A 72,089-nucleotide genomic window follows, 5' to 3' on the forward strand; every position below is an offset into this window, starting at 1 on the left:
ATCAAAGGCCAGTTTCGAAAGAAAAATTGCCCTAGACACTAAAGATAATCACAAGGCCATCTTTAGTTATGTCAGGAACATGGGCGGAAACTCCCAGATATGCTCTGAATTGTTGCATAACGGTACAAAATATACCGAACCTCCAGACATAGCCAACATCCTGGCAGACAGATTCAGCGCAAACTTCTCCCCCCCTTCCCCCCCAAAGGAGCAAACGTCTATCCCAACTGAATGTAACCTCCCTGACATCACAGATGCACAGGTGAAAGCTGCCCTCTCCAAAGCAAAAAACACAGCATCTATGTCAGTGTGTCCCAGGCTGCGTCTTACACAAGCTGCAAGAAGAACTGAACCCTCACATTAAGTCACTGTTCAAACTTACCTTACTACAGGATATGTACCCAAAGAATGGCGTACAGCTACAGTGGTCCCACTCCACAAAGGTGGTGCCACAACGGACCCCGGAAACTATCGCCCCATAAGCCTGACTAGTCTGGTCTGTAAAGCTATGGAGTGTATTATCATGGAACTCATAAACAAAGACATTGGGAGCCTCCAGACACTGGACCCTATCCAATTCGGCTTTGTTAAGGGCAGATCTTGCCTCTTAAACCTAGTTGATTTCTTTGAAACAGTTACCAAAGCCATAGATTGAGGGCAAAGTAGTCCACACAGCCTACCTGGACCTCGCAAAAGCCTTCGACACAATACCCACTCGGGCATCATAAATAAGCTTACCAGCTTAAATATCAACCCCTATATCACAAGATGGGTTGCAAACTGGCTCAGAGATAGAACCCACATGGTCAGAATCGCAGGTGCCATGTCCGAATCCAAACCAGTTACAAGTGGCGTCCCACAGGGCTTAGTTCTGGGACCTCTCTTGTTCGGTATATACTTCTCTGAGGTTCAGGCTAACACAGGGGGATTATGGCTGACAAAGTTCACAGATGACTGCAAACTGGGGGCCATAATCGAATCTCCAGCTGACACAAGCATCCTCCAAACGGGTCTCACAGAGACGGATGCTTGGTGCCAGAGCCACGGTCTCAAGCTAAATGCTAAAAAGTGCATAGTCATCCCCTTTGGGAAAAACAAAGTGCCCACAAATTACCACATAGGTGGTAATCCATTAAGTATGGAAGAAGTAATTAGAGATTTGGGGACCAATGTAGATAGTAATCTCTCCTTTGATAATCACGTTACCAAAGTGGTTAGAAAGACCTTCTATATAGCCCACCTTATCACGAAAGGGTTCGCATCTAGATCAAGAGAGGTCATTGTGCCCCTCTACTCTTCACTCATCAAGCCCATAATTGAATACAATGCCCCTTTTGGGATGTACCTTACCCGACACCTGCAGCAACTGGAGAGACCCCAAAAGTACCCCACCAAGATGATCATGGGCTACAAACAGATGTCCTATGCAGCTTGACTAAAGAAACTCCAGCTCTACTCAGTTGCTTACCGCCTACTCAGAGGTGATCTATGCCTGACGTACAAAGCCATGTCAAACCCAGAATTAATGGACATGCTCCACCTCAAAAAATCCAAGTCCCTTAGAGCTACACGCTCCAGGGACCTAAACCTCAGCACAAAAATAAATAGGACATGCTGGAGGGACAGATTCATTTCCCAGAGGCTCCCCTCACTCTGGAATAGAATCCCAATTCATGTTAGACATAGCCCCTCGCTGACCCTCTTCAAGCGAAATTTGGACGCGTGGATGGGAAATCGCAAATTCACCCCTGGGATCTCTCCTGTGTCCCTGCTAGACAGAGGCACAGTAAACTAATCTTAAAAGGGTACCTTCTGTGACCTACTTTACAGAGGCACAGTAGGCTAATCTAATAGGGAGGCGGAAGCCAAATACACTCTGGCTAGGCTTATAAATGCCCTAGGGCAGATAGCCTAGTATCTACCTATGAACCTATATCTAGATATATTCATAGGGTTTTCCACTCAGACTTCAGTCACTGCAAGGGAGTACCTCAGAATTTTGAATCTCATGGTTTCTGTGATTCTGATGAAACATCTGGCAAGATTCCACATAAGAAAAATACAATGATGACTAAATTCTCTTTGGTCCCAGCACCAACACACTTTGCCTTTTCAAATCCCAGTGCTGGGGTTCTTCAGAAGAGAAATCACTCAGTGGAGACAATAGATATCCATAAATCCAGGTCTTCCCTTCTTGCTTCCTATTCCAAAGCAATCAGTCACCACAGACACCTCAGTCTTTGCTTGGGGAGCAGTTTCAGAAGGGATAAAAGTGCAAGGCGTGCAGGACACTAAAGACAGATGCAAGCATATAAATATAAAAGTCATGTCGTACATCAGCCAGCAAGTGGGAAACCAGGTCTTACCTCCTTTGCCGGCTAGCCATGTTATCTTGAGATATACCTTCAAAGCACAATCTCAGTCTATAGGCATCCTACATTCCATCAGAGCAAAACTGTGTGGCAGACAAGCTAACCAGGAGAAGGGCAAACCCTCATGAATGGAAATTAGATCATGGGATCTTCCAAGATTTTATCTATCTGTAGGGAGCTCCTCAAATAGACTTCTTTGCCTCCTTCCTGAGCAATCAGCTGGCAAGATTCTGCTCCAGGACTCCATGCAAGAAGGCCTGGAAAACAGACACCTTTTCTTTTCCTTGGACAGGAATGTTCCTGTATGCTTTTCCACCCTTTCCACTAATATCCTGTGTAGTTTTGAAAATTCAGAAGAAATCTTCCAAGTTCATTGTGGTGACTCCATTCTGGCCCAGGCAACCGTGGTTTTCCCTTCTTTTGGAAATGGCCAGGGGCAGTTACCACAAGCTTCCTCACAGACTGGGTCTACTCACACAAGGACAGGGGAGTTTGATACACCCCAACACCAATCAACTTCAGCTGACAGCCTAGATGATAGAGTCTTTAATTCCTTTTAGGCACCTCTTTGCTGAGGATGCACAGCAGGAACTAATGGAAGCAAGTAAACCTTCTAATGGAAAAGTATATATTAGCAAATGAAAAAGGTTTTCTAATTGATGGCAACATCATAAACAGCACCCATTCAGAACTAGTTGTTCTCTTGTTTTACAGAATTTGTGTGAGTTGCTATTTCATGGCCTTTCTTGCTTCACTATCAAGGTTCATTTATCAGCCATTTCAGCATATGTCCCCATGGATCATGATCTTTCAAAGCAGTCTCAAGTCAAAATGTTTTTGAAAGGGGTTTTGCATAAGTGGGCAGCAAGCAAACCAGTGTCCCCTCCTTGGGATCTTAATATGGTGTGAGAGAAGCTAACAGTTGTTCCATTTGAACCAGCTAACCTAGCTGACTTGAGGTTCTTAAAATGGAAGACAGTTTTACTGATTGCTCTGACTTCTGCAAGAAGGGTATCTGAGTTGTAAGCTCTTATGATGAGTGAACCCTACTTCATTTTCCACAGGAGCAGGGTTACTTTGAGAACTAATCCTTCTTTTATGCCTAATGTGGTATCCGGGTTTACTTTAAGCCAAACTATCCATCTCCCCTTTTTTCCTCAACCTAAAAATGAGGGAGAAAGGCCACTTCATACCCTCAGTACCCTCAGACAACTGAGGTACTATCTTTTTTTTTTTTTTTTAACAAGAAACATCTTTATTAAATTATCATGTATGACACAGGCAAACTTAATTTTATATAAATTAAAATAAACCATACTGACAATCTCAGTTGCAAATATTATATATTACAAACCATGCCAACACAACTGTACCTGCAAACATTATACTTCACTTATAATATATCCAGTCATTGTCAGTGAACTATTACATAGCTCATCTAGTAAAGCTGGTTTAGACTTTGATTTCCATTTTTTATTAATTGCTTTTTTGTCAGCCATCATTTGACTCAATAAGGCCTTACTTTATTTAGGCAATTCTGATTTTGTATCATAGCTCAAAAAAATAATTTCCTTAATTACACCAATTTGCTCACCCAGTATCTCCCACAGATCAGTTTGCAGGAAATCAATAAAGTTGTAAACCCTTTATACTCCCAGAAAATATGTTCCCATTTACCTCTTTTTTCCCCATCACACCTCCAACATTTGCTGTCTACCTAAGGTAAAATTCTTTGGAGTCTACTTGGGGTATAAAAATACCAATGTAAACAATTCAAAGCAAAGGTCATAAATCTTCCAGACTTTGTTGCATAACTGGGAGATGTACATATATCCCCCCCACTGTTTCTTTGTGAATTGCTTATCCATCTCTCTTTCCAATCCTTTCTAACCTCCTCTGATTGATTCTTATAGTTATGCAATATTTTATATGCTGTACTAATTATTCCTTTCTTAATGGCAACTTCTGTTCTCGATTCTACTAAAAACTCCTCCAGTGCTGGTCTTTCATTTAGGACCTCCCTGTTTCTTCCTCTTTGCCTATACTATGATCCTTGATTGGGAAAGCAGTCTCTAACCTGCAGTCCAAATAAGTTTTTGGCGTCTTCCCATTCTATTACCTTTCCATCTCTAATTATTTGCCCCCAGTATCTTGGTTCCTTTGCCAGTTTTCTCCAAAAAAAATCCAGCCCCCTCTTGCCTATTGTCTGTACCCTAATTACAGTCATCCCTATTGCCAGAATCTCCTTTATCCATTTCCATGTTGACTTAGTTCTTAGAATACTTTCTGCTACTTTATGAATATAATATTCTGTATGATTATTGTTATTCTCCTTAAAGGTCTACATCCAAAATCCCAGTATCTCCTTGTTTCTTGAGCCCCCCCCCCCCCATTTCATCATCATCTCTTTCCATTTTGAATTACAGTTTTCTGCTTGTGCTATGTATAGGAGCCTTAACTGTGTCGCTCTGAAATACCCCTTCAAATTGGGTAATCACAATCTGCCCTGTTCTGTTGGAAGAATAAGCTTATCCCACTTGACTTTTGCTGTCTTCCCGTCCCAGGTAAAATCCTTCAGCTCCTTAATTGCAACCCACAACTTCTCCTCTGGTATGCCTAACCTGGATATCACTGAACCAATTTGTATGTGGGTACATCATTTACCACTATTGCCTTTGTTTTAGCTTCATTAATTTTGTATCCCAAAAAAAATCTGAAACTGACTCAATATGTTCTACAGCACTATAAATACGCCTTTCTGGTTTTGTCAGGTATAAAATAATGTCACCTGCAAATAGAGCCAGCTTTTCTTGACTATTATACCAGTTATATCCTTGACTTTCTGAGTCCCTTATTTTCTTTGCCAGTGGTTCTAAATATAAGGGAAATAAAGGGAAGAGAGGACACCCCTGCCTGGTTCCTCTGCTCAAGAAGAGATTATCAGAGAGGACCCACCCATTTTAATTTTCGTTTCCGATCCCTCATATATTATCCTGTTCGATTTTATAATTTTATCAGGGAATGCAGATGCTTCCATTGCTCTGTTCATAAAGTCCCAGCTTACTCTGTCAAGTGCTTTCTCTGCGTCAAGACCCACCAACAACAGTGGTATTTTCTTACATTTTGCTTCCCTCTGGATCACTAGTGCTGTGTTAATATTGTCAAATGTTTGCCTCCCCTCCACAAAACCACATTGATGCCAAAACTGATAGATATGGATCACTTTTGCCATTCTTTTAGCTATTATAGACATAAACACTTCATGGTTTAGTATTGAAATGGACCTGTATAATGCTTGAGCTGATGGATCTTTACCCTGTTTGGGTATTACAGCTACCACCACTTTCTTCCAGGATGTTGGTACTTTTCCTCCTCTTAAAATACTGTTAAACAAAACATTTCAGATCTTTATCAGTTTTTTCCCTCCTGGCTTCCAGACTTCCACAGGAATACAAATCAATGTCAGTCCCCACCTGTAAGTAATATTCCTTGCTGAAAGCTGATTATTCTCCCATAATTTTCTTAAGCTCCATTATCAGTTTTTGGTAAAATATAAATACATGCCAGTATAATCCTCTTCCCTTGCCAGTAGCCCCTTAGTGGTAGAAATCTAACGTTATTGTCTTTTTTATCCTTTTCTATTACTATTAGAGCTCCTCTTGCAATTAATATAAGTACTCCTCTCTCCTCTTGCCCCAGGTATTTCACTGAATAACCATTCTGAAAACCTTGCTTTATCAAATTCACATGTTCAATTCTTTCCATGTATGTCTCCTGTAGCATAGCTATTTGCACTCTGCATTTTTTAATATAGTTCACTACTGTTTTCTTTTTTTTTTGTTTTTATCTGTAAGACCATTAACATCTAAAGACATTACAGAAAGCATTATATTCTTAAGACATTATCATTCCCACTTTCTGTGTATAATAGCTTTTTTGTTACATGCATGACAGGTTCATCTTTTATACAGTTTCTTGTCATCTCCATTTGAGCCTATGTCACATCTTAAAGAACTTTTTGTTTTATTGAAAACCCTCAAACAAAATACACACACACACAATATCTCCTAAAACATATTAACTTAATAACAGACAAAACTATGTACACCTTTGAATATTGAAGTTTTATCCTCCTAATAGGAACAAATGTTCCAAGCTGACAGCCACACACAAATGGACTTGAGCTAACCTAAAAGAAAGGTTATCCATGCTAAGATGTATGGTACAGCCTGTGGTTCTCTTCAGTGCTGTCTGTTTTTTTTCCTATCTTCATAGCTCTCTCAGCTGGGAAAGCACTTAAATGCTTTCAGAAAACATTTTCTCCAAGCCATTTCTCTTTATCAGATTGTCTGATAGAGACATGAGAACCAGACACAAAACTGTTTACTAGAAAAAGCACACTTGTTTTTCTTTTGTGATGCTCTTTTAACCAGCTTTTTTACATTGCAGTGTCTACATTTCTTAAACCTGAACAAGGAGTATGAGAGAAGAATGGAAAAAGGGAGAAAAAAGAAAAAAAAACAAGAACACATATTAATATCCCCATTACACTTAAAAATAACTGAAAAAGCTTTACTTTATAACATGCAAAGAAAATTATGCACTATTTAAATAGTACTATTAAGAAAAAAGCATTGTTTTACTTAAAGTTAACTTTCTCCCTCCTCTCCCCCTCTCCTGAGTATTTTTCCAAACATTAACAACATGAAGTAGGGCATATGCTTTAGAGTCCCATACAAGTTTAACAGAGTCAAAAAAGTCCAATATTTCCAGATTTTCCTTTTCTGTCATATTTCACAAATATAATTATTGCTTTGTAATCCCACATTTGTCAATTTCCAAGTTACTGATTTTATTCTCCAAAAGTTAATGACATGAAGTATGGCATATGCTTTAGAATCCCCTACATGTCCAACAAAGTCCAATATTTCCAAATTTTCTTGTTCTATTTCTGTTCATCTCCATCTCCCAAACCCTATCTCTGCTTCATTTCCAACAAACTCTCTATTCTTCTAGTCAGTGCTTGCACTTTTTCCCCCTCACAAGCATTTTCCATTGAAACACTGGAAAAGGTTTTTGGCACAGTCTCTCTGTGGTCTTTATTACCAGAAGGACAAGAAGCAGGATCTCCTTCTGTTTCACAGCTCACTTTTTGTTGGACAAAATTTTATGTTTCTTCCTTGTCATGTACTTCATTAAAAAATGATTTTGTTCCTTCAGAGAAAATATTTTGAAGATGGCTGGGTACAGCAGTTTGAATCTCACACCTGCTGCTTCCTGACATTCTCTGAGGAATAGAATGCATTTACTCCTCTTCTGCCTGGTGTACAGTGGGTAGTCATTCTCCACAAACACTCTGCTTTCACCCACTTTTAGAACTTTGTCCTTATGCCACAGTTTTGTCAGAATCAACTCTCTCTGTTGGTAAGATTGTATCTTTACTATTAAAGGTCTAGGTTGTTTTATCATAGCAAGGTTTGGAGCATACACACAATGTGCCCTTTCAGTTGACAATTTTTGTTATGGGTTACCAGTCCAGTTGCTTATTTGTGCTTTCATACAATTAATAGTCTGTTCCTTCTAGCTTCTCAGGTACAGCAGAAAATCTCAGGTTTTCCATGTGTGGGTGTCCTATAATTCTATTATTTTTTTAAACATCTCTTCTTGTGTAGTCTCATATTCAACCAGACTTTTCTTATTTTCAACCTCCAAGTTTTGCAGTTTTATCACCTGTATGAATATCTGTTTAAAGCTTCTTCCAGCCTTTTATTGTTTGAGTTGATATACTGCTTCAATGTTTCATTTATTTTAGGCAGGTCTATGTGCAGTTGCCTTATACTTTCCTCAAGGTTACTGGAAGTTACATCTGGAGCTTGCCAAACAGCTACAGTACTTTTAACCAGTCAGTGTTTTTCATCACCTTTCGTAGCTGATTTTCCTTCAGGTCCTGTATTTCTTTTTTCCTGGTATCCAGGCAGTGCACTCACTAGCCAGTTACTGAAATTTACCCAGAAATCTAGGTTCACTGTCTTTCTCTTCTAAGTTTATGTTTTCACACTGGGAGAGCTAGACTTAAACTGTTACTCAAAGTACAGCCATCTTGGAAGTCAGCTCAGGTACAATATTAAACTAAATATTTCAGATCTTCAGAGCAATTGTTTACTTTTTGTGAAGGTAAGAACAGACAACCTGAGTCAGAAGAGACAATTTCAAAATGGTTGTCTTAGGCTATTGCCTTTTGTTATACTTTCAACAACAAAACTATTTCAGGCCAGGTCAAGTTCCATTGTACTTCCTCTGTGGCTTTTAGGAAAGGGTTGGATTCTATAAATATTCTAGAAACTGCAACTTGGTCCTCTTTACATACTTTTACAAAACACTGTAAGCTTGATTCATTCTGTAAGTCTATATCAAGCTTTCCAAGGACCATTCTCCAGGAGGCTCCTGGACTCTTCTTCTTCCACCTTCCAAATGTAGAGCTAGGGTAATATGTCCATATAGCTAAAGCTACTGCAGCAGGGATTAATATGATGAACATAATATAGTTGGGTAAGTAAAGATACTATAATGGTAGATGTTTTAATTATCACTGATGCAGTTGCTGCTTTTTCCCCTCCATCCCTCATTTTTTGGTATGCTGGCATGAAAGCTCTGAAGGGTCTGTTGCCCAAACCTGTTTTTTAGTCAGTTCAGCTTGAGCTTACTGGTAGTTTGGGTGGTTGGAAGGTCCCCTGAAGCTTTGGAAGCTCATTGGCTGTTATATCCTACACAAGCTATAACCCATATAGCTAATGCTACTGCACAGTGATCATTTGAACATCTACTCTTGTGCTGAGTTTGCTTACACAACTCTACTTTCATGCTGTTCTAAAAGGCTTCTGTTTTATTTAAGGGTACATACTTGATTTTTGCCAGTATATGGACAAGTGAATTTTACTTGGTACTGTGACTGTGTGTGCTTTCTTTACTACACTGCACAGCTTGTATTACAAGTGTCTACTATATTTTATAGATTCATAGAGTCATACTAGACTAATGAGCACTAAGGTCTTTACAGGTCTACCCATGCAACCCAATACAGTTTTGTCCTGAAGTTTCTTTGATGCCTGTATGGTGAGGTATATTTGTAAGAAGATAGCTAAGGGTTATGTGTATGGGAGATATGTTAGTTGGGGATTAATTTATTTACTGTTGACCTTTGCCCATCAGATTCATGTGGGCCAGGCCGGGGGTGAATTTGTGATTTCCTATCCATTGATCAAGGTTCTTTTGAAGAAGGTCAGGGATGAACTCTGCTTTACCTAGATGGGGAGCTTATTCCATAGTGCTGGATCCTTTGAGACACATATCGGTCCCTCCAGTAGGTTCTGTTTATGTTGCAAACAAAGTGCAGGTCCTTGGATCTAGTTTTTCTGGTGTTGTTTGTCTTGAGGGTATGCAAGAGATTGATCAGAACTGGATCCAAGGATGCCTTATATGCTAGGCTTAGATTGCCTCTTAGTAACCTATATGAGTCTAAGTACAGAGATAGGATCCTAAGGCAGTATGTGTAGGGCAGAGTATTAATACACTGGATTCTGCTGGTGAGGAACCTTTGATGACATTCCAGTTGTTGCAAGCACCTGGCTAGGTACATGCCAAAGAAGGCATTGTAATCAGTAATGGGTTTGATAAGGGCTGAGTAGAATGGTACTATTACTCCCCTGAACATGGATGCCATCCCTTTGCTTATGAGTTGAGCAACATAGAATGATTTTCTTACTATCTTAGTTACTTGTTTGTTGAACGCCACATTACTGTCTACATATATTTCAAGATCCCTAACTATTGGGTCATCTCTTAGGGGTGTTTTATCGATGAAATAATTAACTTGGGTGGGTGCTTTCCCAAATGGTACTACAATGCATTTCTTTGCAGCGAGTTTTAATCCATGGCTTTCACACCAGTCATTTGTTTGTGTTAGACCCTCTTATAGTATGGGTGTCATGGGGGAATCTGTGATAGCTCCCAGTTTACAGTTATCTGTGAACTTGGTGAGCCAAAGGATTTTGACAACAGCCTTGACTTCCAGGAAGTAGATGTCAACACAGAGCCCTGGGGTACTCTACTGGTGACCTGTCTATTGGTGGAGGTGATCTCACAAATCCTGACTTCTTGAGTCCGATCTGTGAGCCAGCTGGCAATCTGGTGAGTTATACAGGGATGTATGCCTAGTTCTGAGAGTTTGTCAACAATACCTTAGTGGGGTATTGTATTGAATGTCTTGGCCAGGTAAAGGTAGGTGGTATGCATCATTTTCCCTTATCCATAGCCATGATGATCCTCTCAAAGAAGTCTACAACATTAAATAGGCAAGACCGTCCCTTAAAGCCAAACTGGGGAGGGTCCAGTGTCTGTATGTTCCCAATGTCTTTGTTTATCATTTCTATGATAATTCATTTCATTGTTTTTTCATATTAGACTTATCAGACTTATGGGTCTGTAGTTCCTGGAGTTAGTTGATGGTTCACCTTTATGAAGAGGGATGACTATTGCAGCCCTCCATTCACCTGGTGCATAACCTGTTTGGAGGCTGTAGTTAAAGATTGCCTCAAATGGTCCTGCTAGGTCATATTTTAGGTTATTTATGAGGTCACCAGGGATATTGTCACGGCCCATTAAAGCAGTGTGTTTGGCCTTAGCGAACACCTGCAGAACCTGCTCCCTATTTATAGTTGGGGGGATATGCTAGAAAGGATTTCACAGGGAGGAGTGGGTGTGAATTTAGAGGTACATCTATCAGCCAGTAGATTTGCTATGTCACCCCAGTCAGTTAAGGTTGTGCCATTTACCAACAGTTCTGGACACTGTTGAATATTACCTTTAAGATTCTTGATATAGCTGAAGAAGATCTTGTGATTGTCTTTAGCCTGGTAGGCTATCCTAACCTCATAATTGGCCTTGCTGGACTTTAATAGATCTCTTACTTTTTCATTTACTTGAATCAGAGAGCTCTTGTCTCTATGAGAGTTGCTCTTTCTGATTTTGGCCATGACTTTTTTCATTTCTTATATAGACTGTTAAGGTAAGGATTCCACCAGTCTGTTTTGTTTTTGGTGTTAGATATGGGCTTACTTCTAATAGGTACAGCAGCCTCAATGCAGCCATTTCAATGTTTGTACAGGATTTCTGTAAATAATTCTGCTATGGTAGCTGTGTTCGCTGGGGGGCTGGCTGTAAATTTTGACAAACCATTGCTTAATTTGCTTTAGTGTAGTTCCTAACTGTTAGGGGTTTAGTTGGGTTTTCTGGGTTAAATTTTATTTTGAGGGAGACAGCTTTGTGGTCTGACTTCACCATCAAGGTCATTACATGAAGAGGTGCAATGCTTTCCCATGTTGGTGAGTACTAGGTCGAATATAGTTGATCCTCTTGTTGGAGAATGCAGTATCTGGTCAAGGGTGTTGGTGTTCATGAAGATCAGGAAATGCTTTGCTTCTGAGTTAGAGGCAGTGTACATTTCCCAGTCTATAGATGGATAGTTAAAGTCTCCCATCTATAGGGTATTTGGTTAGATAGCGAGTGCCTCTAGTAGGTAAGAGTTATGAGGTTCATGGGACATAGAAGGTGACATGTAGCTGGCTAGTAGATTGTAGGAAACCTTGTCTATGGAGACTTGGATGTGAAGAACTCCAGGACACCATCCTGTTTAATCAACCTAGAGTTGTATTTAGCCCCTGTCTGCATTTTTGTTTGATGGCTTAGTAAGTCTTTGAGGTTTGGAGAGGTTTCTTTTAAGCCCTTTAGCATAACAAGGTCCATGTGTGTGGTGAGCAGTATGTATGAAGAATGTTGTGTTTGTGTTTTTTGGCAACTTTGTTTGTAAGCAAGATTTTTGCCTCCCAGAAAGTTATGTATGTACATCTCTCACATACTATGTTAGTTTCTTTAAGGATTAAAAGGTTGTCTGAGAACATGAGACAATTTCTACATTGTCTCAGGATGCCCATATCTACCAATCTGTCCACAGAGACATTAGAAAATTGCAATCCATGTTTTCAGAACCTGTATTAGGGTTGAACAATTATGATTTAGGGTCTTGGTTTTAGAGGGTCACCTAAGTGGGTGTCCAAGGTGAAGCTAGATGTTAGATAGTGCTATGATCTTAGTACTGTATGACACTATCTAGCAGCCCTAAGCTTATCTTCACACAAAGTCTTTCTGTGTTACAAGTTAAAGTCCTAAGAACTAGCTTTATAGGTTTGCTATTATATAAGGTACTGCTAAGCACCAGTGAGTGGTGGACATCTCCAGGCCAATGCACCTAATTTATAACAGACAGAAAAAGCTGAAAACTATCTCCCATGCCCTGTGGCCAGTAAATGACTACAGTTTAAGCTCCCTGGAGTGCCACCCAACTCAGAGAGTCCAGGTAAACACCTTCTGCTACAGGATGAATGATCCTAGAATTTATTAATGTAAAAACACCAGAAAAGTAGATCTCAAGCGCAGAGTAACATCCAACTAAGCCACTAAAAAGCCTTCTGGCTGATGAAGCAATCTCACTTTAAGCCTCCCTGTCTATTTCCCAACTCGGACTGACCAGGCTACTTTTATACTGCCACTGGAATAGCAATCCCAGTCTTTTTAATATAAAAACACTTTTGTTTAGCCAAAAGTGAAAAGGTGCCAACTAGCTACAACAAGTAATTGTCATGTGAAGCTCCCTTAGGTGTTTCCCAACTCAGGCGGACCAGGCTACCTTTCTACTCCCACTAAAATTGCAGTCCCAGCCTTCTTTAGATAGACAAAAGTAAAATGGTATTGAAAACAAATCAAATAACTAGCTACAGCAAGTAATTCTCACGTAAAGCCTTCCTGTGAATTGTCTAACTTGGACTGACCAGACTACTTTACTACTGCCAGTAGAATAGCAGACCCAGTCTTCTTAATATAAAGACACACTTTGGCTGTCCAAAAGTGAAAAGGTACCGACTAGCTACAACAAATAAGCTCCCTTGTGTGTTTCCCAGCTCAGACAAACCAGGCTGCCTTTCTACTCCCACTGGAATTGTAGTCCCAGCCTTCTTAATGTAAAAACACTCTCTGAATAGACAAAAGTGAAAAGGTTTTGGAGACTTCCAAAATGGTGTCATTGAAAATTTTTTGGGGGAAAACTTCAGTTTCTGGCTATTAAATACACTATCTGGATGCCAGCTCAGCAAAAAGCAGCTCAAGCTTCAGCTTTGGTTCAAGAGATGGCGTTCAGTAATTTAGAGGAAAAAATAAATCAAATGCACTCAGAGGTGATTAAATAAATGAAACATTGAGGTAATATATCAATTCAAGCAACAAAAGGCTGGAAAAAATAGAAAAAGCTTTAACTAGCCATTCACATGAGCTGATAAAACTGCAAAAATCAGAGGCTGACCTGCAGAAAAATCAGGCTAAATATGAGGTTTCTCAAGAAGAACTGTTTAAAAAATAGGAGAGTTAAAAGACAGTGTCAGAGAAAACCAGAGATTTTCCTCTGTACCAGAGAAACTGGAACTGCATTAATTTTATGAAAGTACAGATAAGCAACTGGACTGGTGTCCCATACCAAAATGTTAATGGAAAGGGCACATCAAGTGTATGCTCCAGACCTGGCCATAAGAAAGTAGCCAAGACCTATATTAGTAAAAATGCAGTCATATCAACAGAAAGAGTTGATCCTGACAAAGCTGTGGCAGAAGGGTAGAGCATTAAAACTTGGAGACAGCAGAGTGTTCGTAGAAATTGATCATTCACTATGCACCAGTCAGAAGAGAAGAGAGGGGAAAAGAAGCAAATTTATTCCAACATTCAGGGAAGATCTAGAGGCAAGTGTGAGAAACAAGCTTGCTTCTGTAGCCAGCTATCTTCAAAGTGTTTTTTTTTCTGGTCATTTTTGATGCATACAGGCTAAAGAGGAAATGTAAAAGATTATCCAACAAAAAGTGAGTCAGCAAGCAGAAGGGGACTCTTCTTATCATTCTTCTGATGGTAAGGTTCATAGAGAGACTTTACCAGTGAAACCTTTTCCAATGTTCTAAAGGAAAATGCTTGATAGACAGAAAAAAGCACAGAAGTTGACTAGAAGAACCAGCAGTACCTTGGACTTGACCCAGAATCTGGTGTTGGGAGATAGAGATGAACAGGAAGGAGACTAGAAACTCTGAAGTTAGTGAATAAATTGAAGACTATAGCACATCTTATCACATTTGTAAAACATGGTTATGCAAGAAAAAATGGCTGAAAATCACTGGGCTTTTATTGACTTTGTTAAACTTGTGTGTGGACTGTAAAGCATATACCCCACTTAATATCAATAATGTTTATTAGGACATTAAATGGGGGGAAATAACTGGAAGTAAAAGTAAGTAAAACATTTTTTTTCTTATTAGTACATGTATAAAACATTTCATGATATAAACTGCATGTTATATACAGTAAAACAATTTTGTGTAGTGTGTAGTCGGGGGTATTTTAAATGTGAGAGGCATTTTCAGTAACTGTTGTATGTGTTAAATATATTAAAATAAACAAGTACTTTTTAGTTGTAAAAAATATAGGTTTTACAGTATAAGAAGAGAAAAATTGCTGAACAAATAAAGTTTAATGTCCATATGTTGTACACTTGGGCTGCTGGGGTAGAGGTGGGGTGTAAAAGTGCATTGATAGTATATGTAGAATTGGGATGTAATATCAATATGTCAAATTAGGATATTTTTCTTTTCATTTAGAAGAGTGAATGTCTAGATTACACCTTTGGCTTAAACTGTAAACTCTTTGTAAGCATGTAGGCTTTAAAAATAAGACAAAATGATGAAAGCCATGAAATTGCTAAGTGTCTTAAAACTGCAAAGATATTAGCTTGTTTGTTTTCCACTGACAAATGTTAAGTGGAATTGAGATGTCTACAGCTGAAGGCAGCTTGTACATTATTTTCTGAGTAAAATACAAAGATTCATTACAGAGTACATTTTCATGGAGCCAGCCATTCCTCTTGAAAATTCTGAGTATTCCTTGCTGAGGGAAATGCAGAATTTAAAAGTATAATTACAAGCAGTTCAGTGAAAAAATTAAGTTTAAAATTATGGGAAACGAATAAGAAGTAACAACCTCCCTAGCAGCCTTAATATTTTAATGTAGTTAATAGAATATTGTACAGTTTAGTTTTATTTAAAGATAGTGCACTTTTTCTTAGGGATAAAAGTTAAAACATACAAGCTGTTTTTCATAACTGGGAGGAGAAGAGAGCTAAGAAAAGAACAGACAGCAATTACTGTAAGTGGGAACACTGGCTGTAGCATGCATAACCTTAAAGTTTAGGTTAGATAATGCCTTTATATGTAAAGCCATCAGTTTGGGGCAATTGTTCCCTTCTGGAGGGTTAAACTTCATGTTTTGAAAATGTAAATAGCTTTGTGTGTTTGTTCCAAGTTAAAAGGGGATGGAGGTGCTTTGTATTTGTTTTTTTTCTTTTGTTTGAGGGTTTTCATTAAAACAAAAAGTCTTGAAAAATGTAACATGGGTTCAAATGGAGATGAGAAGAAACAACTTTACAAAATATCAGCCTGCCAAATATTAGTATATGCATGCAACACAAAAGTTGGAAATACGCATTCAAATAAAAGTATTGTGCAATGAAATTGGAACATCTTTTAAAGGGAATGAAGCTATTTGTAGCAAATGAAGGTGACAAACCTTCATTTGTTTTCAAGTTTAATAGTAATGTTAAACATACATTGGAAAATCAGAAGGTTACAACTCCTGTTTACAAGTCAAAGCTTAGTACAGGTAAGTGCAGGAGATGTACACAATGTTCGTACACAATAAATACTACTAACCTAACCTTGGACAATATTTATAAAACTAAAGTGACTTTTCAAGATGTGAGCTGTAATACTTCAGGGATTGTTTATTTAGCAAAATGTTTGGTATGTGTGGCATTTTAAATAGGAAAGACTGAACATCCCCTGAAAAAAAGAATTTATGAGCATTTATAGAACATCACCAAGGCTATCCCTAAAAATGCATTGTATAAACATTCCCTAAGTTGTGTATCTTTTAAAAATATTGTTTCATATTTTAAAAGTCATGCCTAGAGATGCTATAAGTGGTGCATGGGATACTGCTATAGAATATAAAGAGCTTCTTTGGCAGTTTTGTTTGAATGCACATAACTATTCAGGTATTAATGGAACCGTTTCTATTGCACTCTTCTTAAAATGAGATCTAACAAATTATAAAATTATTTTTTGAGATTTAATTTTAATGTTATTTATTATTTATTTTGTTTTTACTTGCATGAGATTGTTTTATATTATATTCTTTAAATGCAGTGATTTTAGTCATTTACATGTATCGCTTTAATAGATTATTTGTGGTGATTGGGTGGGGTTATTTAAAAACTTATGGAACATTCACTATTTATTCTGATGATGTTCTGTATGTTTGAGGATGAAAGTGCTTAACATTTGAATAACAAATTTAAAATCTTTTAAAAAGAAGGGAATTGGTAGTGGAAATTATTCAGGAGTTATTAGGGAAAAAGAAATTTCTTCTGAAAATATAGGTAGGAAATGGAATAATTAATATGGAGTTAAAAACTGGGTGGATATAGGAGAGATAGAGATGTGGTTAAGAAGTAACAAGAATTATTTAGAGGAACCGATGATATTACAGAACAGGGGGAATCTCACAGGACAAGAAGAAGAGCAATTGCAGAATGCTAAACAGAAAATAAGGGATTACCTCGATAATATGCATGAGTTTAGAAATACTGCTGTTAAGCAACTGTTTTTTGTTAATAACTCCAGAGCACAAAAACTTTTAGTACAATGATTCAGGCAACAGAAAGTAGAAACTGTTGTCACCAAGCTTAGGGAGCCTATAACAAAGAAGATAATCAGAGATTCTGTAGTGGTACTAGAAATATTTGGGAAATTTTATAAAAATCTGTATAAAGCAGAGAAATATGCCAAGGTTAGAAGTAGATGAGGCTGAATTGCTAACAGGATAGAAGTAGATGAGATAAAAATGGTAATATATAACCAATCTACAGGCAAGTCCTCAGGAATACATGGTATTCCTGTGTAAGTTTGGAAGCTAGGAGGGAAAAAAATGATAAAGATCCAAGTTTTGTTTAATAGTATTTTAAAAGGAGGAGAAGCATCAACATCCTAGAAGAAAGTGGTGGTTTCTGTAATACCTAAAAATGTTAAAGACCTATCAGAACCAGCTTCATATAGGCCCATTTCAATTCTAAAACACAATCATAAAGTGTTCATAAGTTCATAGGTGTTTACTAAGCTAACGATCACAAGGGCCACTTTAAGGCTAGCCATGCATCCCAAATCTCTGATAAGTTCTGGTACCCTTGAGTGAAACAGATTTTCTAGGTAGTACCTAACTGATAATAGATGGCCCAGCAATGGTGTCTATCCTCTGATTTTGAAATATTTGTTTGAGCTACTCAGTAATGGCTTATCTTATACCTCTATCAAGGTGCATCTTGCAACCATCTCAACTTGTCTGCCCATGGATCCCCCCCTTTCATCACTATTTTGTGGTCGAACAGTTTATGAAAGGAGTATTGCACTTGAGACCCTCTCGAAAGAAAATTCCTCACCCTTGGGATCTCAACTTTGTTTTTGAAATATTGACCTTATCTGCTTTTGAACCTGCCTTTCAGGGTCATTTAAAGTTAATCACTTGGAAATTTGCTTATTGCTCTGATATCTGCAAGGTGAGTCTCTGAGCTGTAAGCTCTCATGGTGGACTAATCTTATCTGAAATTCCAAAAGGACAGGGTTATTTTTTGTACTAATCTATCTTTTATGCCAAAAGTTGTTCCAGAATTTACCCTGAATCAAGCCATCAATCTCCGAGTTTTTTGTCCAGAACCTAAAAACAAAAGGGAGAAGATTCTGCATATTTTGGATGTGGACAGGCAGCTCAGGTACTACCTAGAGAGAACTAAGCACTTCATGAAGGCTGAATAGCTGTTTATTTCCTATTCTGGGTCTAAGAAGGGTCATCCTATCTCTAAGCAAATGATTGCTCATTGATTGTCCGCTGCTATTGTTTTTTGTTACTTCCACCATGGAAATCTGTTCCATGCAAGGTTAAGGAACATTTCACCAGAGCCTAATTCTCTGGTGGAGTACTTGAAAGGAATGACTCTAGAAGCATTCTAAAGGAAACAACCTGATCCTCCATTCATACCTATACAAAGCAATATAAACTGGATACTTTCTCAGTTTTTAGCGCAGGTTTTATGAGGACCATTCCCCAGGGGCTCCTAGATCCTTATCCTTCCTCCTCCCAGGTAGGGTAAGCATTAATGCCACGGAAGCAGTGTGAATTATGAAAACGTTACATTTACGTAAGTTCTACTTACCTGTAACAGTAGATGTTCGAATTTCACATTGCCTTAGTGGCTGCACCCATCCACCATCTTCCATATTTAATATATAGTTCAATGGTATCCAACCTGTTTGTGTTGTTGGTCTGCTTTGGTTATATGTGCTGGTGTTTTATGGATACAAATTGGCTGGTTTCAGGCAATTCTTGCTTCTGGTCCCTGCTTCTTCCTTCTTAGCACTAAAAGCCTGAACAAGTAACTTACTGTGATAGTTATTAAGATTCCTGGGATGGGAGGGGCTAGTGAATCCCCTATCACAGGTAGTCAGAGGAGGGAATTCTGAGCTCTTGACAGCTGCCAGTGTGGGTTTGTGCAGGCACAGAACTGATATGTCACTAAGGTGGTGTGAAATTAGCTTTGTTTGAAGTACAAGATTAAATGAATGAAAGTACTAAAACTATTTTCCCGTGGTGCAGTATTCTTTTATTTTTTGGTTTAATAAGATTTATTTGTGTGGACATCTGTGTGGCAAAGGCTTTTACAGTCAAATTAGAACAGCTACTGTTATGCACTTGTACTTTGTCTAGACATCAAGCTTCTGGAGATCACCCCTTCAGTACTGACGTCTAACAACACAAATGCGTCTGGGCAGGGCTTTTAGAAAAGGTCTTTGGGGCAGTTTGATGGTATGTCAGTCCCATGTCCCTCTCCTATATCATATAATCTGTGCACCCACCCTTTTGTGTCATACCCACCTACTGTGGGTTGTCTCACATCCTCCCTCATCACCAGTTCTCCATTCCATGTTTATCTGTCTCCCTTCCCTCTGTGAACCTTGTCTGTTGTATGATTACCCGCAACCATCTGTCTTTTTATGTATTCTGTCAAAAACCCATATCACTTCCCTAATTGGTATCTCTACCCTTGCTTACTTCTATTCTGTCCCCTTTTCCTTTATATATTTCAGAAAAAAGTGTTTCTATCCCCACACAAAGATAATATATACAGTGGATGTAAAAAGTCTACACACCCCTGTTAAAATGCCAGGTTTTTGTGATATTAAAAAATGAGACCACAATAAGACATTTCAAAATTTTTCCCACCTTTAAAGGGGCATTGGCTCAGATTTTTTGCTAGAGGAGTTTGTTTACATTTTAGTACTCTGTAAGTCACATGTTCAGCTAGAGGCAAGGTTTTCAAATAGCCTTTTTAGCATACTGCAGGTCAGGTTACACAGACTCTCAGTGGAGGGTTTTAGAGGATATGCTTAGAACTTGCAGCTGCAGTTTGTCCTTTTGTATTTTCTTCCCCCACTCATGAGCAATTAGATTAGCTGAATGATTGGATTTTACTCAGCTAGAGATGCTATCTTCTTGTCACACACAGACCTGGAGCCTCTTTAGCAATGAAGTGATAGCTATTTTACTATGTACTTGCTTTTGCAAATAAGTATTCAAGCCTAGGCAATAGTATTTTTCATGCTTGTTGCTACAAATGTTTTTCCCTCCACTATCAATTATTTTTCATACAGTGTGTTATCAGTGTTGCTTGTTTGTATGTGTGTGTGTGTGTGTGTGTGTGTGTGTGTGTGTGTGTGTGATGATGTAGGTGCACTTTTATAGTCATACATATTTCCCTCATTTTACAGCACAGCATTGCTTTGGACAGTTGTGCCTTGCAAAGAAACATGTTGACTAACAAATGTCCAAATATTCTAAAATAATAAAATATTTTGCATCTTTTCTCTAAAAATGTCATGCAGCTTTCAAACTGAATCTAATCACTGCTCGAAAAGTATTTTCTCATTAGCTGATGCTGTATGTTGTCCTTCCGAAATCACACCATAACTATTTGTCTAATAGTGATTCCATCATACTTGTTTTCTTTTCTCACTTTTTTCTATCATTCATTGTGGTAAAATGTTTTCAACTTTCACATCTTTCCTAACTGCTTGACTGAAGTACAGTTAATTTACACTGATTAGCATTTGAAAGCTGAAGCAAATGCAGTCTATACATTTCACCATGTACTTTTCAGTACCATTCCTAGTATATTATAGTAGGTAATTACAGGGGTACTTTTACTAAGGCAGTAAAAAGTAAGTGCTGCAATCAAAAATCTCATGCCATATATAACCCTATATTTTGACAAATAGCTACTTTTATATGTATGTATGTATGCATGCATGCATGTATGTAACACAATCTACATTTATATTCATGCGGTTTGAAAATAACATCTTTGTGTGTTACTGACAGACTTGAAATTCTAGGCATTCTTGAATGTCTATAAATTTCTGATATGATACATATCTGATAATGGAGATCACAGTTCACAGACCTATTAATCACGTCTGTACATCGGCTACATGATAGCATCACATAACACAGTGTTTAGTACAGAGAAGTAACAAAACCTAAAAACTTATACAGATACAGTACTGTCATCTTGGAAGACTTAGCAGGACATGAGTGAACAACAACATTTACATAAGGCCTGCCAGTACACTTCTGGATGACCCAAACCATACAAACACACCCCAGGCCTGAATGAGAAATATTCTACTCACACAAAATGTATTGTCTAGACAGCTAGACTGCAGATATCATGCCAGTGACAGAACAGTGTTCCCACTTAATATGTCACCTCTGGTGATTGCTCTCATTGCTGTGCACTGATGATAAGCTGTAAAGTGCTGCACCCCATACCTGAATACATCAAATGAAATCACATTTTAGGTCCATGCAAATGTCTGACATAATGCTGAGGGTCAGTTAATGTAGCCATAATGATTTATTATGGAGTACAATAATATTATGCCAGGTAGTACAAGATTTATACACTGTATACATAGTTTTCTGTCAATTCACTTTCCCAACAATACAAACAGTTCTGCTGTTATCCTTTTAGTACATCTGGATGCTGACTAACCTGCATCACATTACTGTACTGTCCTTGTCTTCCACTCTGTTATCCATACCCTCATTTGTGTAACTACCTTTAAATGTAATCAATAATGTGTTCTGAGCTATATATATATATTTGTGCATGTGTGTGTTGCGTGTGTGTGTGTGTGTGTGTGTGTGTGTGTGTGTGTGTGTGTGTGTGTGTGTGTGTGTGTGTGTGTGTGTGTGTGTGTGTGTGTGAGTGTGTGTGTGTGTGTGTACAATGAATAATCATCAATGAATTTGTTCAAAACACAAAACAATGAACAAACTCATTGGTCATTATCATTCTCACCACCTAAATCATCTGAAATAGTAATGGCAAATGTAAAACATGATTAGTGACTCTGTTTGTACCTGCATATTTACATATATATCTCAATATTTAATTCAACACACATACATACATATGTGTATGTATACATGCATGCATATATTGCAATCTTTGTGCTTTTTTGCCTGAGTAATGTGCATGCATATGCCTATGTATATGCATGCACATAGGCAATTTATTCACATAGGTATACATCTTATAATTTACAGACATGGTTGATACTAGCATCCATAGTCACACATACCAAAATAAAATATTTTCATTTTCACCCAAAAATAATGTACTTATGAAAGTATATATCAATGACCACACAAATTCACACTCGTGATTATTCTACAGATATCTCCGAACTGGATATGTGCTGCATGCATACCTCTCAACTATACAGATTTTTGCCTCTTATTTTTGGTCTGTTTCACAAAATTGTGCTTTTCTAGCAAATCATTGAGGACTGTAGTCAGAAAATAATCACAGACACTTCGGTTTCAGACTTTATATCCTGCAGGAGAACCATGCTAATGCAAAACCTGTTATTCTATCAATTTAAGTTTGTAAAAGCAATATTTAAAAAAATGTCCCTATTTTGGGGCCGTTGTCCCTCCATTATTTATGGCTTTGTCCAGATTTTTACTGTAAGAGGTTGAGAGGTATGACTGCATGATAGTACTTACTGCAAAGTTTAGCATTACACAGTGTGCTATTTTTAATTTCTGAATACCCGCCTACTGTGTTTTATGTAATGTAAGAGTAGCAACAATGTACACAGATTACATGGTACCTGTAAGCAAACATTTAATTGTGTATTTTAATAAAAAAGTAAAACAAATAATTTGTACTGTACTCTCTAAGGTACCCTGACTTAAACTTAATCTCTGTATGAAATCATTTAATTTATACCCATTATTCAGCTTTGTGTTTGTTTGTTTACCTATTAATTTCAGTTTGGTAACCAAGAAAGCGGATTGGCTGACAGACTCTTTTCAGTCACAACCTGACATCCATGGTACAAGACACAAACAGAAAATGGAAAATAGAATAAAGTATTATACCACTTTTTGAAGGAATGTCAAACAGTTTGGCAAAATGCGGAAGTGGAATTCAAGCACGATGATAGATAAAGATAAAAAGAAATGAAGTGAGAGCAAACTATATCTATAACTTTGAAGACCAAACTAATAAAACTGGACAGACAAACAATGTGAGACAAGATCCAGAACATTTTGGAAAAAACATATATAACGACATTGCACATAGTACACAAATGCCACAGATATAGCTAACCTGCTGGCAGACAGGTTCATCAGTAAACCAGGACATCCCCAGCACCTGCCCTCTCGAAGGCAAAAAATACAGTCTCCATAGGACCCAATAACATCCCTGGCTGCATCCTGCATGAATTCAGGCGTGAGCTCTCAGCTCCGTTAGACACCCTATTCAACCAAAGCCTGAGCACCAGCTTCATCCCAGCTGAATGGAGGACAGCCACTGTCATCCCTCTACACAAAGGTGGAGCTTCCACTGACCCAGGCAATTATAAGCCCATCAGCCTAACTAGCCTGATCTGCAAGGCCATGGAACGCATCATCATGGACCTTATAAACAAGGACATTGGCAACTTCCAAAAGCTTCACCCCACACAGTTTGTTGTTGTCAAAGGGAGATCATGCCTGTTAAACTTGGTCAACTTCTTTGAAACAGTCACCAAAGACATAGACGAGGGGAAGACGGTGCACAGCATCTACCTTGACCTCAACAAAGCCTTTGACACTATTCCTCGGGCAGAATAGATAAACTCTCCCAGCTAGGCATCAACCTGTATGTTACCAGATGGATAGCTAACTGCCTCACTGATAGAACCCAGTCAAACTAGGGGAAGCCACCTCTAGTAGTAGACCAGTAACTAGCGATGTACCCCGAGGATTGGTCTTGGGGCCCATACTGATTGGGATGTACTTTTCTGAGGTGCAAGCCAAAACCAGTAGTTTGTGGCTGACCATGTTTGCAGATGACTGCAAGCTGGGTGCTGTCTTAATTTCCCCTAGTGATGTGAACATCTTCCAAGAGGGCCTTACCCAAACTAATGACTGGTGCCAGAAGCATGGCCTCAAACTGAATGCCAAGAAATGCCTCATTATCCTCTTTGCAGAAAATGTCATCCCCACTAATTATCACATTAATAACAATGTATTAAGCATGCAATCAGTTGTGAAGGACTTGGGCACACAGGTTGATAGCAACCGGACTTTTGACCATGATGTTGCCTCTGTTGTACAGAAGGCTTTCTACATGGCCCACCTCATGAATAAGGGTATTTCATCCAGGAACAAGGAGGTCAAAACATCCCTGTACTCCTCCCTTATCAGACCCATTATTGAGTACAATGCCTCCTTCAGCATATACCTTGCCAAGCACATGCAGCAGTTGGACAGACAACAGAGGTTCCTGACCAGGAAAATCCGGGGTCTCAAACACCTGTCCTATACAGATAGGCTAAAATCCCTATCCCTCTACTCAGTCTTATACAGACTGCTCAGAGGTGACCTGTGTCTGGCATACAAGGCCATTTCAGACCCAGCCTTGATGGAGTTCCAGCATACCCATAGCAAACAGACCACATGCATATATGGAACCATAGAAGCCCTTACAATGGCATGCAGGTGACATTGTCCGTAACAGGCCAGCAATGATAGTGTCCCCACAGGGAGCCTGGCTGCAAACACATAGCACAAAGCGTGGTACAATACGATAAATGTCCCAATGGTAGTTAAGCTGTAGCCATACCTATTGAGTTGTGTGAACATTTTGTTGTCACAGATATAGTGGGGGGGTGACAGAGATATGTATTAAGAACTATGGTAACCTTGCTGTATGAGTTGCTCAGACCTGTTTCCATTTTTATGTCTTTCAGGCAAGATGTCACATGGCAGGTTACCTGTGTATTTAGTGGACAAAATGAAGTTATCATCAACCACCTTGTACAGCACTACCAGGTGCTGTTTTGAAGCACAGCCCATTAGCAGCAGGAGCAGACCACCCTGTGGAATGATCTAGTCCACAAGGTCAATGATGTCGGCCTGCATAACCACAGTTATGTGCAGGTCCGGCATCATTACAGCAACCTGCTTTGCGATGCCCACCAGCATGCTGCTGCAGTCTGGTGGATCACCTTGCAACGGGGGGTGGGTCATGCCATCCATCCCCCGACACGTGTTCAGGAGCTCCTCGCCAGTCTTGTGGCACCTGCCTGCTCACACATGCAACAACTAGCAGAGACCAAAGTGGAGGTGAGTGATACCCACACACTGGCTGAGGAGTGTGCAGATAAGGCCGCAGGGCACATCAGTAGACCACTGTTGCATATCCATCCGCATCTGTACAGGTAGATCATGCATATGTGACATGACATATATATAGTCTGTTGCTGCGTAATAGTAATAAACAGATGTGTATAAGCTGTTGTATTGTGGACTTGTACTGTTGATGTACCATAATGCTGCACCCACCGTGTACCAATGCCACAGCTGTAGCTACTGACATCACATCTCTCACACTCTTATGTCGATCCCTCTGGTATACCACCAAGGCAACAGCCTGTAGCTGGTGAGTATGGTTTATGTTCATCCTTGCCAATACACCAGTCATGTAATGGCTATGGTATATTCCATGCACACATCTAACACACCTGCCCATAATGCATGCAGTAGATGTTCACGTATTGTTGCTCTTAACTGCAGTGCATCACAGTGGTGACCATAATGGTGTATCTGAAGGGTATGTCAGACACCTGCAACATAACTAACATCCTGTCATTGCAAAATGTGTCCACAAGGATGAGAATAATGGTGGGACAAATGACCTACAGTAGGGACATGTGTGAAACATCACCCTTATACAGTGCTACAACAGTGTATATACCAGTATTACAATGGCAACTCTTACAGATCTACACTACAGCATATCATAATACAGCGGTCCACAAGCCTTAAAACTTGCAATGTGGTCCCACCATGAACAATGAGTGTGTAATATGGAATCGTAGGTTAGGGCAGCAAATATGGGGAATACATAACTTCACAAACATTGGAAGCATATGTGTGCACACACTCCAGATAAAATATAGTGTAAGCAGCTGTTGAGGTACTGACTGCATGCATTTGTCATGGATATGCACCATTCAGCAAGTAAACATCCCAATGTCACACCACTTATTGGTCTGTTGTCCAAGACATTTGGCCATCAAATATGAACACTTACCTGCAACAGAGGCAGGCGTGGCTTGCACACATCTTACATGACATGGCTGGGCCCCATACCCAGCAGGTAGCACACATGAGCTGGACATGCAGCCATACCTCACCATTGCATATGCCATGGCAAACTGTGCAGACAGACATTTATGTGGCAAGGATTTATGGGACAGGAATCATGTAGGAAATAAACAGACGGCCATCCAAGACAAATTATGTCACATGTAGCAAACTGGTCATGCGGGCTGCCCAGTAACATGCCACAACACTGAGGGGGGGGGTTACAGGAATGTCTAGCAAGTACTAGCTGTGCATGTCCCATGTCAGCAATTGCCTGAACTCTGCTAGCATGTGGCCTGTGGGTTAGGGTAATCAGATCTGACAGTTGTACCACAGGAAACATCAGACAGGCCTCTCTAAAGGTAGTGTATGCATAACAGAAGAGGTTCCCAAAAGTCATGCATTGCAATATGTACTGGTGTACCATGACCATGTTGGAAACCTACAGACAGTATCATGTAAGATACATGTGCTGCACAACCAATGCCTCATCCCACCTCAGGTCCACCATCCCCATCTGTACTGAGGCGGTGCCAGTGTACATCGGTATGTTTGCCATTCATTAGCTGGGACTAGGCTGTTACATGTGGTGTTTAGTGTTTGGGACACTGCAAACTGACACACATGTGTAGGCCATAGTTGTCAAGCATCTGCAAAAAGGCTGAAGGTGGGGCGGGGGTGTCATCATGACACACCAGTGCACTGCAGCAGGGATCCTAAGGATGCTATGAATGGCTGTATCTGCACACAGTCAGGTTCAGGAACTATGGCCGATGTAACCCTGACTCCACAGCAATAGTGATGGCAGTGTGTGAACTCCAAGGGATGTGCACATGAGTTGACCTTGCAATCATGCAGGGTTGGGAGACATGTGTAGGTCAGACTAACCATATATGGAAAATGCAGATGGCCCCATGCTAGTATACCCCTGCCAGGAATAGTGACTGCTGTAGTACACATAACAATAGGTGCAACAAATGATCATGATAAGGGCATGTACACATATGCACCCACGGAGTATATGCATCGCTGTCAGCATCTGCACACCTAACACATTTGTTAGACACTGCATTTGAATGTACAGGACATATGTGACATATCAGGCTCATGTAATGTTAACATATGCAGTGATGTGGTCCCATGGCATATCAAGGAAGAGTGTGTCATATCAATAAGGGAGTGTACACTCCCCATAGCCACGATAAGGTTTGACAGTTGTCAGTGTTATAGTATTGTATTGGTCATACATGCACCGCTGATGTTGAGATCTGTAAATCAGGTTTGCTGTATTTTTGGAGATCTGTAAATCAGACATCAGGCATTCACAAATGACATATGTCCACATATCATCCCAGGTATGTGTCAGACAAACACATAGGGGCTGTGAGCATTAGAGCAGACATGACTGACACATTAATACACATTCAGCAATGGTGTGTGTACCTGTGAGGTATGGTGCACAGTACATGGCAGGGTGCAGAACAGCTGCACAGCAATAACTGTGTACATGGGTGCAGTGTTTTCCAGGGGAAGGGGCATCACCTATTAACACAGCCCATGCATCACACACATGTATACTGTTGCTAGCATGGATTGACTATAGCTGCACTGCATGCTGTTGAGTACCATATGTTATGCATGTTGACAGATGGGTAATGGGGTCTGTGTGTACTATCTTGTGCAACCTCACCTGTAGGTGTGTGTGTGTGTGTGTGTGGGGGGGGGTTATTTTGTCTGTAAGTGCAATCTGGTGGAGTGGAGGGGGGTTGATGCATGTAGGATGTGTGATGTGTGTGCATGTGTGTGTTTGTGTGGGTGTCATGTATCCACATGTATGATTGTGGGATTGTTCATACGTCAGTACTTCCCTTTGGAATCGTGCAGAACATGGACATGGACTGACACATGAGACACCAGGAATACTTGTCTGATGTGTAATCACAGGACAGCTGATAGTATAATAAGGTCTGTAGCATGGAACGTGCATTGGGAGGGAAACTAGACACCAGGTTTACCGTTAAAACTGCAATAAGCAGAAAGGTGAATGACTACCCACATATGCAGCACTACAGATGCATTGGGGAATTACTAGACAGCACCAGGGAGTGTATCCATATATTACTGTTGTCCATATAATAAATTGCTTGAGCAGCAGATCTTGCATCTACTGAGCAATAGTAACATATGACACTTCAGTGCGTGACATTATGGAGTTAACGTAGTAGCCCCTAACATATGTGGGCCATGTTCACGATGTCTGGACATACCTAGGGTGAACAGCAATGTGGCCTTGTAAAACCTACTCCAATCAAATCAAGGATGTAATGGAGTAACAGGTCTTGTGTTGTGATCATTTGTCTAGGCATTTACAAGAATGATACGTTAATGAGTGGTATGTTACCAAGTGTGAAGCAGGATGGGGAACTTACGTGAATAAACATGGGACTGTCTGTAAACTCAGGGACATTACAGAGTATGTGTGTGTGTGTGTGTGTGTGTGTGTGTGTGTGTGTGCATGTGTGTGCTGTTATGCAATGCCATACAGGTCTTTAAGTGCATTTCTTGTTTTCCCCTCAAAGGTGGTGAGGTTGGTCAGGGTCCCTCCTGCATGCATTCTGATGTTGTTGTCCATACAGACACCAAAAATGATGATAGGACTGTTGAGGCATAGGCAGTGTTGTCAGAAGCAGAAACTGCACTATCGTTTGACATCCCCCTGTTATCCACCCCAACCCCAAACACAGTCACAGTGCCTATAGATACCCCATCACCAGTGGCCATAGCAGAGGGACAATTGGAGGTTGGTGGTAGTGCACAGGAGAGTGTGGTATCTATGCCTGCTGAGTCTGGACACAGTAGGCATAGCCGGATGTCCAGCAGGGCACCACATAGGTAGATGCACCAGGGTGCTCATGGGAGGGCCGCTGGTCATCATGCCCCTGGCAGAAGTGCCACAACTGGTACCACCAGACGCATGTTTCAGACTGTCATGGGGGCGCAGGCACTTATGGAACTGTACACCAGACAGGGTTGGAGGCTGCAGAGTCTTGATCTCTCATCTGTAAGTGACAACATCCATGAACTTGCAGGTGCCCTCTGTGATTATACCAAAGTCATGGATAGATGGTTGGGTGAGATGGTGGGCCTCATCGACCGTGGCTTGTCCGTGCTAGAACATATGGTGGGAGTGGGACGATGGCCGTGTGGACATAGGCCAGTAACACCAACAGCTGGCGACTGACGTGGATGTGCAAGAACACCAAGCTGCTCACGTAGTGGCAGTACCAGCCCCAGTACCTAGTACTGCAGGGGAGAGCTGTCCACACTTCACCCCAGTAGGCCACATTCACATGGGCCGGGCCAGTCCCGGGAGGGACCTGGTTCCAGTGGACATATGTCTTTTTCAGGGGGAGAGTAGCACATCGAGGCCTATAACTGGACATGCCCATGTAACCCCTGGCAGGCACAGTCCGAGTGTCCATGGCCAGAAGCTGTGAACTTGGGAAGGCATCTCTGATCAATACTAGCAAGAAACTACAATCCCTCATAAAATCATCTAAGGCCAGCTTCGAAAGAAAAAAGGCCTTCTTTAGTTATGTCAGGAACCTGGGTGGCAACTCCCAGATATGCTCTGAGTTAGTGCAAAATGACAACAAATACACTGAACCCACAGACATTGCCAAAATCCTGGCAGACAGGTTCAGTGCAAACTTCTCCCCCCTTCCCCCTCAAAAGAGAAAATGTCTATCCCAACAAAGTGTAGCCTCCCTGACATCACAGACGCACGGGTGAGAGCTGCCCTCTCCAAAGCAAAAAACACAGCATCGATGGGACTGGACGGTGTCCCTGGCTGTGTCTTACACGAGTTCCAAGAAGAACTGAACCCTCACAACGTCACTGTTCAATCTCAGCCTTACTACAGGATATGTACCCGAGGAATGGCGTACAGCAACAGTGGTCCCACTCCACAAAGGTGGTGCCACAATGGACCCCGGAAACTATCACCCTATAAGCCTGACTAGCCTGGTCTGCAAAGCTATGGAGCGTATCATCATGGAACTCATAAACAAAGACATTGGGAACCTCCAAACACTGTATCCTACCCAATTTGGCTTTGTTAAGGGCAGATCTTGCCTCTTGAACCTGGTCCACTTCTTTGAAACAGTCACCAAGGCCATAGATAAAGGGAAGGTAGTCCACACAGCCTACCTAAACCTCGCAAAAGCCTTCAACACAATACCCCACTCGGGCATCATAAATAAGCTCACCAACTTAAATATCAACCCCTGTGTCACAAGATGGGTTGCAAACTGGCTCAGGGATAGAACCCACATGGTCAGAATTGCAGGTGCCATGTCAGACTCTAAACCAGTTACAAGTGGCATCCCACAAGGCTAAGTCCTGTGACCTCTCTTGTTCTGTATATATTTCTCTGAGGTACAGGCTAACATGGGAGGACTATGGCTGACCAAGTTCGCAGATGACTGCAAACTAGGTGCCATAATCGACTCGCTAACTAACACAAGCATCCTCCAAAAGGGTCTCACAGAGACAGGTAACTGGTGCCAGAGCCATGGCCTAAAGCTAAATGCCAAAAAGTGCATAGTCATCCCCTTTGGGAAAAACAAAGTGCCCACAAATTACCACATAGGTGGTAATCCATTATGTACAGAAGAAGTAATTAGAGATTTGGAGACCCAAGTAGATAGCAATCTCTCCTTTGACAATCACGTTGCCAAACTGGTTAGAAAGACCTTCTATATAGCGCACCTTATCACAAAAGGGTTCACATCTAGATCAAGAGAGGTCATTGTGCCCCTCTACTCATCACTCATCAGACCCATAATTGAATACAATGCCCCATTTGGGATGTACCTTACCCGACACCTGCAGTAACTGGAAAGACCCCAAAAGTACCTCACCAAGAGGATCAAGGGACTCAAACAGATGCCCTACGCAGTTAGGCTAAAGAAACTCCAGCTCTACTCAGTTGCTTACCGCCTACTCAGAGGCGATCTGTGCCTGACATATAAAGCCATGTCCAACCCAGAATTAATGGACATGCTCCACCTCAGGAAATCTAAATCCCTTAGAGATACAAGCTCCAGGAACTTAAACCTCAGCACAGAAATAAATAGGACATGCTAGAGGGACATATTCATATCCCAGAGGCTCCCCTCACTCTGGAACATGTTAGGCAGAGCCCCTCAATGACCTTCTTCAAGAGAAATCTTGACGAGTGGATGGGAGATCGTAGGTTTATCCCTGGGATCTCTTCTGTGTCCCTACTAGACAGAGGCACAATAAACTAACCTTAAAAGGGATATCTTCTGTGACCTACTATACAGAGGCACAGTCAACTAATCTAAAAGGGTGGTGAAAGCCATACACAGTCTGGAGGAACAGATATGCCTCTAAAAGACTACCCCTTTGGTGGAACACCCTTCCAATTCTTGCCAAACACAGCTGTTCCCTAACCCCATTCAAATGCAATTTGGACCAATAGAAGGGAAACTGTAAATTCAGCCATGGCTTGTCACCTGTGGACTTTACGGACAGGAGCAGCTTGCAGATGCCCTCAGGCACAGGCATATACCAAAGTCGTTCTAGTCCTACGACACTGATAATTATAAAAATTGGGGCATGAATGGCTAGGCTTAAAAAGGTTCTTTGGCCATTAGCTAAGTAACTTCCTATGATCCATAGAGGGTTTTTTTTCTTACAGTGACTTTCAAACACATGAAAGTTGTGAAACAAGAACATGTTAGAATCCAGAAATACATATAATAACCAAAATCAGTTATAGTGGAATGTAAGAAAAGGTAGAAGTCTGATTAGCAATGAGCTTCTCTTTAAATAAGATATACCTTAATGGGCAGATTACTTGGGTGAAGACATGCTTGTGTGACTACATTCTAGGTAGCTGTATGGAGTGCATCTACATTACATTTATGCAATGTCATACTATTTTACTTTCGAGTCAGGTAATATAGGTCATATAGGCATAAAACGTACAAAGAGATGTTTTATGCAGAACTTCTATTGTCCTGGGATTTCCAGAGATGTAACAGGGTACTGTAGGACCTGTGACCAGTGCCAAAAGGTAGGCAAGGCAGGAGGCAAGGTGAAAGCTCTTTTGATGTCTTTGCCTGTGACTAAGGAGCCATTTCAGAGGGTAGCTATGGATATTGTGGGGACACTGAGTACCCCAAGTTCCACAGGGGAAAAAGTATATCCTAGTGGCAGTAGATTACGCTATCAGGTACACCGAAACAGTGGCTCTTTCCTCCATTGATGCCGAAAAGGTGGCAAATGCTTTGTTAGAGATTTTCAGCAAGGTAGGTTTCCCAAAGGAAATACTGACTGATAGAAGTGCCAATTTCATGTCAGACCAGCTCACTTGTCTGTGGAAGTACTGTGGGGTGAAGCACCTAAACACCACCCCCTACCATATAATGAAGGATAGTGGATGATTGTAAGTAATACTGAATAATAATAATAATAATAATAATAATAATAATAATAATAATAATAATAATAATAATAATGATCATAATACTAATTATTAATGATAAAAGTGGATGATGACCTCTAAGTTTGCAGATTACTGTAGGCTAGGAGCACTCACTGAATCTTCAAATGATTTGGCCAGCCTGCAGGGAGATTGGTCTCAAATAAATAAGTGGTGTCAAAACCACAGTCTAAAATTAAATACTAAAAAATGCATTACTGTATCTTTTATGAAGTGATCTACCTCTGGGAACTACCACACTGACAGCATGCCCCTAAGACATTTGCCCAGTTGTTCAGGGTTTGGGAACTTATGTGGACAGTGATTTAACTTTTGACCAACATGTGGCTGTTGTAAGAAAGTCCTTCTCTATTGAACAGATTATAAACAAACAAAGGGACTGTGCCTAGATCTAGAGATGTCACTGACTCTCTATACTCAGTTTTCACTTGGGCCAATTATTGCACATAATCCCCCCTTTGGCATGTATCTGTTCAGACACGTACAACAATTGGAGCTCCCACAAAGATACCTTACTAAAAGGATACAAGGCCTAAACAATAGGTCCTTCATGGACCGACTGAAACCCCTGTCAATATACTTGGTAACCTACAGATTCCGAAGATGTGACCTGTGTCTGGCATACAAGGCAACCTCTGACCTATTACTAATGGATTTACTGCACATCACTAAGTCAAATGGCATCACAAATACTTTGCCTAGGCATCTAAACCTCTTCTGCAACATTAATAGAACAGTTTGGAGGGACAGGCATATTTCACAGACAATACTGCTCCTGTGGGACAGACTCCCCACCCACATAAAACAAAGTTCATCCCTGTACATTTCCAAATGCAACTTAGATATATGGATGGAAAACAGAAATTTTACCCCAAAACTGCCCCATGCACTACAAATGGGCAGATGCAGCTCCTAAATGCTTTATGCTAGGTGTGGGCCCACTCACATTATCTATGGTATGATCCCAGTTATTCTCATTAGGGATCATATGTAATTATCAACCATGAGACAGGTAAGGCCAATCTATAACCAAGTGGGATAGATTATTTCAAACACAAAAATGGAATTAACTAGATCAAATGACTTGCAAGAGCAACTGGCCTAGTACTTACCTTACCTATGAGCCTATAATCTTACATTTCACATGCACATACAAAAATGCCTAACAAACTCACCAAAAACTTGCAATGCTTTACAGATCCAAAAACTCTCACTGACGCAACTAAAGCTACACTCTCCACTACTTAACACCTCCTGTGAGTAGTTTATGGAGCACTCATTCCTATTAACTTCCAGGCAGCATAAAAAGCAAAATTTGATCAATAGTATAATAAAGTGGCTAAATTATCAGCAAATGCCCCTTTCAGAACCCACTTCTGTAGGGCACTGAAAGCCTAAATTGATTAGAAGTAACTCATCAACTAATGTATACAGAGCTTCTACCGACCTACAACATTAGCCTGCAATCATCTGCTTGGCTAGCAATAAATAATGTTCTACATAACTATGTTTGTACTCCATCATTATGATTCAGTGAGGAAAACCTTCTCTGTCCACAACCTTATCAAATCTGCAGGCCATGAGCTATATTTATACCATGTTGCTAAGGCCTGGGACTCCTTACATATGTGCATCAGATCAGTACCCTCCCTCCAGTCCTTCAAAACCATTCAGAAATAGTTCTTAGCCAAAATCTTTTTAGGCTTTTGCCCAATCTCAGGATAATGATATTCCTAAATATGAACAAGTTCCTAATCATACCTCACACCTCCTGACTCGCCCTTTACACTGACTTCCTAACTTTATCTAGAAGAAAATGGACACCTATCCAGTTAGACTATCCTAGTAGACGTCAGTAAACAAATATCATGTTTGACCTTGTCCTTACAAATGTTTCCTCTGCCTACACCCCACTAATATAATACAATACAATACGATATGCAACTTGTGATTGCAAAAACTAACCAACTGTAATCCAAGAAAAAAATGACACCCAGATAAATCAAATCTGTGGAAATAATTGGCCATCCACACCACAAGAAAAATCTTCAGACTGAAAAAATATGTAAGCAATATTACTGGTCAATAACTACATAATGCTCAGCTGTCCCTGATTTTGCCTCATATTATTACCCTTCTCCTTATAAAATGTTTTGGTTTTCTGATAAATCACTGAAGACTACAGTCATTACATAATGTCAGACATTACAGTTTCATACTTCTTAGTCTTTAGGAAATCCATGTTCAAAACCCGGTTGTTCTCCTACTAACATGAGTTAGGGTAATATTTAAAAGTTATACATGATTTTGCACTTGTAAAGACTCTGTTGGTCATTAGTCTAGTATAAACCTATGAATCTACTAGTTATGCACCAAACATGGCACAACTATGCACCAAGTGCATCATTCATACTTATTTCTTCCAACAGTATATATTCCAAATTCAAGATTTGACATAAACAATGAAAGAAAATCTCATGCAAAAAAAGTACAACTTTCAGCATGTACCCAAATGTCTCACTGGAGCCATGTTATTGTATCAAGTAGACTGTTGTTTCAATTGAGCCAGCAGGAAAACCTACTCAGTATCTGACCAATAAAACATGGCCATAATCACTCTCAAATACAACACCAAGTGGTGAAATGACAACTCTGGTTTCACAATCCCTCACCAAAATTAAAAATAGTTCTACTTTTATTCTGTTTACATAATATTAATGACTCTCTGTACCTAGATTGTTACTGTTAAATGTTGAATATACCTTTTGTTTTGGAGCTTTTCTCCCCAGGACTCCATTGAAAACGGGTTCTATTTGGTCCAATGGACTATCCTGGTAAACCAACTGCAATAAATAAATAAATAAATAAATAAATAAAACTAATTATAAACTTATTATGACTATCCGCAAAAGGAAAGCACAATAAATATTGTATAAAAAAGATATCTAATAAGCCACACTAACACCTTAAAATGGACTGCATCTTATTAGTAGGCCTAAAATCATGCAGAGGAAAACAAAATGAACATGGTAAACCTCCTAGAAAACCAGACTCCCAAGCAATCAGTGAAATAATAGTCAGTCAGCAATGGAGAGAACACTCCTCCATTAACACAAAGACACACTGAAATTGCTGCACATTCAGAATGCAGGAAAACTAGCAACCTGTAAAGAATTAAACCTATAATGCAAAAATTTACACTATATAAACCATGCAACATGAAAACAAGAAGTACAAACACATACTGCCCACTTAAGTTTCTCCAGTAATGAAACCAAAAACAAGATGTCATAAACAACACACAGTTTAAATCGGAATCTCCCAAACATTTTCACGTACCTGTAATATACCAGTGTGTGGTCTAAATAAGTCCCATTAATTCTTTACGCAGCCATCTCCTACAGTGCTAACTGCTTCTCCAGATGATTTTACAGAACTGCTTAAACAGCAGAATATCACAATTTTCTGTAAAACTTACTCCAAAAGTAAAGTCACCTATAGCAAATTGTGACAGACATTTATAATCCCACTGTCACCAACCACAAAAAGTTAAATTCTGAAACAAATGGTATTAATTTAATAAAAAAGGCTGCACTCACCACTTGTCCAAACTTCCCTTATGACGTTCCACAACTAAGCAGAATTCTGTAGAAAGGACACATATATTGTTTCATAACACCACATACCCAGCCCCAAATAATTAAACCAAGCCTTGTCTTTCCACATGATGCACCTAGACAATATCTGACTTAACTACTTTGTAATGAATGCATGAATATATTACACTGGTAAACAAATTCAGATAAATACATACATTGAAATGCAGAAGACATTTGTAACCGCTCAGCACTTAAATGTCTTGCTCAAAGAAATGTAAGTCAATACCAAGCCAGAAACCAGTGCACTTAGCACCTCATCAAGTTTGATATGACTATTTTCACCTCTGTTGGCACCCATTGTTTAGCTCAGTATGTCCAAGATCAAAAACCAAAGATGACTGTAGCAATGTTAGAATAATTAACATGCAAACCAATTGACTCAGGCTTCTCTTACCACAAACTGAAAATTATGTAACTATTTTGTTATATAATTAATCAGTGTTTTAGTTAATGTAACAAACTTCAAGAAACTGAATTTTGCAGTGAAGATTGACATCTGCAGAAAATAATAAAGCTATGTGTACAGCTGTAAGAGCCCTATTTATAGGCTTGTAACACAACTGGAACAGATGAGAAAACAAAATGTCAGTGAAAATCATGGGAACTTCAAATAGCAGCTGTCCAAGAGGAGAGTTGAGAAACAGAGGTTGGCATCAGAGGAAACACGTTCATTTATAAATCAGGACAGCAGAAATTGGTGTTGATAATGGCTCACCTGAATGCACTTAACAGGACAGACAGAATAGGATACAAGGACTGCCTGGGTCCACATGGCTGGTGCAGTAGGAATAAAGATGGAGAGGCCTCTCTAGATTTCTGTCTGGCAAATTGCATCATAGTAGGTAACACATGGTTCAAAAAGTGATACTGTCACAAAAAAGCATACAAGAGTGGCTATTGTGCAAATCTGGTATACTTCCCCCTAGTAAGGAAAGGACAATGGGGTAGCATCATTGACTGCAAATTCACCCTAGTGAAACAGTAAGCCCACAGTAAAAAAACACTGGTTGCCACAATCAGATGCAAGCAGTGGTTATAGAAGTCTTCCAATGTCAACAGAGACCAGGCTGAAAACCTAGAAGATGACTGAAGAGAAAGTACAACCGTTCTAAGAATTGCTTAGGGCTCTACCACCACAACAAGAAGAGGAAATAAGTGGAGTTGAAGAGGACTGGAAGCACCTCAAAACAGCACGTGTGAGGACTTCATAACAGATATGCAGCTGAGCCAGGTATGGGAATAAGGTATGCAAGGAAAGCAGGTGGAAGAATGCGCAAGTCCATGAAGTCATCAAAAGAAAGAAAGAGTGAAGGGAGAAATGGGAGATAGAAAAAACAGACAAGACTAGGAGGGAATTCTGGATGGCTAACAAGACCATTCTAAGAGAAGAGTTACTTCAGAGAGAAGGACAGACATATTAAGGTCAATGAAAGAAATAGACTACAGAAAGTCAACAAAACCCCAAAAGTTAGAAGCCCGATAAAACAAATGAACACAGTAATTATGACTGTTCATAGAAATTCATGCAATATAACACAAAGTAAATAGGATATATTACTGTGCAGCTAAATTAATAACAGATAGTCTTACCACAAAACAGAGGGCAGTAAGGGAAAGAAAGGGAGGGGATAGATTAAATGTCATCATGGAAGTATCAAATAGAGAAAATTATAAAGTAATTAAGACAAGTGTCAATGTTACAAAGTATAGAAGAGAGAACAGATCAACTAATATACTGAAAGATAGTCATGATGCAAGTAATGCTCGGTATCAGAAGAGATAAAAATCTATCATGCACTACTGAAAATAAACTATCAGCACAGGCAGAAAACGTAATAGATATGCAGAAAAATATAAAGGTATAAAATAAGCAATTTTTATTGATGACCCAAACAGATTTATAGAGAATTGGGAAACATGTGAAAAGAAATTGAAACACCACCAAAAAATAAGAAATAGATACATTTTGGAGAAATATTTATGGACATTACAAAGATGCTGAATGGAAAGAAAAAGTAAAAGAAAGAATAAGAAGTTCAAATGTGTAGGATTTGAAATGGGATGAAGTAACAACCAGAGAAATAGAAGAATTGAAACTAAGTTACAAAAAGATCCTTATTGGAAAATTCCAGTCCAGATGAAGTACCTAACTTCTGGCTAAAAGTGTGAACATCTTTACATGAAGATTTTACCATGAGTAAGAACTATTTATATTAGCACCCTGAACAGACACTAACCTGGTTAACAACAGGAAAAACATTTTTTTCTACTTCACAGCGCACCTGCAAACTACCCTAAAAACTACAGACCAATAACTTGCCTTCTGATGATGTATAAACTGTACAACTGTACACTAGAATTGGTGCCAACAGAGTTTATGGTCAGTTGGAAGAAAACTCAAACCTGGCAATACAACAAAAGGGTAACAAAAAATCATATGGAACAAAGGATAATTGGCTGTAAAACAGAGCTACATAAGAGAACTATAAAAGGGGAAGAATCTAAATGCGACATGAATAGGCTACAAAAAAGCATTTGGCAGTGTCCCACATTTATCAATGAAAGAGTGCTTAAAGATTTATAAGAAGCATAATTACCAAAATAGCACCAAAACCACTAATAAAAAATCCACGACCAGAGAAGCAGTGAAAAGAGAACCAAACAGCAATAGCGTACAACTGATTTAATTTCCGCTTTCGTCACTCGACTTCCTCAGAATGCAACAAAACAAAACAAATCCAACGCTTAAATACCATAATGCAAATCAATTATAAAAATGCAATTAGTTAAAAAACAAATCATACACTTATTTCAATAATAAACTAGTGTTGTTATCTTTGTTAATGTACAATTTTCTATATTTTAAAAAACATTTAATATTGATGGCATCGTTGATACCTGGAAATTTATCAGAATTTAATCTGACCTGCCATATAGTTTCACGTTGCTCAAGGTAATTTTTAAAATCACCCTTTCTCAAATCAGGATGCACAGTTTCTAATACAGAAAATAAGAATTTTTTAAAAAAAGGACAAATTACCGAATGTTTAAAAAGAGCATTGTTATCATCTCTGGTTTTAATACTATAGAGGTGTTCTCTAATCCTAGTTTTAAGGCTTCGTGTGGTCATGCCGACGTAAAAAGCCGGACATGTTGAACATAAAGCAATGTAAACCACTCCGGTGGAGTTACAGTCAACGTAACCTTCAACCTTAAATGTTCTTTTAATGGTTTCAACTAGTATATAGGGACCCTCTGAAATGTATCTGCACATGTTGCAGGAATGACATCTGTGCATCCCTGTTTTGTTAGTGGGTGCATGACTACAAACTCTGTTGTTGAACTCCAATATATTTTTCAAATTATTGTGTTTCTTAAACACAAAAGCTGGACAGTCACCTAGAACTTGTTGAATATCCTTGTTACCACTAATAATTTTCCAATTATTCGCAATAACCCTTTTAATCTGTCCTCCATCTGTGCTCATGTCTAGTGAACATAAAATGTTGTTCCCTATGTTACCTCTTGATTGTACTGTGTCATTGTTTGAAACAAAAGATAGTGGATAATCCAATAAAGGTTTAAAAGACAAAAGACGTTTGCTCAAAATCTCATCTTTAGTGATGTTCAAATCATGGTCATGGTAACCTCTTTTGGTAAATAAAGAAACTATGGTGCCAAACTCATTAATTAAGTCACTGTACTTACTAGTCATCCGACTAGCCCTAATGAATTGACCTCTAGGGATATTATTGACAATGTGTTTTGGATGGTTACTGAGAACGTGCAAGTAACCGTTGGTAAAAGTCTCTTTGCGAAAGATCTTGCTATGGAGCCGTGATTCAACAGTGTCCCAATATAAAACAACATCTAAAAAATTAATGAATGTTCCAAAACTTCCTTTGGTAAACTTCAAATAATCAGAGGATGTATTTACTTCTGATATGAAGCAATCAATAGTGTTGACATCGCCCTCAATAATAAAAAATAAATCATCTATGTAACGACAATATAATTTGATGTCAAATTTTTGTTTGATAAGGGGCAGAATTTCAGACTCCCAACCTGCCATTACCAAATTAGCAAAGGCTGGTGCTGCTGGAGAACCCATGGCAACTCCCTTTCTTTGTCTGTAATAGGAATCTCCTAGTAAAAAGAAATTATTTTCCAAAATAAGCTCAAGAAACAATCTAATGATCGAAATAGCATTGTGGCTTAAATTGAGTTTTCTTTTTGCCAAAAAATCACAAACCACATCAATTCCAACTAGATGGGGAATACAGGAATATAAGGAAATAACATCAAGGGTAAAAATGATGTGTCTCGTAGGGTTGTAATCAAAATTCTTCAAAAATTGCCCTAATTTGCTCAAAAAATGCCATGAGTCCTTGATAAATGAGTCCTCACCATGTACAACCGGCCCCAAAATACCATCTATAACCAAAGATATACCCTCAGTGACCGAATGTGGAGATGAAACTATGGGTCTGAGGGGAGGGTCGTGGAGGTTCTTGTGGGTCTTGGGGATCCCAAAAATCACCCCAATACGTGGTTGTTCAACCATACAAAAATCATAAATGTCACGGCTGATGTCGCTAGTCATGAACAAAGAATACAATTCTGAATGAATAAATCTAATACGACGGTTGATGTCGTACAAACTAATAGGTTCATACTCATCAATGTTGTTAACAATGTCCAACATTTTTTTATGGTAAACATCCTGGGTCATGATGACTATATTACCCCCTTTGTCGCTTTTCATAAATCTATAATTCTTGCTCAGAACTTTTAAATTAGTGAGGGCTAATCTTTCATGATAATTTAAATTCTGATAGGTGTTGTTTTTATGATGCAAAACTTCTGTTATATCATTAATGCATTGTTCTTCAAATACTTTCAAAGTATGATGTAATTGAGGGGTGTAATGAGATGGTCTAACTAGAGACCTACTATTTAACCCTTTGTCTGACACAGAATGCATTAAGTAAACCAAATTCAGTTTCCTAGTATATTTTTTGATGTCTATGATAGTGTTACTGTAATTGGCCCTAGCAGTCGGAATAAAATTCAATCCATATTTCAACACATTAATTTCAATGTCAGAAAAACAGTGTCCAGTTAAATTAATAATGTTAAATAAGTCCAGTCTTTCTTCTGTGTTTACATTTCTTCCCCCAAGGAGTTCGAACCTAGAAAGGTCTGACTCCTGGTTAGAACAGTGTTCCTGTTCTGATGATGGTTCTTTTTGATTAAAAAAGAAGAAGATGAAGGACCAGTCAAAGTTGTTTGAGAATTAGCACCATTTTTATTCTTCGGTCTAACTGTCTCAGTGATGTTCAAAGAATCATTACCAGTCTCTTTTAAATTTACAAGAATAGTGTTGTCACTCACAACGTCGTCGGTACGATCAACACATGCCCTGTTGTCCCTAGAGTCATTGTCAAGAATAACATCAGACGATTCAGTTCCATTGGTGAGCAAAGGGAAATTCTGCTCATAGTGAGGTGACTCATTATCAAAAAAATGCTCCAATTCATTAGAGCCTGAAACCGCTACATTCTGATGCATTTTGCCCCGAGCGTTAAAAACGTGAGGGCGCTGGTAATTGACTTTAGTCGTAGTATTGTTAGCCTTAATAGCAAAATTATTATAAGCATTATTGTTGTCGTAACATGCAATGTCACGAGCTAATTTAAGATGTTTACGGTTAGTAACTTCCACAGTGTGTTGTTCTAGCTGCTCAAACAAATCACAGTCATTTAGGTCACTAGTTTTATCTTTCAACTCCCCTTCCAAAAGACTGATTTCATCCTTCAATGCGCTCATTTTCACAGAATTGTTGTCAATTAATAATTTCAAAAACTCAAGTCCAGCATTGTTAAAGAATTTCACCAAAGTCTTGAAAAATGGAGCGTTAACAGTAACGCCGTTGGGGCACTTAAAAAATCTCAGCCCCTTGGGAACTATACCAAGTTGAATGCAGCGCCTAAAATAACAGTTCTCCAAATCCAGAGAACGATACCTTTTTAGTAATTTAAGTAACAGTCCACGTTTGTTGTTAATGTCAGCATAATTAATGGAAGAATGTGGTTTACCTGTAGTGGAAAATGGATTTCTAATCTCATCCAGAAGTGATCGAACCGTTCGGTGCTAGTTTTTCCCTGTAATGTTTAAACCACCACGCGTAATGGACGTCGCTTTGCGGCAATAATCCTTGTCGTGTTGGTTAACATCTGTGGTAGCCTCAATAACTGTGTTGAGTTCATGAAAAGAAGAATCCGGGCTGAACAGTTCAGTTCCATTAACATTTACAGGCACAGTGCTGTCACGTTGTTTAGTTTCACTTCTTGTGACCAGAATCTTTAAAGAACCCTGTATATCTAACAGGGTAGCAACAAGTAACCTGTTCAGAGAACCATTATCAGATGTCGGAGTATCGTGAACCGACAAATTCATAAGAGACTCTTCACCACCTTCCGACATGGTAACCATAAACCAAATAACCAAAATAGCACCAAAACCACTAATAAAAAATCCAGGACCAGAGAAGCAGTGAAAAGAGAACCAAACAGCAATAGCGTACAACTGATTTAATTTCCGCTTTCCGCGTTGGATTTGTTTTGTTTTGTTGCATTCTGAGGAAGTCGAGTGACGAAAGCGGAAATTAAATCAGTTGTACGCTATTGCTGTTTGGTTCTCTTTTCACTGCTTCTCTGGTCGTGGATTTTTTATTTATAAGAAGCACCCTATTGTGATTGATTATATTCCAATGCCAAACCACTTTGCAGTTAAGCCATGATAAAGGACAATTTATTAAAAATTCAAAGGGGGATATAATTTTCTGTTGGTATTGTGGCATCATCCATGAAGATGGTAGAATGCTGCTCAGTGATAGGCTCATACCTGCCTGTGTCATATATTTTGAGAGATCAATCATGTCTCTCTTGATACAGTCTAGGGAGGTACATCTCAGGTCATTTACATCCACATGAACTATGACTGAGTCATAGTGGTACTTGAGGTTTAGTGACCTATGTGCATGCATGAGGTGATGAATCTTGTTTTAAATTGTGTTTGTGTGTTCGGTGCCAGGGATTTCTTTCCCTGGGAAAGAAATAGCTGTTTTGACCATTTGCGGTTCAGTGCATTTGGTCTTTATGTGTCGCTCAAGAGGCGTTCGCTGTAACGCCTCTTTGCGATTTTAAAATAGACCCCATATTATCACATTAGGAACAATGTCCTAAGCACGCAATCAGTCATGAGGAATTTGGGCACCCAGGTTTATAGCAACCTGACTTTTGACCACCATGTTGCTTCCATTGTACGGAAAGCTTTCTATATGGAGCACCTCATAAGTAAAGGTACCTCATCCAGGGACAAGGGGATCATAAAGTGTTAACAAGAACAATAAGGTACAAGCAGAAAACAGAATCTATACATTTCTGAGCTGCTCCTGTGCTCCCCAGTAAATACCCTCTACCATTTCTGTTCCAACTATCACTAAAGAACAGGTCCTCGCCGCGCTTTCCACATACAAAAAACACATCATCAATGGGCCCTAATAATATCCATGGATGCCTTTCTTAGTTTCTCCAAATATTTTGGGTTTCTAATACCATGATGGGAATACACCTGATTCCTAAGTGAAAGTACGATTAAAGTTCATGACATTAGTATTGTTTCAATATTTGATGTCAGCCACAAGTGCTCTTTTGCAACACCCAAAGTGTACCCAGAAATTACTCCTTCTGCAATTCTTATGGAGTTACATGCACTGGGAACATATCTAAATACGACTGTAGATACGTTTTTATAAGACCCGTTGCTCCCACTACTGTTGGAACCATCTGGGTATCTTTCTTCCACATTGCTCTCATTTCTACCTACTAATTCTGATATTTTATGACTGTGTCTCTCTCTACACAAGACACTGTAGTCACTGGGTTTAGAGATTTCAATAATCAGTGCTACTTTTGTTTTTTCATGGACCACTATATCTGATTTTCTCGCATCTGTCTTTTTAACTGTTGGTAATGGGTGATCCCATGTGATGTAGACCATCATTTTCTATGATGCTTTGTGTCTCATGTCTCCAGTGTTTTTCAGCTACTTCATTACTAAAATGTTTGCATAATCCCCAGTGCAACAGTTTTGCCACATTATTGTGCCTTTCAGCATACAGTCTTTCTGCCATTACTATGTCAAAACCACTAATGAGATGTGCAGATGTTTCCATTTCTGTTTTATAAAACCTACATTTGTCTGTTTCTCCCACATGTTCAATGGACTTTGTAAACCAACATGTAAGTAGCCCAGTTTCTGTGGCAGCCAGTATTAACCTTTCATCTTTTGGTATGAATTTTCCTCTCCTTAACCATTCCTGCTTCAGTCCAGAAGTTTTCTATACTGGCAACTATATTTATGCATTTTCCACATTTCTTGCCTTCTCTCTTGGTTCTTCACCTAATATACTTTCTTTTTCTTCTTGGCATATTCAGCTGCTGCCTGATTTTTATCTACATCTGGTTTGATTTCAATTCCGGCTTGATGCCAATATGCTTCTGCTAGACTAAGCAGGGAAGTCATCTTAGATTTATTCTTCCCATGTTTCAAAACTTTCACTATGTTTGGGTCTTGTGAGGTCAGCAGATATGTATGCAGTCCCACAATTGCAGATCAATACATATAATCAATTTCAATATCTCCTTTGGAACGGGGAATATATAATCACATTCTTGTCCCAAACTGATGTTTTCTTGGTGCTGCAGTTTTCCTGCTTTAAAGATTGTTTTTGCACATTTATCAAGACCAAATGGCATTGTTATATCATCAAAAAAAAGTTTTGACAACTTGCAGTTGTGCTTTCAGTTCCTTATCGGATGAGCTATACCATTTTAAATCATTGACAAAGGGAACATGACAAGTCTTTACACTGTTGTTTTCTAGGAGCCAAATTATAGCCATGACCTAAGCTGTTAAGAACACAGCTTAAAGGGTTAAGGGCAAGACAGATCAGAAGTGGTGACAGAGTCACTCTAGAATATCCCCCTTCGAATTTGCCATCTATATTGCTTGAAACATGACCTCTCAGGCCCATTAGAATCTCTGTTCAACCATAGCCTCCATAGGCTTCATCTCTATGTAATGGAGGACTGTAACTGTCATACTACTACACAAAGGTGGACTATCAACTGACCCAGTGAACTACAGACCCATAATTTTGTCTAATCTTACTTGCATGGTCATGGATTGAGTTATCATGGACCTGATGAACAGAGACGTAGGAAGTCTTAAGAAAAGATAGACCTGTCCCTGTTTGATTTGGTCAAAGGCAGTTAACACATACTAAACCTGGATGTAAGAGTGTTCAATCTCGCCGTTTGTTCTTACATACGGGTTCGGAGTCGATCCTTGGCTCCGAGTCGGCCGAATTGCAAAGCTCTGAATCTCAGAGAAGCTCGAGACCAGCCCATATCCCACAATCCTCCCTGCCATTACTCAGATCTAGTTTGCCGCTGCAACAGATCGGATCGAGGAGAGCTTGGACCAGATAGAAAATTGATATTTGGTTACTATTTACAGATAAGCTACTGATTTTTTTTCCTGATATAACCTTATATTTCTTAGATAGTTATAGAAGTGCTGTGTGTGTGTGTTTTTTATATATATATATATATATATATATATATATATATATATATATATATATATATATACACACACACCCTTTTTTTTTCTTCAGGCACCCTTTTGTGGCCTAACCCTTCTTGTTTGGGTGTGGTTTTGTGAGTGTCTTCTTTTATATAGCCCTTTCTAGATATCTATATACATATAGGATTAGCAGTTTTTCTCTACTCATTAGCTATTGTTGTTATATTAGTATGTCAGAAAAAGCTAAATCTGGCTTTAAAAGATGTCGGTGTGGGCAGAAAATGTCCATTACTGACAATAATGCTTCCTGCGTCTACTGTCTTGGCCCTCTCCATCTTCAAGAGGATTTCTCTATTTGCCATTCCTTTAGCGGGAGGGTCATGACAGATAGATGCAGGAAGCTCATCGACAGAGGGTTACTGAAGCCTGCCTTTCAAGAGGCTTTGGACAAGTCGGATCAGGCTTCTAAATCCTCGAAGGAGTCGAAGATGTCGGAGCCCATGTCATCAGCTCCGAGTTCATCTTCTAGGGTTCGTTCACTGGTTACACAGATCTCGGAGCCGAGCGTCGAACATTTATCTTTTACTGAGCCCCAGATCTTGGCACCGGTGTCGGAGCTGCCACCACCGTCCATTCTTCGGTTGGTGCCATCTTCGGCTCCTTCGACCCGTTCTTCCAGACCTTTATCTGAGACAGATGTGGATCGTGTCATGCAGAAACTCATGGAAAACACGGCCCTTTCCAAGTTAATTGCAGTTTCCTCCCAGTTGGTGTCGAAACTAGAAGGCCTCCCCATATCTCCAACGGGTCCTCCTTCGAGACCCATCCAGATCTCGGAGCCGGAAGAGGATGACCTGATGATAGTGGAGCCCTCGGTGCCAAAACTGTCCATTGCATGATCGACACCATTGACTTCGACTCCTTCGGAACCGATAGGAGAGTCGCAGAGCCGACAGTCTCTCCTCGGTTCTAGGACCGAGAGTCGTACCGACCTGTCGGTACCGACTCTCCCTCTCGGGGCATCGGCACAGACTGGCTCGGCTCCGTCCTCAGGGTCAGAGCCCACGGCACCTGGGTCTGGGATGCTCCCGTGTTCTTCGGAACCGGGGGTGCCCTCGGCCAGGGGTTCGGGGGCCTTTGACCTTATGAGTAAAGTATTGTCTGCACAGACAACCACATCATCAGGGGAATCTTCTCCTTCCCCAAAAGGGCCACTTTCTGTTTCTGCTCCCACGATCCATCCCAAGCGTAGAGCCCAATTGCCTCAGCCACCCCCGGAGGGTTCCCCCTGTTCCTTGGAGGCCTCACCAGAAGCCCCCTCTGATGAGGTCCGGAGGAAACGGTTGTGCAAGAGGAGGCACATAGATTCCCCACAGGAATCTCTAACGTCTGACACCGACTTGGATGAGGCAGAGGGGTCCCCCAAATCACCCTCGGAGGATGTGTCATTTGCAGACATCCTGGAGATCTTGAAACAGAGGGGTGATTGGCAATCCCTAGCCCCCACTGAGAACGAGTCGGTGCTGCTGAAGGCTTTTGGGGCTCAACCTTCTACCTCCTGAGTGACTCCGCCCTTCGATGAATTAATGGATTTGATTGCTCGAAGGGGGTGGGAGGCACCTGACACAGTGGAACCAGTCCCTAGGAATCCAAACAAGTTCATCACTGCCCCCCAAGATAAATCTTATCTCACCAAGGGAGTTCCTTTCGACACTATGGTGGTGGCGGCAGCCATGAAAAAGGAGATGTCTGAGTCTTCCTCATCTGTTCATCCTCCTAATAAGGATTCTAGGACTATGGACAGATATGGGAAGCACGTTTTTAGTTCAGCGACTTTTTCCATGCGTTCGCTAAACTATTTGACTCACTTCACACGTTTGCAGAGGGATCTCATCAAGGAGCTGACAGATACCCTCCAGGGTAACACAGATGCTGCTGTTTCAGAAAAAGTAACAGCACAACTTAACACCCTCACCTCCATAGTAAACTCATCCATGAGGCTCATCTCGTATGCAGCCGAGGGATCGAGTAGAGCTGCAGCTTCAGCGATTGCTCTTCGAAGACAGTCATGGATGCGGCTGTGCTCCTTTGCGGAAGCCTTCAAGTCTTCCTTTGCCAATGCCCCTTTTGATGGTACCACACTTTTTGGGCCCAAGGTTAAGGAGTCTCTCACTCGGTGTGAGCAAGAGGGAAAGACCCTGTCTGCTGCCGGGGTCCATTTTTCCGCTCCTACTAGACTGTACCCCAAAGGGCAACGAGGCGGAAAAATGTGGTTCCATAAGAATCAGGGATCTTTCCAGACCACACAGAGTGATACCCCCTCCAGAGGCAGAGGAGGGGGTAGAAATGGATGACGCCGCCCCGGCGGCAGAGGGGGTCCGCATAACCAAGGTGACAGGGATTCCATCCCTGGGAAGCCTTTCCAGCACTCCTGAAGGGAGGCCCGGCTGTCCTGCTCTGGAGGCAGTTGGGGGTCGCTTGGCTTTATACCCACTGGCCTGGCAAATATTACTTCGGATTCCTGGGTAAAAAGCATTATAACCAGAGGATACAAAATCCCCTTCACATCAACGCCACCTCTACAAAGAAAGTTTCCAGACGTGCCACCCCATCTGCAAAATCCAGCAACTGTAGAAATTTCAAAGCTGCTCGAAAACAGAGTCATCCAACCAGTCCCGGCGGACCAAAGAGAATCCGGAACTTACTCAAGGTTCTTTTTAGTTCCAAAAAAGACAGGGGACTGGAGACCGATCTTAGATCTCAGCCATCTCAACAACTTCGTGAAGAAGGAAAAGTTCCGGATGGTCACGCTTCAATCGATCCTTCCATTCTTACAGAAGGATGATTGGATGTGCTGTATAGATCTCAAAGACGCGTACTACCACATCAAAATGGCCAGACCGTCCAGAGATCACCTGCGCTTCCGGCTGGGAGCCAGTCACTTTCAGTTTCGAGCTCTGCCCTTTGGACTCACCTCAGCCCCCAGGGTATTCACCAAATGCATGGCAGTAGTTGCGTCTCACTTGAGACGACAAGGATTCCAGGTGTTTTCCTATCTGGACGACTGGCTCCTCACCGCCACCACTGTGCGTCGTCTATTGCAAGCCAGAGACTACACAGTTGGCCTTTGTTCCCACTTAGGGATTTCCATAAACTTCGAAAAGTCTTGCTTATCGCCCTCACAGTGTATTTCCTTCATTGGAGCAGACCTAAATACACGATCGACACTACTAAAGCTCCCTCCAATAAGGGCCTCAACCCTCAAACAGCAGGTTCTTCTTCTTCTGGTCAGCAAGAAAGCCCCAGCCAAACTGGTGTTAAAAGTGTTGGGACTGATGGCAGCCACACTAATTGCAGTCCCTATGGGAAGGTTACACATGAGGATCCTACAATGGCTGCTCTTCGCGCAGTGGTCGTTCCAACACCTACCCCTAGTGCATGAGATCAGGATAACAGACTCTTGCAGACAGGACCTCTCATGGTGGGTGCGCGATCAGAACCTCACTATGGGTCGTCCGTTCGTTTGACCCAGTCCAATAACCACGGACGCTTCCCTGATTGGGTGGGGGGCCTTTTTCAGGGAAGAACAGTCCAAGGAGAATGGTCCAGCATGGAGTACACTCTACATATAAATGTTCTGGAGTTGAGGGTGGTGTTTCTGGTGTTGCAACACTTCCAAGCCCTCTTACCTCTAGGAACAGTAGCAGTTCAGACAGACAACATGTCTGTAGTCTGGTACATAAACAAGCAAGGGGGAACCAGATCTTACCCGTTATGCAGAGAGGCCATGAGAATTTGGCAATGGGCAGAGTCCACGGGTCACTTTCTGATAGCAACGCACATCCCAGGGTCATCCAACGTCATTGCGGACAGGTTGAGCAGAGCCATCCTATTACTTCATGATTGGTCCCTCAATTCACAGACGGCGGAAAAGATCTTCCACAAATGGGGCCAGCCTTGCTGCGATCTGTTTGCTTCCCCGTTGAATGCAAAATGCAGAAGCTACTTTGCCCTTCTACCCCCTCCAGGGGATGTCCCCAGGGATGCACTGATACACGATTGGCCCCCGGGTCTCCTACATGCATTTCCGCCTACTCCCTTGATTCCCAGATTTCTACAGAAAGCCAGGAACCTGGAAAGGACTATAATACTCATAGCCCCATTCTGGCCTCGTCAAATATGGTTCCCCTTTCTTCGAGTCTATCAAATAGAGGAACCATGGATTCTGGACCCAGTACCAGATCTACTGACCCATTCGTCGGGAGTTCCTCACCCGTTTCTACAGTCCCTCAAACTAGCAGCTTGGCTGCTCCGCTTCCCTGCCTAGCCAGGTCTCATCTACTCCCCCCGGCAGTTCAACACATTCTGGTTGCTTCTCATAAAGCTCCCACTGCTAAACTCTATACGAGTAAGTGGAAACGCTTTGTATATTGGGCATCTAGCCAAAACTTAGACCCCTTGGTAGCTCCTCTACATAAAATTTTAGAATTCTTATCTATCCTTTTTCATGAAGGAGCTTCTACTTCCACGCTAAGAGTACAGTTGGCGGCCATATCAAACTTCCATATTGGTGAGAAAGGTTCTCCCATTATGTCTCACAGACTTTGTAAGGGCTTTATGAAAGGAACCTTCCATCTTAGACCGCCTGTCAGAAAACCTTTCTTTCCATGGAGCCTGAATTTGTTGCTGTCGCAACTCATGTTGCCACCTTTTGAACCTGCTTCATCATGTCTCTTAAAGTTATTATCATGGAAGACGCTGTTCCTCGTCGCCTTGACCTCAGCTCGTAGAGTTTCAGAGTTGCAAGCATTATCGGTCAGACCACCTTACTTGATATTCCATCCAGACAGGGTCTCTTTGCGTACAAATCCATCTTTCCTTCCAAAAGTATGCTCAGTTACGAATATTAACCAGTCTATAGAACTCCCTACCTTTTTCAAGAACCGTACTAACAAACTGGAGTATATGTTGCACAAGCTGGATGTTCACAGGCAATTAAGATTTTATTTGGATAGGACCAAAGCTTACAGGAAAACAGATCAGCTCTTCGTCGCATTTGCAGACAATAAAAAGGGCATGGCAATTACTAAATGTACACTATCTAAATGGCTTGCTGACTGTATAACCTTTGTATACTCTAAATCAAATCAATCCTTACCCACCAAACCTAAAGCCCATTCTACCAGATCCGTCTCCACTTCCTTAGCTCATGCAGCTCGTTTGCCTTTGGACACTATTTGTGCAGCAGCCACGTGGTCTAAGCCACATACTTTCATCACTCATTATAGAGTGGACAAAGTCTCCAAGGACAGGACATAATTTGGTTCCACTGTGCTTAGGAACGTTCTTCCATGAGTCACTCGGGGTGACAGAGCTAGGGACGCTACCCGTGTGTAAGAACAAACGTCGAGATTGAACACTCTTACATAAAGAAGTTATGTCCTTACCATAACGTTCCATGTGGAGTGTTCATCTCACCTTTGTTCTTACATTCCCTCCCTTTCCCTCCCCACGTGTTTGGAAGAACTGGTAGGATTAGAGTCTGATCGACGTGTCTTGTCCCCTTCCGGGGTATATGGTCCCATGTATCATGGGATATATGTTTAGACCATTAGTTATTGCTATGGTGAGAGAGTGTCTCTGAATGGCTGAAGAGAGTGTATACTTCTAGCACCGGAGGTGTTGGATCTTTTGGTCTGGTTTGTTTGCAAACTAGATCTGAGTAATGGCAGGGAGGATTGTGGGATATGGGCTGGTCTCGAGCTTCTCTAAGATTCAGAGCTTTGCAATTCGGCTGACTCGGAGCCAAGGATTGGCTCCGAACCTGTGTGCAAGAACAAAGGCAAGATGAACACTCCACATGGAACGTTATGGTAAGGACATAACTTCTTTTTAACGTCTTTGAGAAGGTCACTAGAGGCATGGATTAGGGCAAAATAGTGCATACTGCCTACCTTAACCTGCACAGGCATTTGACATGATACCTCACTTGGGTATTTTAGAGAAACTCATTAATGTAGGCACAGATCCCTATGTCACCTGGATGGGTAGCCAAATGGCTCACGGATACATTAAATTAAGGTGGGGGAATCCACCTCCAGCAATAGATGCCCACGGAGCTCATAGTGAGAACTTTCCTGTTTGGAATATACTTCTCTGAAGTCAAGGAAAATGTAGAGAGCCTTTGGCGGACCACACTGAGTGATGACTGCAAGCTGAATACAATCAATGTAACCCCCGTAGATGTAAATATCCTTGAGAAGATTCTGACAGACAAATAACTGTGGTCAAACCATGGCCTAAAACTCACTGCAGAAAAATGCATTATTAGACCCTTTGGGGAAATGATCACCTCTGCAAATTACAACACTGATAACTATCTCTTAAGATTAGAGTAGACCTGGTGATAAGGAACTTGGAAACTCTTATTAACAGTAATAGGATCATAGGAAGTTACTAGGCTAATGGCCCAAGGGCCCTTACAAGCCTAGCCAAAATTTTACTCTTGTTGCCATGACTGTCGCATATTGCCCCTGTCCAAGAAGGGCACAGGTGGAACCCCCAGGGTGAATTTATGGTTACCCATCCAATCATCCTGACTGTGTTGGAAGAGGACCAATGAGGTGCTGTGTTTGACATGAAATGGGAGCGTCCATATTACGTTGAACTCACAGGAGTCCGAACATTGTAATATTGAACCCAAATGTTCAAAATACGAAAATAGCGAAGCCATGGCACACCGTGCAAGTGGGCTTTTTTGTACCGGAACAGCAATTTTTTTTCCCTGGGAAAAAAAATCGCTGTTCTGTGTTTTCGTAATTCTTGGGGTTCGAACTTCATGGTTCGATATTACATCGTTCAAACTCCTGTGAGTTCAACGATGTAATATAGACCTGAAATGGGAGTTTATTCCAAAGGTGTGGTAACATCTGGGACACAAATCCGTCTCTACATCAGCTTCTATTGATGTCTCAATAGGTTTAGGTCTTTAGAGCAAGTAACCCATGTGCCACCACTTGCAGATGTGCAACGTTTCCGATAAAGCAGGGTCAGAGACCACCTTATTCGCAAGGCAGAGATCGCCTCTGAGTAGTCTGTATGAGGTCGAATAAACTGACAGTGACGTCAGCTGATCTACATAGGATAGCTGCTGAAGACCTTGCATTTTCCTTGTGATGAACCGTTGTGGTCCCCCCAGTCACTACGGGTGCTTTGAAAGGTACATACCAGAAGGGGAGTTGTACACAATTATTGGCCTAATGAGTGAAGAGTACAGAGAGGTGATAACTTCTCTTTATCTTGAGGTAGTGATCAAAGAAAAGGTTGCTGTCAACCTGAGTGCCCAGATCTCTCACCACCAAGTGTGTACTTGTGGTAATTTGCAGGTACATCACTCTTTCCAAAAGGGATGATGATACATTTTTTGCATTGAGTTTGAGGCCTTGACTTTGGCATGAATCATTTGTTTGCATAAGGCCTTCTTGAAGGATGTTGACATTATTTGGAGATTCTATGACCGCATCCAGTTGCAGTCATCAGCAAACTTCGTCAGCAAACGGGCCCTTAGTTTTAGCTTGTACTTCTTAGAAATAGGTTCCAAACAGTAAAGATCCTTGGACCAATCCCTGTGGAACACCACTGGTTACGTGTCTGCTGCTGGAAGTGTATTCCCCTATTTGGAATGTATGGGTTCTATCAGTGAGCCATTTTCCAGCCCACCTTACGATATAAGGGTAGATATCTAGCTGGGTGAGTTTGTCAATGATGCTAGAGTGAGGGATAGTGTCAAATGCCTTGGCTAGGTCTAGATAGGCTATATGCATACATTACCACTAGTCCGGGTCCCTGTGACTGTCTTGAAGTCCACCAGGTTTAGCAGGCATAATCTCCCCTTGACAAACACAAACTGCATAGGATCTAGTGTTTGGAGATTGCCCATACCTTTGTTGATAAGGTCTATGATGATTTTTCTCCATGGCCTTGCAGATTAGGATAGTCAGACTAATAGGTCTGTAGTTCTTGTGGTCTGTAGAAGCACCACCGTTGTGCAAGGTGATAACGGTGGTTGTTTTCCATTCAGCAGTGATGAAGCCACTGCTTAGACTGTGATTAAAGAGAGTATTCAATGGTGATGCTAATTCTTGTTTGAGCACATGTAGGATGCCGTCTGGGATGCTATCAGGTCCCATAGATGCTGTGTTTTTGGCCTTGGCTAAAGAGGGCATTTACAAGCTGCTCTTTAGATTTACAAGAAAAAAGACGTGGTGGGGATGTCATGAGGTATGTGTGGCAGGAAGAGAGAGTGAAGTATGTGTTACCATTAATGATCAGTGCAGTGCAAAACTGGGCCTTACCTTTTAGGTTACAGGTGTAACTGAAGAACACATTATGGTTGTCCTTAGTTGAGGAAGCTAACTTGGATTCATACTTTAGCTTGGAGGACTTCACAAGAAGTCTTATTTGCTTATTTGAGCTGAGGAGGGATTGTCTCCAATTTAGAGCTTGCTCCTTCTTACTCTAGGGCAGCAATTTATTCCTCTTATTGTAAAGCCTGTTTATGACTGTTGTCCACCAGGCAGGTTTGCTCTTCCTCGAAGAGCTTATTTTGGTCCTAACAGGTACTGCCAAGTCAATACAGTTATACAGCTGCTTGCATAGATCATTGGTGTAGAACTCAGCATAGTTACCGGTTCTGTCTGCGGAGTACAGTGAAGCTATTTATGTCACCCCCTAGGAGATTATAATCTGCTTTGGAGACATTTTATACTCTAGTTGCTGCTGGGGGGGGGGGGTCAAGTGTGATGTTACTTCAAATGAGACTGATTTGTGGTCCGATCTCACCAGGGAGGAACTCACAGTGGGGTGCTACAGTGGTCTTTCATATTTGTAAGCACCAGATCCATGATATTGGCACCCCTAGTGGGGGTGATAGCCAGCTGGTCCAGGGTACTGGAGTTGACAAAGTTGAGGAACACTTTGGGCTGGTGAGTTTGAGCATGAGTCACTTATCCAGTCAATGTTAGAGTAAATAAAGTCACCCAAAGCTATGGTGTTTTGATGTATCTTGATATACTCTAGTTGATACAAAGAGGTAAAGTGGGTGTCCTGATTCATGGAGGGGTTTCTGTTGCTAGTAGCAATGACATGAATAGGTGTCCTACCAATAGCTAATTGCACATGAAGTCTCTCTGGGATGTCAAACTGTTTACCCAATCTGGAGGTGTATTTTTCCTTGATGAATATTGATACACCTTCTCCTTTAGTTTTCTTACCTTCATATTGTTGTCTGAATGTGTGGAAGGAGGTGTAACATGGTATGCCTGGGGTGCTGTCCACAGTCTTGAACCAGGTCTCCATGACTGCACAAATGTCTGCGTCCTACAGGGTGAGGACTGTTTCCAGTGAGTGCAGTTTCATGTTAAAACTCTTAGCGTTTATCAGCATGACCTTGATTTTTTTTTGGTTGGTATTTCTAGTTAGGGAGTTTTATCCTTGTGACACTGCCTAAAACTGGCACTATGGTGGTGGCATGAGCCTTAGCCAACAGCCAAAATCCCAGGGGTGACAGATGAAGACCATCTCTGGCAAAGCATCGAGGTCTGTCGATCATGTCATCTGAGGCTGACAGATAATGGATCCCCTTATAATGACACCAAGTAAGTCAATTATATAAGTCAATCATTTTCTGATTGTATTAAGGCATCATTCTAGGTGAAGGTAAAATGCTGCTTAAGGCTAGGGACATACCTGCCTGAGACACGCAGTCTGAGTCCTCAGTCATGTCTCACCTCATATAGTCCAGACAGGTATGTCTCAAGTTGTTCATATCAACATGGACTATGATGGATCTGTTGTTGAGAGACTTGAGTGCATGTGTGATATGCTGGATCCTGGCACCTGACAAACAGTTGACCGTGACCTTTTCTTTATACAGCTTGGTAAGGGGGACATCTGTGTATCTCGCAATGGAGTCACCTATGCCTAATATGTTTGGTTTAGTGTTCTGCCTTATAGGCTTGACAGGTGAGAGACTGGTGCATGAGCTATTGTGTTTATTGTATTCAGCATAGGAAGTATTATCTTTTGCATGCTTGTGTTTGGGAAGTCTCTGCTGTTTAGGTAAGTTTGTGGCTAGGACCTCCATATATGTAGGTATGTGTGAAGTGATTTTGGGTGGAGGTGGTGGTAAGGTGTGCATACAGACAACCCGCTTAGTGTCAGATATACTGATTGGCATGTGAGAGAGCATGGATTCAAGGTTTTTTAATGTAGTTGCAGTAGAGTGTTGTCTGTGTACATGAGGCAACTGCTACACTGCCTCAGGATGCCCATGTCGACCAAGCTGGCTGGAGAAACTGTGGGAAATTGTCCATCCATAGAGCTAGGTAAATTTATATGGTAAGAAACAGGAACAGGGCGGGAAAAAGATTCACACTCAGGAATAACTAGTGGGGGAGTGGTGTGTTAGTATGTAAGAGGCTAGGCTAGGCTTAGTGCTATACTAGTCAGCACAGCAGGGCCACAGAAAAACACTTGAGGCTGTTATCACAATGGGAGTGCGTACTCAGCTTCACTAGCAGTGCCTTTTTGACAGAAAATGTGCTAAACATGAGGACCACACTAATGGGATACAGTCGTATCTAAGGGGAAAATTTTCAGAATTCTCTGTCTGGCTATGGAGCACAGTTGCATGGCAGCGCAAGATGCTGCATGGTATGCAAACAAGCAGAAACCCACTCAAAGGTGTGTCTTAACTAATTTCCTCCAGTACAGCCCTTTGGAGTGTGCACCTTTAACTACCAGTGGGTGTGGCTTCAGCCATTAAAAATGACGTTATTACCTTAGAGTTCTAGCAGTCATTGACAGAGGTCATATAGCAGTACAGTTGTGTTTGCCATCATGTATGCTTCAAGATAAAATATTCTGATAACTTGTATGTAGCATGGTTTTGAATTATTAATGCAGATATGAACAGGCAATATTTGACGCCTAGAGGCACAGTAGACAGTAACTGCAGAAACACCTGGAGACGTCACTCGGCTGTAACGAGTTAAATGCCAGAAGCTTAAAACCTAAAAGCTCAAAAGAACGAATGAGGTAATCTCTGCTTTGATCACCAGGTGCCATGGTGGTGAGAAAATGTTTCTGTTTGGTGCAACTTATTAGTAAGGTCAAGGTATCCACATCTAAGGAAATCATAGCCCTACTATACTCGGCTCTCATTAGCTCAATAATCAAGCACAATGCACCCTTCAACATGCATATAACGAGGCATTTGCCGGCAGCTATTGCTGCCACACAAGTTCCTCACTAAAAGAATACGGGGTGTAAATAACATGTCCTGTGTGGACAACATCAAAGCCCCATCCATGTACTGAGTCTCCTACAGACTAGTAAGAGGTGACTTATGTGTAATCTACAATACATTCACCCATCCAGTCCTTAAGAACCAGTTATACATTCAGTAAACAAACATCACTGCAATAATCTGATCTAGGGATCTAAACCTTGTATGTGACATAAGCATAACACGTTTGAGGAACAAATGTCTTTCACAGATTATTCTTCTCTGGAACAGACTCCCCTTCTTGTTCTAAGTCCATATATATTCTAACTCCAAGGTCGCACTACACACACACACACACACACACACACACACACACACACACACACACACACACACACACACACACACACAGGGACATCTTATTTTAGCCAAAGCCATCAGGCATTTCAGTGAGAGAGAATTGTTTGAGGTCATTGGCTGACTGAGGTCTCCTGGACTACAGCTTAGACTAAGCACCTCATTGATTCTTTTGAGATTTCTTTCTTAAAAGCTGTCTCAGGTTTCAACTTTCTGTTATCTAAGAAGCTCAGTTGTGAGTGTTCAGCCATTTTACAGTGAGCTGATTGAAGGAAGGACACTCAGCAAACTCGGAGCTACAATATATAACATTAAGTATCCTGTTTTTTGTTTATTTTGTTCTTTATTTCTTTGTTGTTTATAGCACTTTGTGTACTGTGTATTTTTTCTAGCTAGTTTCACTGTGTGTGAGGTATTAACTGGAAATTGTCCACTCTTATTAAGCATCTGTTGGGTTGTTTGTTTATGATAACTTGTTGCAGTTAAACTCTTTTTTTTCTAGTGGCTCCTTTAGCCATTTAAAACTTTCATTTAAAGGCTCACTGCTGCTTTTCAGCTGTGAGTAACATTTCTGCTGTTTGTGTCCCACCCTCCATCCCTGTTGGTATAGTGTTTTTATAGTTGGTGGCTTTGCAGTTGCCCGCCCCTAGTGTAAATTTGATCTGGGACCCTCCTCCCAGTCTAGTGTCATTACCTCATTCTACCCAGTACAGGGAGAGCATTTGAGAAGGCCAATCAGCTTAGTTTCTGCTACTCCTTTCTCTCTTTCCAAAAAAAAAAAAAAAAAAATTATCTGCTTTTACTGTATTTGTGTTTTTTCCTACTTTATTTTGCTTTTGCTTCATCTTAAAAGTACTCAATTGTATTTATTACTGCTTGGTGTAACTCATTGTAAGCGTTTTAGTTTAAGCACCTGGGCTTCAGGCCAGTTTTACATTAGGAAGGTTTGTGGTCTGCACTGTAGTGGCAGAACAGGTAGCTTACATCCTTCTAAGTTGGGAACTGCTGATTGAGGGCTCAGTGTCTGTTATTCTAAAAGTGTATTAATTCTGGTTTAAGCACTTGGGCTTGAGGCCAGTTATTTTACATTAAGAGGGTTCGTGTTCTGCACTCTTGTGGGAGGAGAGGCTGGACTCTGTCCTTCTGAGCTGGGAATTTCTGGTTAAAGCTTATAGTGCCTGCATATTTGAACTGCTTCTTACTGAAATTGGTACACCTCGTTTGCTGTAGCATAGACTAGATCCAGGCCTGCTGACTCTAGCTTTGTTTGTATAACTTGAGCACTAATCCAGGCATTCTTTAAAGTATTTAGTTGTATTTATTACTGCTGGTAGTAACTTGATTAAAGTGTAGCTATCATTTCTAAGTCTTTTGGATTAAGCACTTGGGCTTCAGACCAGTTGTTTTACATTAGGAAGGTTTGTGGCCTGCACTGTGGTGGCAAGACAGGTAGCTTACATCCTTCTAAGTTGGGAACTGCTGATTGAGAGCTCAGTGTCTGTTATTCTAAAAGTGTATTAGTTCTGGTTTAAGCACTTGGGCTTCAGGCCAGTTATTTTACGTTAAGAAGGATTGCGGTCTGCACTCTTGTGGGAGGAGAGGCTGGACTCTGCCCTTCTGAGCAGGGAATTTCTGGTTAGAGGCTTATAGTGCCTGCATATTCTAACTGTTTCTTACTGAAATTGGTACACCTTGTTTGCTGTAGCATAGACTAGATCCAGGCCTGCTGAATCTAGCTTTATTTGTATGCTTGTTGTTTGTTTATTTCCCTGAAACGCTAATTCCACCTAAAACGCGGCCTTTTAGCACTTCTGTGGATCCCTAGTGATATCTGCATTGCTTACTGTACTTATTTCCTTGTTTCACTTGAAAGAAAGTTACTGTTTGTCATTTTTGCATTTAAGTTACCTGTAACACATTGCATTTAAGTTACCTGGCACTTGCTCACTAAAGCAATTATATAAGTCAGCTCTAAAAAATTAAAAGCACTACACCCTCACAAACTCCCCTTGAGTACCTTGTTCCCCATTGGCCTTTTTTTTCAATTATAAAGGAATTCCCAATACCATTCTAGCATGTCCAAAGGTCAGTTGTCAATCTCCTCTCTGGTCCAGCTGGTGAATCTGGGAATCTTGAGGCAATGTTACAACTGCCTCATGTACACAGACAACCCTCTCCTCCTCCCAACAAATTCCAACACATGTGAGAGATGCAACCATATAGCCAAACTGGAGGCTAAGCTCTCTCAACTCAGTACTGGCGTAACCAGTCAGGAGGAGAAGGAAACCACACTCACTACAATTCCAGTCTCACATAGACCTACCACGACAACAAACCAAACACATAAACACACGAAAACATACTCGGAGGCTCTAAATAAAAATCTGCCTAAGCAGCAGAGACCTCCAAAGCAGACACCCAAGCAACCGCTACCCCAAAACAAAACACGTGCAACACATAGCTCACAAAGCCAGTATGCCGAACAGTCACAGCCCTTAAGGCTAAACAACACACCTGATACACTTGTAATAGGTGACGCTATCGTCAGGCACACTGACGTCCCACTCACCAGGCCAAACAAGGAGAAGGTCACGGTGAGCTGCCTGTCGGGCGCTAGGATCCGCCACATAACACAAGCACTCAGGTCACTCCAAGGCAAGTACAAATATGACTCAGTCATTGTCCATGCTGGTGTAAATGACCTGAGATGTACCTCCCTGGACTACATGAAAAGAGACATAGAGGAGCTCTCTGAGCATGTAGCCCAGGCCGGTATGACCCTGACCTTGAGTAGCATCTTACCCTCACCAAGAATGATGCCACAATATGAAGACAAGATGATCAATTTCAACAATTGGCTTAAGTGTTGGTGTCATTCAAAGGGGATCCAATGCCTGTCAGCCTGGGATGACATGCTCGACAAGCCACGATGCTTCGCTAGGGATGGCTTGCACCTGTCACCCCTGGGCTTTCAGATATTGGCAAAGGCTCTTGCTACCCCCATAGTGCCTTTTTTAGGCAAGGCTCAAAAGACAAACCCACCTCCATAGGTATCACAAGGGATAAGAAACTAAGAGTAATGCTACTCAACGCCAGAAGTCTAAACCTCAAGATGCACTTTTCGAAACTCTCCTTAGCATGGAGAACATCAATATCTGTGCAGTAACAGAAACCTGGTTCAAGGCTCCCGACAGCACCCCAGCACTACCAGGTTATACCTCATACCATGCTTTTCGCCCTAAAACTTGGACCGAACCACAAAAGGAGGGGGAGTATCAATATTCGTCAAAGATACCCACACCTCCAGGTTGTGGCACAGCACGAAGCATCAGAGACTATCCATGTGCAACTAACTGTGGGTAAAACTGCCTTCCAGTTTATAGCCTGCTACAGACCACCCTCCCAAACACAGGAACCCCACTTGGCCTTCCTGAGAATACTGGAAAATATGAAGGTCTCTCCAAACACCATTATATTGGTCAACTTCAACTACCCAAACATAGACTGGGAGCATTACTCTAGCTCCAACACCCTAGCCCAAAGGTTCTTAGAATTTATAAACTCAAATGCTATGGAACAACTTGTTACTACTCCCACAAGTGGGGAAAACATACTGGACCTGATCATCACCAACATGGGGACACTATGCTCCAGACCAGAAGTGTATCCCTCACTGGTAAGATCAGACCATAAACTAATCTCACTGAATATTCACATCCCGACCCCACCCCCTGCCCAGAAAACCACAGTGAAAAACTTCTCTAAAGCAAATTTCACACGCCTCAAAACTGAGGCGAAATCCTTCAAAGCCCCCGGTCCTGTGGAAAATACGGCCCAGACCGCAGAATCCTTTATAAACGCATTCTATGAACACCTTCAGGAATGCATGGATCATACAATCCCAAATAAAACCAAGACCCATTCCTCCAAAGGCAGACGTCCTGTCTGGTGGACCCCAGCCATAAACAAACTATACAATAGAAGGAGGAAGCTACTACATGATAGAGCAAAATCCCAAAAAGGGAAGGCATCTCTGATCAGTATTAGCAAAAAACTACAGGCACTCATAAAATCGTCTAAGGCCAGCTTCGAGAGAAAAATTGCACAGGACACTAAGGATAATCACAAGGCTTTCTTTAGTTATGTTAGGAACCTGGGTGGGAATTCCCAGATATGCTCAGAATTAGTCCAAAATGACAAAAAGTACACCGAGCCCACAGACATTGCCAACATCCTAGCTGACAGGTTCAGTGCAAACTTCTCCCCCCTCTCCCCACCAAAAGGGCAAATATCTATCCCAACAGAGTGCTGCCCCCCTGACATCTTAGATGCTCAGGTAAGAGCCGCCCTCTCCAAAGCAAAAAACACAGCATCAATGGGACCAGATGGTGTCTCGGGCTGCGTCCTACATGAACTCCAAGAAGAGCTAAACCCAAACATAAAACTACTGTTCAAACTTAGCCTTACTACAGGATATGTACCCAAAGAGTGGCGTACAGCAACAGTGGTCCCTCTCCACAAAGGTGGTGCCTCAACGGATCCTGGAAACTATCGCCCCATAAGCCTGACTAGCTTGGTCTGCAAAGCTATGGAAAGGATCATCATGGCCCTCCTAAATAAATATATTGGGGACCTACAGACACTGGATCCTACCCAGTTTGGCTTTGTTAAGGGCGGATCCTGCCTCTTAAACCTGGTCGATTTCTTTGAAACAGTCACCAAGGCCATTGACGAGGGGAAGGTGGTCCACACAGCCTACCTGGACCTTGCAAAAGCCTTTGATACAATACCCCACTCGGGCATTATAGATAAGCTCACCAGCTTAAATATAAACCCCTATGTCACTAGATGGGTTGCAAACTGGCTCAAGGACAGAACCCACATGGTTAGAATTGCTGGAGCCATGTCAGACTCCAAACCAGTTACAAGTGGCGTCCCACAAGGCTCACTCCTGGGACCTCTCTTGTTCGGTATATATTTCTCGGCGGTACAGGCCAACACGGAAGGACTGTGGCTGACCAAGTTCGCAGATGACTGCAAACTGGGCACCATAATCAACTTTCCAGCCAACACAAGCATCCTCCAAAAGGGCCTCATAGAAACAGACAACTGGTGCCAGAGCCATGGCCTCAAGCTAAACGCCAAAAAGTGTATAGTCATCCCCTTTGGCAAAAACAAAGGGCCCACAAATTACCACATAGGTGGTAATCCATTAAGTACAAAAGAAGTAATTAGGGACCTGGGGACCCAAGTTGATAGCAATCTCTCATTTGACAACCACGTGGCCAAAGTGGTTAGAAAAACATTTTATATAGCCCACCTAATGATGAAGGGATTCACATCTAGATCAGGGGAGGTCATCGTACCTCTTTACTCATCCCTCATCAGGCCCATAATTGAGTACAATGCCCCTTTTGGGATGTACCTTACCAGACACCTGCAGCAACTGGAAAGACCCCAAAAGTACCTCACCAAGAGGATCAAAGGGCTCAAACAGATGCCATATGCTGCCCGGTTAAAGAAACTCCAGCTCTACTCAGTGGCATACCGCCTGCTCAGAGGCGATCTGTGCCTGATGTATAAAGCCATGTCCAACCCGGAATTAATGGACATGCTGCACCTCAGAAAATCCAAATCCCATCGAGCTACGCGCTCGAAAGACTTGAACCTCAGCACTGAAATAAATAGGACGTGCTGGACTGACAGATTCATAACCCAGAGGCTCCCTTCACTCTGGAATAAAATCCCAGTCCAGGTTAGGCAGAGTCCCACATTGACTCTCTTCAAGAGGAATCTTGATGAGTGGATGGGAGATCGTAGGTTTACCTCAGCTATCACTTCTGTGTCACTGTTAGACAGAGGCACAGTATACTAACCTCAAAAAAAGGCATAGCAAAATTAATTTAAAATGGGTGGCGAAAGCCAAACACACTCTGGCTAGGCTTATAAATGCCCTAGGGCAGATAGCCTAGTATGAAGCTATGAACCTATGAACACACACACACACACACACACACACACACACACACACACACACACACACACACAAAACACCACCACACAAACTACATTCCTCTTGCACGCACACATCACAGTAACAACACACAGTAATACACACTACAGCCCCTACCCAATACCCTTACACATAAACACTTACCCGAGTCCATGAACACGGCGCAACACCAGAACCGCTAATTCAAAGTCTCCCGCTTTCGAGATTTTGCATTCCGTGCTTCTGGGATTGCGATCTTCCAATCCTTCCACTGTGATCTGTGAACTCTTGACTAGCACTGTGTACTAAGAAGTATTGTTTTGTGTTTTTATTATTTACTATTAAATTTTTTTAAACCTTTCAACTGTGGCTGTTTTGTGTAGAGATAATTTAAGCTCTAGAGTACGCTGTATATTTATTGTGAATACTGTACCAATGCCACTCCAAAATAGCATTGACTGTTCGGTTACACTACCTATTTGGATAATAATAATATTCCACAGTAATAACTAGACACCCTTTCAAAAGGGCGTTTTAGTAGCTGATAAATATTAGGGGATGGTGGCAGTCCGGTACTACCGTATAGCCTGGGCAGAAGGGGACATAGCTGGAGAACCTGTGCCCGCCTTCCCCAGGAGGGTCTCTGTGGTTGTATGCAATTCACATCTCAAAGTGTGTGTGTGTGTGTCAGCTGCTTGGGCAGGGACACAAAGCACTGGTTGGATAGAGCGGGTGCTGGAGGTCTTAGCTTGCCCTATAGGTTGAGATCTGGATGCTATAGCTGTGCCAGTGGGGAGTCTTATTAGGGATCTGGAGAGAAAGGGAGAAACCAGCCCCAGACTAACTGTGATCTCTTTATGCTCTTAAGGGAAATTGTACTTTACTGTGTGTTTATTTGTTATCCTTTCCCTATATGGATGCCACTCACTGGTGTTAGTGGTGAGGATTGAGGCTCCTTGATTGCTGGGGCAGAGCATGGGCGTCAGATATTAATTGGTAAATTAGCTAAAATATTGTCTTCCCCCATAGTGCCTTTTTTAGGCAATGCAAAACTGAAAGTACTTTTGAGATAGCCAATCAAAACCAAGAAAATCTAAAGGTCTTACAGCTCAATGCTATGAGTCTAAACAAAAACCTCACTGCTTAGAATCTCTCTTTACCCTAAAGAATGCTGATGTCTGTGTGGTCACTGAGATATGGTTTAAAACCACAGGTACAGAACAGTTACTACACAGACAGGTACTAAAGATGAAGGAGTCTCAATTTACATAATAAATATACCTCAAGGCTGGTCAAACAGGGTGATGCACTTGAGCCTCTCCACATTCAAATCACCATAGACAAATCCCATATAATTTCCCTGTAAGTTGTAGGTCCCCCTCTATGACCCAGGAAACCCATAATATGCATTTAAGCTTACTGAAAATACTCACCATCCAACCCAGGGCCATATTCATGGGTGACTTTAATTACCTCAGTATTAACTGGGAACCATATATGACACCAAACGCACAGGCACATAAACTCTTAGATTTTGTAAAGACAAACTCCATGGAACAGACTACCCCTCCATGGGTCACAACACCCATGAAACCTACTTAACCAAACTGAAGACAACCCCAAGTTTACCAAACACACTGGCTATGGGGGATTTCAATTATCCCACCATCAACCAGGAACCTACTCTACCCAAACTCGTTAGAACAAAACTTCCTTGACTTTGTGAATTCAAATGCCCTGGAGCAAACTGTCCATGCCCTGACAAGAGGAACAAACATTATAGATCTGTGCACTACCAATAATTTTATTTATTTTATTTTACATTTGTCAACCGGGGGTGTCTGACTGAGCCGAAAAGGCCCTTTTTCAGCAGAGGCCCAGGGAGAAAAGTTCCACAAAGAAAAATTACAGACACATTTAGTTATTTAGACATAATCAGTATACACACAAATTAAGGAGACATGTTTTTACAGTGGTATGCGGCACATAGACAGTTACAGTGGAGAGAACAAACAAAAAAATATTAATTTTAAAAATAAAGGTAATTAATAGATTTGTGGTATACAGCTGAAATTTGGAACATAGGTAGAATACATACATAGTACACAGGTACAGTACATACATTGTAGATTAGCCAGTGTTTGTGAGTAAGATTGAAAACTATTATCAAGTGCTCTAGATTTTGTATGTATGTGTTATCCGCTTTCACTAGCCTGGGGAGCAATCATGGCACTGCCAACTTTCCTTGAGATGTTGCCTGATGAGGTCTTTAAAGGAGGCTTTGGATGATGTGTTTTGAATGCTTGTAGGGACAGAGTTCCATTTTTAGCCACTGAACTACTATATAGTGCATCTCCAAAGCTATTGTAGCTGTTGGTGACTTCTAGTAGTAGTTTGCTTGATGATCTAAGAGGCCTTTTGGCTGAGTGATGTTGTACTAGGTTTTTGAGGGCAGGACACTTATTGGGGATGTAATAGATAGAATGACAGAGGCAGAGCTGATTGTAGGTTAGGAGGTTGGGCAGTTCAAGCCAGTGGAGCTGTCTCAAAGCAGTACAGTGATGAGTTCTATATGAGCAATTTGCAGCAAAGTGGACAATTCTGTTATATCAGGCTTCCATTTTTCTTAGTTCAGTTTTGTTGAGATTAGTCAGAATAGGAGATGCATAGAGTAGGGTGGATAGAAGTTGGGAGCGAGCAATGGCTGATCTTGTGTTGTTGATAAGAAATGGTTTGATACGGTAGAGCGACCTCAGTTTGGCATGTACTTTTTTAATAGTTAAGTTGAGATGACTATCAAATTTTAGGTGGGAGTCTATGGTTATTCCCAATAGCTTAGCCTGTGCCACTGAAGCAATTGGAGTAGCATTAGTGGAGTAGATAGTGAATTGACTGTTAGTGTTTTTATTAGAACTGGTTATAATCATAAGCTGAGTTTTCTTTGGATTGAGGATAAGTTGGGCTTTGGTAAGGTAGTTTTCAATGTCAGAGAATGCTAGTTGAGTTGCTTGCAGGAGGGTGGGAATGTTTTGTGCAGCACAGATTAAGGTAGTGTCATCTGCATACTGAATTATAGATGCATGCTGTGTGGAGGTATGGAGGTCATTTGTGAAGACTGTGAATAGTAGTGGTCCTAAGACAGAACCCTGTGGGACTCCTATAGTTATGGGCAGCTGAGGAGAGAGAGAATTTTCCCATTTCACAGCTTGGTACCTGTCAGTTAAGTAGCTTTGGAACCAGGTAAGAGTGGAATTTGATAGATGATATTGGTTTAGTTTGTTTAGCAGGATTTGGTGTGAGACTGTGTCAAATGCGTTGGACATATCCAAAAAAAGAGTTGACACTTGTAGGCCTTCATTTTTGAGACGGTTTACTGTGTCTGTGAAGCAGAGGAGGGCTGTAGTGGTACCATTGGCAGGTCTGAAACCATGCTGAGTAGGTGACAGGATGTTGCTGTCTAGGAGATAGTTTAGCATCTGGGTATGGATGCATTTTTCTAGTATTTTGGCCAGGGGGGAGAGTAAAGCAATGGGTCTGTAGTTATTAAGTTCAGTGGAGGTCCCGCCTTTATGTATGGGTATAACATAGGATATTTTCCAGAGTTTGGGCACATAGTTTTCAACAATTGATCTGTTTATGAGAGTGGAGACTAGGATAGCAATAGCATCTGCTGTGAGTTTCAAGAAATAGCTGGGGAGTAGGTCGGCTGATGTTGATGAGGTTTTTAGTTTGGACAGCATGCTTTTGATTGAAGTGGTAGAAATAGTTTTGAGGGTAAAGCTTGTATTAGTGTTATTTGTGTTGGGGGGGTAGTGAGGAAGGAACTGTCCTGTGATACTAAGGATAGAATTGAGTTCACAAAGTGGGAGTTGAATTGTGTTTCGATGGGAACTTTAGTGTCAGGGGTGGTTGGTTTGGGGGTAGCCTTTTGGGTGGATTTTAGTAGCTGGTTTACATTTTTCCAAAATTTTTGAGGGTTGTGTTGGTATTAAGAAGTCAAACAGGTGTACTGCTGCAACCATTGGACCCTCATTAGTTAAAACCGACCACAAAATTGGTCACCTTTGAACTGGCACAAATACCAGAACTCATAAAGGATGAAATCAGACTAAAAAACTTTACTATGGCAAACTATACCCTCCTAGGTTAAGGTATAAATGCATTCCAAGCCCCACCCGAAGTCGAAAGTGGTAAATGCACCAAAGCTTACACTTAAGCCCTGTACAATCACTTGAATAAATGAATATAATTGGCTGTACCAGATAGAATCAAAGCAAACCCCAAGTAAAATCAAAAGTACAGTTGTGTACACTTACCATAAATGTAGATGTTCAAATGTATTCACTGTTGCAGTCATCACATTTGGGTTATCCCTGCCAGGGTAGCCCTCGGCCGGCCCGAATACCAGAGACTTAGCATTTCTGCGTCGGTTGTTGTCGCTTGAAAACTGATGTCAGGTTGTCATCTTAGTGCACATTTTCTGATGTAAATGACTCCATAATGCCTGCTATACACTGACTTTCAAACTATATTGAACTATAATGTATTTTTTCATTTATCTGCTGGTGAGTCCTTTGGGAATGGGAGACTGCAACACTATTTCTTGCAGATGTAAGAATAGTTAATGACTTTACTCTCCAATGAGGCCAGTACAGAAACATGTAAATATAGAATGAACTAAGAAAACAGAAGTAAAGGAGCCAGTAACTTGTTACAACTGTGCTCCCTTATTCCATGGCAAGATGTTTTCAGCATCCCTATCCATTCTGAAGGTGAAATAAAGTTCTTCATAATCTTAAAACCATAACCTTCCACAGAGAATGAGACGGGTAACAATTTAATAATGTGGCATCTATTGTCATATTTCTTGTTTAGAGAAACACAATCGCACATCGGAATGACAGTTTTTATTTAAAAAAGGCGTGGGCGTGTTAGGGGCGGTGTTTGCTACTGCACATCCTGTGAGGTACTACACTATTAGATTACCCCTTCTCCTTATAAAATGGTGTGATTTTCTGGTAAATCATTGAAGATTATAGTCTGTAATGTCAAACATTACAGTTTCATACTTAAGTCTTTAGGAAATCCATGTTCAAAACCCGGTTGTTCGCCTACTAACTTGAGTTAGGGTAATATTTAAAAGTTATACATGATTTTGGACTTGTAAAGACTCTCTTGGTCATTAGTCTAGTATAAACCTATGAATCTACTAGTTATGCACCAAACATGGCACAACTATGCACTGAATGCATCATTCATACTCATTTCTTCCTACAACATACACTACAAATTCAAGACTTGACGTAAATAATGAAAGACAATTTAAATAACCTCATACATAAAAATGTACAACTAACCTGTAGTATCCTTCACTAGGCTTGTAAGCATGTACCAGAATGTTTCACTGGAGCCAACCATGTTCTTGTGTGAAGTGCACCATTGTTTCCTTTGAAACAGCAGGGAAACCTAACCAATATCTGAACAATAAAACATGGTCACAATCACTTTCACATGCAGCAGCAGGAGGTAAAGTGACAACTCTGTTTTCACAACCTAAACTAATTCTGAACTTATTGTCACTATCCACAAAAGGAAAAGACAAATAATATTGTATAATAATACATAACTAATAAGCCACACTAACCTTCAAAAATGAATGTATCTTCTCAGTAGGGCTAAAACTCTGCAGAGCACAGCAAAGCAAAAAGAACACGATAAACCTCCTAGAAAACCATACCACCAAGCAATCAGTTGAAAAATAGCCAGTTAGCAATGGCGATAACACTCCTTCATTAACACAAACACACAGTGAAATTACTGCACTCATAGTGCAGGAAAACTAGCAACATGTAAAGAATTAAACCTATAATACAAAGCTTTACACTATATAAACCATGCAACAAGAAAACAAGAAGTACATCACATACTGCCCACTTAAATTTCTCCAGTAACAAAACCAAACATGAGATGTCATAAATAACACACAGTTTAAATCTGAATCTCCCAAACATAGAAATGTTCACTTACCTGTAATCTACAATTGTCTAAACAAGTCCCATTAATTCTTCGAACAGCCCTCTCCCCAAGTTAATTGCTTCTCCAGATGGCTTACACAGACTTTAAAGAACAGCTTAACTAGCAGAATATCGCAATTATCTGCAAAACTATCTCCAAAATTCAAGTCACCTATAGCAAACAGTGACAGTCATTTATAATCCCACTGTCACCAACCAGAAATAGTAAAATTCTTAAAAAAACAACTATTAATTTAATAAGAAATGCTGCACTAACCTCTTCTCCAACCTTCCCTTATGACTGTGAGTTCCACAACTAAGCAGAATTCTGTAGAGCGCAACACACATATTTCATAAAACAGCATACCCACGCCCAAAAAATTAAGCCAAGACTTGTCTGTCGACATGATGCACCTAGACAATATCTGATTTTTCTACTTTGTAATGAATGCACGAATAGATTACACTGGTTAACACATTCAGATAATTACATTCATTGAAATGCCTAAGACATTTTTAACAGCTTATTCACTGAAATGAAAGTCAATAGCAAGCCAGAAACCAAAGCACTTAGCACCTCATTAAGGTAGTTATGACCATTTTCACCTCTGCTGGCACCCATTGTTTAATCCAGTATGTCCAAGATCAGAAACATTTAACAGAAAGCCAGGGATGACTGTAGCAATTATAGAATAATTAACATGCAAAACCAACTGACTCAGCCTTCTCTTACCACAAACTTAAAATTATGTTACTATTTTTTATATAATTAGTCAATGTTTTAGTTAATGCAATAAAATACCAGAAACTGAATTTTGCAGTTGTAAGAGCCCTATTTATAGGCTTGTAACACACTTGGAACAGATATGAAAAAATGTCAATGAAAATCAGAGGAACCACAAATAACAGCTGCTCAAAGGGAAAGCTGAGAAACAGAGGCTGGCATGAGAGGAACACATTCTTTGCAATGACATGCTTTATAAAGCAGGACAGCAGGAATTGGTGTTGATAATGGCTGACCTGAATGCACATATCAGGATAGACAGAATAGGATATGAGGACTGCATGGGTAAGAATACAGATGGAGAGGCCACTCTAGACTTCTGTCTGGCAAATGGCTTGATAGTATAGGGCTTCCTTCTACTAAGGAAAGGACAATGGGGTGCAATCAGTGACTGTAAATGCATCTCAAGTGAAACAGTAAGCCCACAGTAAAAAACACTGGTCGCCACAATCATTTGCAAGCAGTGGTCAAACAAGGCTTCCAGGGTCAACATAGACCAGGGTGAAGGCCTAGAAAATGACTGAAGAGAAATCACAACAGTTCTAGGAATTCCTTAGGGCTCTTGCACCTCAAGAAGAGGAGGAAATAACTTGAGTTGAGAAGGACTACAAAGGAGTCCCACAGAGTTCAGTCCTGTGTCCTCTCCTGTTTGGTATCTACTTCTCTGAAGTTCAGGCCAACATGAAGGGACTCTGGCTGACAAAGTTCACAGACGATTCCAAGTTAGGAGCTATTAACTCCCTAAGTGATGTTGACATTCTACAGACAGGCCTCACTGAGATCAATGACTAGTGTCAGAACCATGGCCCTAAGCTTAATGCCAAAAAATGTGTCCTCATACCCTTTAGGAAAAGCCCAGTTCACATGAATTACCATATTGATGGTAGTTCACTGAACACAGAAGGCGTTATAAGAGATCTGGGCACACAGGTTGACAGCAACCTCTCTTTTGACCACCACATTGCCACTGTGGTCAAAAAGTCCTTCTATGTGGCACATCTCATTACTAAGGGTTTTGCATCCAAGAAGAAAGAGGTCATTTTCTCCCTCTACTCTTCACTCATTAGGCCAATCATCGAGTATAATGCCCCATTTGGCATGTACCTCACTAGACACCTGCAACAACTGGAGAGGCCGCAAAAGTACCTCACAAAGAGGATCCTAGGCCTTAAACACTTGTCCTACATGGGCAAACTCAAAAAACTCCAACTATTCTCTGTCTCATATCGCCTACTTAGAGACGATCTCTGTTTGACTTACATAGCCATGTCTGACCCAGCCCTGTTGGAAATGCTACATCTGAAGAAATCCCAATCCCTCCATACCACATGGTCCAGAGACCTCAACCTCATTACCACAATCAACAGAAGTGCTGGAGGGACAGGTTCATAACCCAGAGACTACCCATGCTATGGAATAGACTTCCCATACATGTCAAACAGAGCATCTCACTGGCCCTCTTCAAGACAAATCTTGATGAGTG

Source organism: Protopterus annectens, chromosome 10.part0, assembly GCF_019279795.1.
Source record: "Protopterus annectens isolate FY-2018-M chromosome 10.part0, PAN1.0, whole genome shotgun sequence".
Lineage (NCBI taxonomy): Eukaryota > Metazoa > Chordata > Ceratodontiformes > Protopteridae > Protopterus > Protopterus annectens.